Consider the following 72,089-nt stretch of genomic DNA (forward strand, 5'->3'; position numbering starts at 1 on the left):
CAGCTCGCTGCGCCCATTATTGCCCGACCTGCGTTCATTATGGAGAGGGGGCAATTCAGGCTTATCCTGCAGTTCACTATGGAGAAAGGGCCATAAAGGCTTCCATTCATCAGGCAAGAGAAAGTGGGGACTTGGAGAGTTGGCAGTTTCCAGTGACTATGATACCACCTCAGCAGGCTGGGGGGCATGCTCAGGCTCACTGGGAACCTTTTCCTTTTAAAATATTAAAAGATCTAAAACAAACAATAGGGCAGTATGGACCTAACTAACCTTATGTTCAGACTTTATTACAGGCTGTGGCTTATGACAAATGTCTGTGCCCCTATGATTGGGAGACATTAGCTCAGTCTACTTTATCCCCTTCTCAATTTTCACAATTTAAGGCTTGTTGGACAGATGAGGCCACTAATCAGGTGCATAGAAATGCTAGATCTCAGCCTCCTGTTAACATTACCTCTGATCAATTGCTTAGAATAGTACAAGCCTGGGGTACAATAGAACAACAGATAGTGATGAATGATGAAACCATTGCATAAATCAGATCAGTGTGTATGAGGGCCTGGGAGAAGATTCAGGATCCCGGTGTTACATATCCCTCCTTTAATTCAGTCAGACAAGGCCCTAAGGAATCTTATCTGGACTTCATTGCCCACATGCATGATGCAGCTCAAAAGGTTATCCTGGATGCACCCACCCAAGAGACAATTGTCCAACTATTGGCCTTTGAGAATGCTAATTCTGAGTGCCAGCCAGCCATTACACCTGTTAAAGGAAAAGCATCAAAAGACAAGGTATTAAGTGAATATATTAAAGCCTGTGATGGCATTGGAGGACATGTATACAAAACTAATCTCCTAGCCTAGGCAATGGCAGGTTTAAAAGTTTAGAAATAACACAAAAGTTCTCAGGGTCCTGTTAAAATTGTGGACAAATGGGACATACTAAAAAACAATGTAAGAAGGGTCAAAACAACAAAAACACATCATAACTTTTCCTCTGCCCAAAGAGCTGAATTGCAGGCAGTGATTACAGTATTAAAAGATTTTAATCAGCCAGTTAATATTCTTTCAGATTCAGCTTATGTTGTACAAGCTACTCAGCATATTGAAACTGCCTTCCTTAAATATATTATTGATGAACAGCTTTATCATTGTTCAACTCTTTACAAACAACTGTGCATACTCAGGATTTTCCTTTCTATTTAACTCATATCTGAGCACATACCAATCTTCCAGGATGCTTGACTGAGGCTAAATGAGCAAGCTGACTTGTTGCTTTCCCCCATACATACTGATACCTAAAGTTTCCACTCATTAACACACCTTAGCGCAGCAGGACTTAAAAACAAATATCAAATTATGTGAAAACAGGTCAAGGACATTGCACAACATTGTCCTCAGTGTCAGCTACGTCAGGTACTACAACTACCACATCAAGAAACTGGTGTAAACCCTTGAGGGTTGACACCTAACATGATCTGACAAATGGATATCACCCATGTTCCTGCATTTGGCAAACTTTCTATGTCCATGTGACCATAGATACATATTCTCATTTTATATGGGCTACTTGCCAAACCAGCGAGACTGCAGCACATATAAAAAGACACTTGCTTTCCTGTTTTGCTGTCGTAGAAATTCCACAAATATTAAAAACAAACAATGGACCAGGCTACTGTAGTAAATCTTTCCAAACATTTTTAAAACAAAAGAGCATTGAACACAGTACAGGTATCCCCTATAATTCTCAAGGGCAAGCGATTGCTCAGCAAACCAATCAAACTTAAAAATGCAATTACATAAACAGAAAATAGAGGGAGATGAGGAATATTCCACCCCTCATATGCAATTACAATTGGCTCTTGTTACCTTAAATTTTTTGAATATCTCTTGGAATCAGGTTACTACAGCAACTGAACAACATTTAACAGGACAGAAGGTAAATGTTCATGAGGCAAAACCTGTGTGGTGGAAGGACTTTAAAACAAAGACCTAGGAAAAAGGGAGAGTTATAATTTGGGGAAGAGGGTTTGCTTTTATTTCCCCAAGAGAAAAACAGCTTCCAGTTTAGGTACCTACAAGACATCTTAAACTTTACCATGAGCAAAATTCCAATGAAGAGAAAAGGATTTTGGAACCAAGATCTCTACCTCCAAGCACACCTGATGGCTTGAATGAACATTTCAGCTAGCCAGATGAAGACCAACAAGGAGGGAGGTTCCAAGATGGCTGAATAGGAAGAGCTCTAGTCTGCAGCTCCCAGTGTGAGCATCGCAGAAGACGGTGATTTCTGCATTTCCAACTGAGGTACCGGGTTCATCTCACTGGGACTTGTCAGACAGGGTGTGCAGCTCATGGAGCAGGACAGGGCATTGCCTCACCCAGAAAGTGCAAGGGGTCTGGGAATTCCCTTTCCTAGAAAAGAGAAGCTGTGACAGACTGTACCTGGAAAATCGGGATGCTCCCACCCTAATACTGTGCTTTTCCAATGGCCTTAGCAAATGCACACCAGGATATTATATCCCGCGCCTGGCTCAGAGGGTCCCACGCCCACGGAGCCTTGCTCACTGCTAGCACAGCAGTCTGAGATTGAATTGCAAGGTGGCAGAGGCTGGGGGAGGGGCATCCACCATTGCTGAGGCTTGAGTAGGTAAACAAAGCGGCCGGCAACCTCGAACCTTGAGTGGAGCCCACCACAGCTCAAGGAAGACTGCCTGCCTCTGTAGACTCCACCTCTGGGGGCAGGGTATAGCTGAATAAAAGGCAGCAGAAACTTCTGCAGACTTAAACGTCCCTGTCTGACAGCTTTGAAGAGAATACTGGTTCTCCCAACATGGAGTTTAAGATCTGAGAATGGACAGACTGCATCCTCAAGTGGGTCCCTGACCCCTGAGTAGCCTAACTGGGAGACACCTCCCAGTAGGGGCCAACTGACACTTCATACAGCCTGGTGCCCCTCTGAGACGAAGCTTCCAAAGGAATAATCAGGCAGCAACATCTGCCATTCTATAATATTTGCTGTTCTGCAGCCTCTGCTGGTGATACCCAGACAAACAGGGTCTGGAGTGGACCTCTAGCAAACTCCAACAGACCTGCAGGTGAGGGTCCTGACTGTTAGAAGGAAAACTAGCAAACAGAAAGGACATCCACACCAAAACCCCATCTGTACATCACCATCATCAAAGACAAAATGTAGATAAGACCACAAAGATGGGGAGAAACCAGAGCAGAAAAGCTGAAAATTCTAAAAATCAGAGCTCCTCTTCTCCTCCAAAGGAACACAGCTCCTTGCCAGCAATGGAACAAAGCTGGACAGAGAATAACTTTGACAAGTTGAGAGAAGAAGGCTTCAGATGATCAGCAATAACAAACTTCTCTGAGCTAAAGGAGGATGTTTGAACTCATTGCAAAGAAGCTAAAAACCTTGAAAAAAGATTAGATGAATGGCTAACTAGAATAAACAGTCTGGAGAAGTCCTTAAATGACCTGATGGAGCTGAAAACCATGGCACGAGAACTATGTGATGCATGCACAAGCTTCAGTAGCCAATTTGATCAAGTGGAAGAAAGGGTATAAGTGATTGAAGATCAAATGAATGAAATGAAGTGAGAAGAGAAGTTTAGAGAAAAAAAAGAATAAAAAGAAATGAACAAAGCCTCCAAGAAATATGGGACTATGTGAAAAGATGAAATCTACGTCTGTTTGGTGTACCTGAAAGTGACGGGGAGAATAGAACCAAGTTGGAAAACACTCCTTAGCATATTATGCAGGAGAACTTCCCCAACCTAGCAAGGCAGGCCAACATTCAAATTCAGGAAATACAGAGAACATCACTAAGACACTCCTCAAGAAAAGCAACTCCAAGACACATAATTGTCAGATTCACCAAAGTTGAAATGAAGGGAAAAATGTTAAGGGCAGCCAGAGAGAAAGGTCGGGTTACCCACAAACGGGAGCCCATCAGACTAACAGCGGATATCTCGGCAGAAACACTACAAGCCAGAAGAGAGTGGTGGCCAATATTCAACGTCCTTAAAGAAAAGAATTTTCAACCCAGAATTTCGTGTCCAGCCAAACTAAGCTTCATAAGTGAATGAGAAATAAAATCTTTTACAGACAAACAAATGCTGACTTTGTCACCACCAGGCCTGCTTTACAAGAGCTCCTGAAGGAAGCAATAAACATGGAAAGGAACAACCAGTACCAGTCACTGCAAAAACATGCCAGATTGTAAATACCACCAATGCTAGGAAGAAACTGCATCAACTAAGAAGTAAAATAACCAGCTAACATCATAATGACAGGATCAAATTCACACATAACAATGTTAACCTTAAATGTAAATGGGCTAAATGCTCCAATTAAAAGACACATACTGGCAAATTGGATAAAGAGTCAAGACCCATCAGTGTGCTGTATTCAGGAGACCCATCTCATGTGCAGAGACACACATAGGCTCAAAATAAAGGGATGGAGCAAGATATGCCAAGCAAATGGAAAGCAAAAAAAGCAGGGATTGCAATTCTAGTCTCTGATAAAACAGACTTTAAACCAACAAAGATCAAAAGAGACAAAGAAGGCCATTACATAATGGTAAAGGGATCAATTCAACAAGAAGAGTTAACCATCCTAAACATATATGCACCCAATACAGGAGCACCCAGATTCATAAAGCAAGTCCTTAGAGACCTACAAAGAGACTTAGACAATAATAATGGGAGAATTTAACACCCCAGTATCAACATTAGACAGATCAATGAGACAGAAAGTTAACAAGGATATCCAGGAATTGAACTCTGCTCTGTACCAAGTGGACCTAATAGCCATCTACAGAACTCTCCACCACAAATCAACAGAATATACATTCTTCACAGCACCACATCACACTTATTCCAAAACTGACCACATAGTTGGAAGTAAAGCACTCTGCAGCAAATCCAAAAGAACAGAAATTATAACAAACTGTCTCTCAGACCTCAGTGCAATCAAACCAGAACTCAGGATTAAGAAACTCACTCAAAACCGCTCAACTACATGGAAACTGAACAACCTGCTCCTGAATGACTACTGGGTACATAAAGAAATGAAGGCAGAAATAAAGATGTTCTTTGAAACCAATGAGAAAAAAGACACAACATACCAGAATCTCTGGGACACATTTAAAGCAGTGTGTAGAAGGAAATTTATAGCACTAAATGCCCATAAGAGAAAGCAGGAAAGTTCTAAAATTGACATCCTAACATCACAATTAAAAGAACTAGAGAAGCAAGAGCAAACACATTGAAAAACTAGCAGAAGGCAAGAAATAACTAAGATTAGAGCAGACCTGAAGGAGATAGAGACACAAAAAAACCCTTCAAAAAATCAATGAATCCAGGAGCTGTTTTTTTTAAAAGATCAACAAAACTGATAGACCACTAGCAGTACTAATAAAGAAGAAAAGAGAGAAGAATCAGATAGACGCAATAAAAAAATGGTAAAGGGGATATCACCACCGATCCCACAGAAATACAAACTACCATCAGAGAATACTATAAACACCTCTATGCAAATAAACTAGAAAATCTAGAAGAAATGGATAAATTCCTGGACACATACACCCCCCAGGACTAAACCAGGAGGAAGTTGAATCCCTGAATAGACCAATAACAGGTTCTGAAATTGAAGCAATAATTAACAGCCTACCAACCAAAAAAACTCCAGGACCAGACGGATTCACAGCCGAATTCTACCAGAGGTACAAAGAGGAGCTGGTACCATTCCTTCTGAAACTATTCCAATCAATAGAAAAAAAGGGAATCCTCCCTCATTCATTTTATGAGGCCAACATCATCCTGATACCAAAGCCTGGCAGAGACATTTTAGACCAATATCCCTGATGAACATCGATGCAAAAATCCTCAATAAAATATTGGCAAACCAAATCCAGCAGCACATCAAAAAGCTTATCTACCATGATCGAGTTGGCTTCATCCCTGGGATGCAAGGCTGGTTCAACATATGCAAATCAATAAATGTAATCCAGCATATAAACAGAATCAAAGGCAAAAACCACATGATTATCTCAATAGATGCAGAAAAGACCTTCAACAAAATTCAGCAGCCCTTCATGCTAAAAACTGTCAATAAACTAGGTATTGGTGGAACGTATCTCAAAATAATGAGAGCTATTTATGACAAACCCACACCCAATAGCATACTGAATGGGAAAAAACTGGAAGCATTCCCTTTGAAAACTGGCACAAGACAGGGATGCCCTCTCTCACCACTCCTATTCAACACAGTGTTGGAAGTTCTGGCCAGGGCAATCAGGCAAGAGAAAGAAATAAAGCATATTAAATTAGGAAAAGAGGAAGTCAAATTGTTCTAGTTTGCAGATGACATGATTGTATATTTAGAAAACCCCATCGTCTCAGCCCAAAATCTCCTTAAGCTGATAAGCAACTTCAGCAAAGTCTCAGGATACAAAATCAATGCATGAAAATCACAAGCATTCCTATACACCAATAACAGACAAACACAGAGCCAAATCATGAGTGAACTCCCAATCACAATTACTACAAAGAGAATAAAATACCTAGGAATCCAACTTACAAGAGATGTGAAGGACCTCTTCAAGGAGAACTACAAACCACTGCTCAACAAAATAAAAGAGGACACAAACAAATGGAAGAACATTCCCTGCTCAAGGATAGGAAGAATCGATATTGTGAAAATGACCATACTGCCCAAGGTAATTTATAGATTCAATGCCATCCCCATCAAACTACTAATGACTTTCTTCACAGAATTGGAAAAAACTACTTTAAAATTCATATGGAACCAAAAAAGAGCCCGCATTGTCAAGACAATCCTAAGCAAAAAGAACAAAGCTGGAAGCATCACGCTACCTGACTCCAAACTACACTACAAGTCTACAGTAATCAAAACAGCATGGTACTGGTACCAAAACAGAGATATAGACCAATGGAACCGAATAGAGCCCTTGGAAATAATACCACACATCTACAACCATCTGCTCTTTGACAAACCTGATAAAAACAAGAAATGGGGAAAGGATTCCTTATGTAATAAATGGTGCTGGGAAAACTGGCTAGCCATATGTAGAAAGCTGAAACTGGATCCCTTCCTTACACCTTATACAAAAATTAATTCAAGACAGATTAAAGATTTAAATGTTAGACCTAAAGCCATGAAAACCCTAGAAGAAAACCTAGGCAATACCATTTAGGCCATAGGCATGGGCAAGGACTTCATGACTAACACACCAAAAGCAATGGCAACAAAAGCCAAAATTGACAAATAGGATCTAATTAAACTAAAGAGCTTTTGCACAGCAAAAGAAACTACCATCAGAATAAACAGGCAATCTACAGAATGGGAGAAAATTTTTACAATCTACCCATCTGTCAAAGGGCTAATATTCAGAATCTACAAAGAACTTAAACAAATTTACAAGAAAAAATGAAACAACCCCATCAAAAAGTGGACAAAGGATATGAACAGACACTTCTCAAAAGAAGACATTTATGCAGCCAACACATGAAAAAATTCTCAACATCACTGGCCATCAGAGAAATGCAAATCAAAACCACAATGAGATACCATCTCCCACCAGTTAGAATGGTGATCATTAAAAAGTCAGGAAACAACAGGTGCTGCACAGGATGTGGAGAAATAGGAAAGGTTTTACACTGTTGGTGGGACTGTAAACTAGTTCAACCACTGTGGAAGACAGTGTGGTGATTCCTCAAGGATCTAGAACTAGAAATACCATTTGACCCAGCCATCCCATTACTGGGCATATAGCCAAAGGATTATAAATCATGCTGCTATAAAGACACATGCACACGTATGCTTATAGAGGCACAATAAACAAAGACTTGGCAAAGACTTGGAACCAACCCAATTGTCCATCAGTGACAGATTGGATTAAGAAAATGTGGCACATATACACCATGGAATACTACACAGCCATATAAAGGATGAGTTCATGTCCTTTATAGGGACATGGATTAAGTTAGAAACCATCATTCTGAGCAAACTACCACAAGGACAGAACCAACACTGCATGTTCTCACTCATAGGTGGGAATTGAACAATGAGAACACTTGGACACAGGGTAGGGAAAATCACACACCAGGGCCTGTCATGGGGTTGGGGGAGTGGGGAGGGATAGCATTAGGAGATATACCTAATGTAAATGATGAGTTAATGGGTGCAGCACACCAACATGGCACACATATACATATGTAACAAACCTGCACGTTGTGCACATGTACCCTAGAACTTAAAGTATAATAATAATTTATTTTAAAAAAGACCAACAAAACCCATCAAGCAAGCCCACCGATTTGAGGATAGATCAAGAGGCTGACCCAGCTTGCAGAAAAAAACCTAAAGGCACAAAAAAACCACTAACCTCAAGTAACCTGATAGTGGTTATAACTGTGGTAATTACTATGGCAATAAGTCTCCCTGTGGGTACAGCAGACCAAAATTATACCTATTAGGCATATGTCCCATTTCCACCTTTAATTAGGCCTGTCACATAGTTGGAACCCCCAGTTAAGGTTTATGTTAATGATAGTGTTTGGATGCCTCAGTCTACAGATACTCGTGGGCCCTGTCACCCAGACAAGGAAGGAATGTTAATAAATGTGTCCACAGGTTATCACTTCCCCTCTCTTTGCATAGGGACGGCTATCGGTTGCTTAAAAGGCTACCGACAACATTGGCTAGTTAAAATTCCAGGTCATAATCAAAGATCAGTATCCTATCATTTATTTTGTGGATGGAGCCTGGATCATTCACAAAGTTTGGTTCAATTAAAACAGTTCAAGCCCAGAAAAGAGAGGTGTCAACAACCACAACAATGGTCAAAGAATTTAGAAATATTGATTTGGAAAAATTGCATCTCTGATCATGCTGTGGTACTACAAAATAATTCCTATGGAATCGTCATTGATGGGTCCCCTAAGGGGACCCTTTGCAGCTAATTGTACCAATCAGAATAATAGATCCAAGACAGGACTAAAACAGAAACTATACTGTCAAAAAGATGACACTATTTACACTAAAAAACGTGCCCCGTTTCCCATAATTTGGACTGATTTTGGTATGGCTGGCCCACATCCGAAAATGATTAATGCAATAATAGACCCTGAACATCCCAAATTACGGACGTTAATGATGGCCCAATCTCATATTCAGGTTTAGGAAGAAAACTATTATCTCAAAAAAAGTGAGAGACTTCAATTTGTGTACCAGTTTTCTTCCAACCAAACGGTGCCCATTCAAAGTTGTGTCAAGCCTCCTTTTATGTTGATGGTTGGAAGTACTGATATTCGACCTAATTCTCAAACTATTACTTGTCAAAACTGTCACCTTTTCACCTGTATTGATTCCATGTTTGGTGTAAAAACATCTGTGTTGCTAGAGAAGGAGTTTGGATACTGGTTTCCCTCAATAGACTTTAAGAAGCCTCTCCTTCCATTGATATCATCACAGAAATGTTAAAAGGATGTTTACCAGAACAAAAAAATTTATTTTTACCCTTACAGCAGTCATTGTAGGCCTTATTGCAGTCACAGTTACTGCTGCAGCTGCTAGAATTGCTTTACACTCCTCTGTTCAAACTGCAAAATATGTAAATAATTGACAAAAGAATTCCTCAAAATTGTAGAATTCTCAGACCCGGATAGACCAACAATTGGCAGATCAAACAAATGTTCTTAGACTGTTATTTAGATAAGAGATCGTATAATGAGCTTAGAGCATCGTTTGCAAATGCAATGTAATTGGAATACTTCTGATTTCTGCATAACTCCCCATTTGTATAATGCTACTAAACATCATTAGAAAAAAAGTTAGACATCATCTGGAAGGAAAGAATAAAAATTTAACATTAAATATAGCCAAATTTAAGGAACAGGTTTTTAAAGCATCTCAGGCTCATTTAACTCTCCTGCCTAGGACTAGCACTGTCACTGGAGCTGCTGATGGACTTTCAAAGGTAAATCCTCTTAAATGAATTAAGATCATTGGAGGATCAACTATTGCAAATTGTGCTTTAATGTGTATCTGTTTACACTGTTTGCTTTTAGTCTACAGATGTGAAAGACGCCTCTGAAAAAAAAAAAAAAAAAGACACCACGAACAAGCCATAATAGCAATGGCAGATTTAAAAAAAGAAAAAAGGGGGGTATGTTGGGAAAAGGGCTTCTGGGGTACCTGTATAAACTGGCCATAAAAATATAGGACAATAAGTTGTGGAAAGCCACGAGAGGCCTCTGAGGAGGAAAGCCTCCTAACTGCCGTCATGTTCCCATGCTCAGAGCAAGACCCACTCTCTTATTTGTAAACACTGTGTTCAAGGAGAAAGACACTCCTTTGAAGCACTGGAAAGCGGAGAGACACGCAGGCTCCTAGTTAAGCCCACTCCCACTAGCTACTCTCCGATAAGTTAAAGATATACTGTTTGAGCATAAAGGAGATTCATTTAAACTGCTATTGCTATAAATTACGCCTACGACGCACTGCCATCCTTTCACTGTTCCACCCTGAACATCTGCTTCTTAGATCTAAGTGATTGTACTCAATAAATAGTGTGCAGACTAGAGCTCTGAGCCTTTTGCAGCCTCCATTTTGTAACTGGCCCCCTGGCTCCCACCTTTATGAACTCTTAACCTGTCTTTTCTCATTTCTTTTTGCCACTGGACTTCAGGTACCCTACAGGTGGTGTTGAGGCTGGTCCCCAACACACAATCATGGTGGAAGGTGAAGGGGAAGCAGTCATGTCTTACCTGGCTGGAGCAGGAGGAATAGAGGGAGGGGGAAGATGCTACACACTTTTAAACAACCAGATCTCATGAGAACTCTGTGAGGAAAACAGCACTAGGGGAATGGTACTAAACCATTAGAAACCGACCCCATGATCCAATCACCTCCCATCAGGCCCCACCTCCAGCACTGGGGATTACATTTCAATGTGATATTTGGGTAGGGACACAGATAAAACCATATTAATGATATTCATGGTGATGGCGATGGTGATGATGATGGTAATATTGATGGTGATGATGGTGATGGTGACGATGATGGTAATATTGATGATGATGATGATACTGATAGTGATTATGATGATGATGATGATGATGATGACGGTGACTTCTAAGCTAAAAGGGACAAGTTTATATCAAGAAAAAAAAAGATATCACTGAGACGCTGGGCCCTGTTCCCTCCACTCACCTCTACCCTAACAACCCTCCATCATGAAAGTTAAAATCTGTCAAGTAGGGACAGTAATCCCATCAAAGTGCTTGGAGCCCTGGCCGGGTCACATGCTATACCCCAGTAGGAGTAAGTGCCTTGAGCTCCTGGGACAGCATCTGCTTCCTCCATGGCTGGGGAAAGGAGAAAAGGAGGGACCCAATATTTATGGCTCCTGGGCAAGGCCTCCTGCAAAGGCTTTACATATTCCATTTCATTTCCTTTTCTTCTGGTCTACAACCTTGAGAGGACAGTCTATTTTATGGAAGATGAAGCTGGGCTCAGAGAAGTGATGGGACTGGCCAAGATCACATAGCCCCTAAGTGCAGGGGTCATCACTCGAGCCCTGGTCTTGCTGATGCTTTCTACCACATTGTGCCAATGGGTGAAGACCATAAAATCAATTACCTTTCCCCAAATGTCTGAACTGCCCTCCAAGTCCAAGTCCTACCAACACTCCAGCTTCAAACCTCAACTGAGAGCACCTTCACCTGGAAGCCTGCCTGGCTTTTTCTGCTTGGCTCTGGCCCTATAGTCTTTACTTTTCTGCTACAGGTACAGACCTGCAGGGACTTGGAGGAGCCCTGTCCTAGCCAGGCCAGGATTCAAAATGGGTCACAAAAGGGATCGTCTCCGAAACCTGGCCCTTCCTGGGAAACACGCCTTATGCCACCACAGGAATGGCTGTGGGCCAAACCTCCCAGGGAATCGACGCTAATTTTCAGTTGTTTAGAAGGTAACTCCTCAGTGATTCACTGTTTGGGCTCTCGTAACCCAGGCCAGGAGAGCCAGGGGCTGCTAGGAGATCAAAAGGAAATGGTGAACAAAGGTCTCCCTTCTCAGGAGACCATGACTCACAGCTGCTAGGTGATCCTGGGCAGGTGGACTCACCTCTCTGACCCTCTCCCGCGAAGTCTTCTCTGAAGCAGGGCGAGAAGGACCCAGCATGAAAAGAGTCCCAGGAGGAGTTATTAGCAGGAAACGAGTGGGAGGGGCAGGAGACAAGGGTTTCCTGGGCTTTACTCTTATTGATTGATTGATTGATTGATTTTTCTGAGACTCAGTCTCACTCTATCGCCCAGGCTGGAGTGCAGTGGCGTGATCTCAGCTCACTGCAACCTCCTCCTCCCAGGTTCAAGCAATTCTCCTGCTTCAGCCTCCTAAGTAGCTGGGATTACAGGTGCCTGCCACCACACCTGGCTAATTTTTGTATTTTCAGTAGAGATGGGTTTTCACCATGTTAGCCAGGCTGGTCTTGAACTCCTGACCTCAAGTGGTCCACCTGCCCTGGCCTCCTAAAGTGCTGTGATAACAGGCGTGAACCACCGTGCCTGGCCAACAAAAGGTTTTTAACACAAGAGTATTAACACTCAGCCCTCCTCTCCTTACTCCAAGGTGAAACTTCCCCGGGCCTCTATCCTCCGGCTGGTTGGGGTCAGGGAATTTGTGTCGGGATTCCTTCCAGCCTGTAGGGTGAGACCCAGACTCACTGGGTTTAGTCTCCCCTCCTGGAAGGGAGGCTGTTACCAGGCCCTAGACCAGCTCCTGAAGCCAGGAGCCTGCTGGTTAGGCTCAGGGCTGCAGCACGCCGGTTGTCATGGGCCCTGGGCACATTGGCCTTTGTGGGCTCTTCCTCCATATAAAAAAAAAAAATTAAAATTAAATGTTATGACTGTGTTGGTTTGAAGACAAATATAATCCAGGTGTGACGATACTTGTTTTTCTCCTACTTTGATAAGAAATTAACACATTCTGTCGGGGCCACTAAAAGTAGCATGGGTGCTAGGCACCGCCTCCACTTCGTGCTGGATGAATTGGCCCAGGTGAAGCCCTTTGGGTTGCCTGGGTTTAAATTCTAGCTCATCACTTACACATGTGCCTCAGTTTCCTCCTCTGTAAGATGGGGCTGTGGTCCTGCTTGAAAGGGGCTCGGCACGGTGCCAGGTGCATAGCCAGTACTTGGTGAGGGCTGGCTGCCTGGTTGCGTGTGAGTTTTCCATCCTCCTGTGCGGGAGGCAAGAGGGACACCTTCTATCCCCATAATACAGGCAGGAAAACCGAGGTTCCAAGCAAGGGAAAGGATCTGCCCAAGGCCGCCTAGTATGCAGTGGAACCAAGACTCCCAGGCCCTGAACGGTGACGGAGGTGCACGGTCAGTGATCCCAGTCACAGACCAGAGCAGGAGGGTCGGGGAGGGGAAGCGCCAGGCCAGGCCGGGGGTCTCCTGCCTCCGGTTCTGCCTGGGTGGAAACTTGGAAACAGGACGGACTTGGCCCTGGGCACCTCCAGGCTGTGAGAACTGAAGTTTTTCAGTCTCTCTGAGTCTCGGTCAAATGGGGATGAGGAAAAGATACCAAGAATGACAAGCACCCGGCACAGCCCGCACCTTGCAGCTTGGTCAATGGATGATTTCTTGGAAAGGGTGGGCTACGGGAAGGGTATGAGTATAAAGAGCCATGAGATTGCCCGCCATACCCTACACTGCCTGGAAGCAGAGCCCACAGGCCCCAGCTGGCCCCTCCCCGGGGACTTGGCCAAAGTGTCAGACCTGGAAGAATCGTTGCATCACTGGGCACTCACGGGTTAATGACAGGGAGTGGACAGGACCTGGGTATTTAACTAATTAGGAGGCACCCTGAGATCAGAGGTGCCCCCGTTGCTTTCTTCTGCCTTTTGTGCTCCTTGTGCACCTCCCTTCCCCGCAACCTGGGATGAAACCTCCCCACGTGCTGGTGTTCCTTTGCCTCCTGGGTAAGTGATCTTTGTGAGCTTCAGCCTTCTTCTGCCCCATCTGGCAACCCCAAGCTCCCTAGATGCCCCTGAGCCTGGCCCTACCGAGGGCATGGTGGATGCCAAACACTGGAGGCTGCCCCCTTCCTGCCACCAGGGTGACCCTGAGGCCAGTTTTGCCTGAGCCAGCAGTGGCTGGAGCAGAGGGGAGGAGAATGCAGGCTGGGAGGGGTGAGGGACATGGGCCAGGGGCTGGAGCATCCTGGACAGCACACCCTGGGCTCCTTCTCCTACCCTAGCTTCCATGTTTGGCTCCAACCTGCCGAGGTGAGCAGGATTCAGCCCCATGGCTGAGTCAGGAGCACCGGGAGGAATTCAGGGAGGTCAGCTGAGGTGGTCAGGAGACAGGTCCTGTGCCATCTGATGAGACTTGGGGGGACAGAGTGTTCCTGGGTGAGATAAGGGCCGACACCTAGGACTGGTGGCTGGTGAGGAGCCCCTGGAAGGGGTGAACGAGTGATAGTGTTGTAGATAGAAGATAATAGTGGGAGGGGACATTGGAGGGGCCGACACACTGGAGGTGAAGACCAGGGGGATAAAGGTGCAAAGGATGTCACTGGCAATATTACTTATTACCATGCTTGTTGTTGAGAGTGGGTTGCTTTGGGGAGGTTTGAGCTTAACTAGACAACTGGAGAGATGCCTGTGATCAGATTTGAGGGGACATCGGGGAAGCTGGCTGCAGAGGGTGGGGCCCTCCCTCTCCCTCTCCACAGTGGCCCTGGTCACAGGGAACCTGGTCCAGTTCGGGGTGATGATCGAGAAGATGACAGGCAAGTCTGCCCTGCAGTACAACGACTATGGCTGTTACTGCGGCGTCGGCGGCTCCCACTGGCCGGTGGACAAGACTGACTGGTGAGGAGGCAGCCTGCCTGCAGGGGGACCTCCATGGGGATGGAAGAGCTGGGGGATCCTGGAGGATCCTGAGGCCCTGGGAGAAGGGGGGGGCGCCTGGAAAATTCAGGCTGATCTCTCCTCTGGGCCGCTTTGGGCTCTGGGCCCCCGAGCAGCCCCTAGTCCAACCCAGCCTGGCTCACAGGTCCCCCCAGGTCGACCATGACCTTTACAGGTGCTGCCACGCCCACGACTGCTGCTACGGACGTCTGGAGAAGCTGGGCTGTGAGCCCAAACTGGAAAAGTATCTTTTCTCTGTCAGCAAACATGGCATTTTCTGCGGTAGGTGGACAGCCCTGAAGTGACACAGACACCCTGTGGTGAGGTGGGTGGAGGCAGCTTAAGACAGGAAGCCCATCCTGATGGTGACCTTGGGCCTTATCAGAGCCAGACCATGGGCTGGAGGCATGGGGTTTCCCATCACCATGTAACAGTGGAGACCCAGATGTTCACCGGGCACCCAGGCTAGAGAAGCCCATACCCCATCAGTGCAGCCCTCAGCCCCAGGTATCTCCCAGCTCCAGCCTCTGGAAAGAGGAGCGGAGGGGGCTGAGCTGAGCCGAGCCAGGGCCCAGAGGAGCTGGACTCAGGCACCCTCCCAGGGCCTCAGCAGGAGCTAAAGGTGAAGTCCCTAAGACAGAACGAGCTGGGCTTTGGGGACAGCAGACGTGGTTTCCAAAGGCTGACTCCTCACTGGGACTGTCAGGCTGGACCCATTTGCTCAGCTTTGCCATGTCCAATGCCCACTTGGACCAATTAGCTTTCCTTTAGTCCCAGGCCCAGGCCCAGGCCCAGGCCCAGGCAAGCAGCCTAAACCAAGTGAGAGTGTGCACAGACCCCACACGGGAGAGCCAAGCTTTCTCCCTGCCACAAAGCCAGGAGCAGCCTGAAAGAAGGGCAGGGCCTGGTGGGCGGATGGTTCAGCGCGGAAGGATTCGGGAGGTCGTAGAAGACTCAGCTCAGGTCTCTAAATTCTGTCCTGGGGGCGGGACAGAGCTGGCTCCATTTCCTCTGCAGTCATCAACTCAGCAGGGCAATGTGCCAGGTACTGAGTCCCTGTCGCTGGGAGTCCATGAAAGGCAGGAGCAGCCACCTGCCAGGATCAGGGCTGGGAGGAGGAGTTAAAGGAGGAGGCAGGTAGGTGGAGACACAAGCTCTGTATTCTACTCAGGGCGTCACCTTCCACCTGCCTGTGACTTTGGACAAGTGATATAATCCCTGGAAAGCCTCTGTTTCCTAATCTATAAAACGGAGAGGCTTATAGCTACTTCCCCAGTTCAGTCCAGCTCCTGCAAAGAGCCCCCAAAAAGAGGCTGACCGGCTTGGTGTTAAGTCCCTTCCAACCCTGAGTATTGCTGACATAGCAGGCGTGGGCAGAGCCCTGACGGCAGAGGAAGGCTCACTTTCAAGGGGGGAAATGAGGCACCTGGTCTGAGCTGTGAGATACAGTCATGGGGCAAAAGGGAGCTGGAGCCACTGCAGACAGAGGTGACAGAGGCAGCTGCAGTGGAGAGAGGAGAAGCCTTCTGGGCCCCTACAGAGCTGATGCCAGCTGGCTCTTGGGAGGGCAGGTCAGGGTAGAAGTCTGACTCCCAGGCTGGGCATGGGCAGAAAACTGGGCTCTATCCACTCTGATGAGGACAGGCAGAGGGCCCTAAGCAGACCCCAGCTTTGGTCCCGGTGGCTTCCAGCCTGGGCCCACGCCACTCTGGGGCACACAGAGCCATCAGAGTGAGTTGCTGTCATTTTCGTAGCTGTCCTCTCTGCTTGATGGCCACAATCCGCCATCAGCAATGCATCACACAGGGGTGCAGGGGTTGCCTAGAAATCCCCCTGGCTGGAGGCAGTGAGAGCGAGCCAAGTGGTGTCTCTAAAGCAGGAGAGAGCTAAGGGCAGTCAGCGTGGGCTTGAGAGCAGGGAGGGACAGCGAGGGCAAGCTTCCAGCTTCCCTGGTGTCCCGAGCCACAGTGCACCCCGCCCTTGTCTCTTGTCTCACCCATCCCTGAAACAACGCGAGAGCTTGGGCTTCCATCAGAATGGAGTTGGTCCAGGGCAAGAACGTGGACCCAGGAGCAGCCAAGAGCTGTCTCACACATATCCTGAGCTTCTGTGGTCCCTGACTCACTGTGTCCCATCCAGCCGGCAGGACCACCTGCCAGCGGCTGACCTGCGAGTGTGACAAGAGGGCCGCCCTCTGCTTTCGTCGCAACCTGGGCACCTACAACCGCAAATATGCCCATTACCCCAACAAGCTGTGTACCGGACCCACCCCGCCCTGCTGAGGCTGTGCTCGGCCTCCTCCCTGTCCCTCGAGGTCCTGCCTGGGGCTGCTGTAGTCCCAGTCCTGGGGAACATTGGCACTAAAGGCCCTCCCTCTGGAAAATTCCTTTCCTGCAAACCCATTCCTGCTTGAGAGCTCAGAGATGTGTCCTGGACCATCACTAGCCTCCCAGGCTACCCCTTCTCTGTAGAAAGAACCCTGCCCCAGGAGCCGTGGATCCTTCAGCACCCGGAAGACTGTCACCAACTTCTGGGATCTCAGCTCCCTCTTCTGAATAAGTGAATAATGTTTTCCCATAATTCTAATATTCTCTGAGTCTCAAATTCTATCAGTCATTCTAGGGTTTAACTCACTAAAGTTTCATTCATTCATTATTTTTCTGATCACCTACCTTGTGCTGACAACGTGCTAAGCATTGGAACAATTTGGGAACAAGTCTGACATGGGTGGCCCTGCCGGCAATTCCAGCATTAAATTCTTTTAATTTTCCATGACAGTAAGTTTCTGTGACTCTTTTTTGTTTTTGAGACGGAGTTCGCTCTGTCACCCAGACTGGAGTGCAGTGGCACAATCTCAGCTCATTGCAAGCTCCGCCTCCCAGGTTCACACTGTTCTCCTGCCTCAGCCTCCCGAGTAGCTGGGACTACAGGTGCCCACCACCATGCCCGGCTAACTTTTGTGTTTTTAGTAGAGATGGGGTTTCACCGTGTTAGCCAGGATGGTCTCAATCTCCTAACCTCATGATCCGCCTGCCTCGGCCTCCCAAAGTGCTGGGATTACAGGCATGAGCCACTGTGCCCCGCCCTATGACTCTTTTTCTAACATTCTACAATCTTATCCAAAATAATGCAATCTCTGGAAGGCATATTTCTGGCCATATGGCTTAATGTGAAAAGCATGAAAAATACCAACCTAAAAATATTGTCCCCACTGTGTCATCAGGCCTCAAGTCCCCCCCCACTGGCAAAGATGGGTTAAGAGTGAGAAGCAGCTCTAGATGGTCTTATCCACACCTCTTCTTTGATAGCCCCCTGGGGGCCAGAGAGGGGATGTTCTACCCGAGGGGGTGTCCCCACTCCCTGGCCCTTCATTTCTTCATGAAGTTGTCATCAGCCACCCATGCTCTGGTATGGCCATGTTAACCAGGCCTGCTGGTTGTCATCTTGGAAATACCAGAGTGCTCAGGGCAGTTCAGCTGTGAGGACACAGGAAGAGGAGGAGGAAAGGGTTCAGCATCGATGGCCGACTCCAAGCTCCCAATTCTGAAGCCATGAAGAATGTAATGCACTCAAGGATTCCCACCAGGAGGAATGCAGCCTATTCTGGAAGCAATCTATTTCAGCAGATGTTACTTCTAAAGATAGAATTATCTATTATATGCTGATGAAATCTTACAGGACCAGGAATTCACCTGCTCAATGACAGAGCACCTGCCAATGCATTTCACAGGGCAAAGCTCACAGTGGACACTCAACAAATGTCCATTCCCTTCACCCTTCCCAGGGCCTGTGCACAGCATTCAAGACCTTGAGGGCAGGGAAGAGAGCAAAGAAAATCAAAGGGATGGCCTGTCACAGTGGCTCACGCCTGTAATCCCAGCACTTTGGGAGGCCAAGGTGGGCGGATCACCTGAGGTCGGGAGTTCGAGACCAGCCTGACCAACATGGAGAAACCCAGTCTTTACTAAAAATACAAAATTAGCCGGGCATGGTGGCATACGCCTGTAATCCCACCTACTCAGGAGGCTGAGGCAGGATAATCGTTGAACCTGGGAGGCGGAGGTTGCAGTGAGCCAAGATCGTGCCATTGCACTCCAGCCTGGGCAACAAGAGTGAAACTCCGTCTCAAAAAAAAAAGAAAGAAAAAAAATCAAAGGGATGTATCGCTGTGACCTTTAAAAGGTGAACAAGCTCTGTGCTAGCAATAGGAAGGAGAAGAAAGAGAAGACAGGCTTGTGTACTTTGCTGTTGTAACTGACTCAAATCCTCGCCAAGTATCACCAAAAGACCTCGTCTTATAGCAAAAACGGCCAATGTGGGGGAAGAGTGCAAACCTCGTTTGTAGGAAAAGTGGTTCTGGGGCGCCCTCTGGTGTCCATTTCATTCAGGCCACTAGGGAGAAACCCGCGCCTGGCTTAAACCTCCATTTCTCTTCTTCAGGTGGGCAAAGTGTGCTTCTGAGCTAGTGAAATCGGTCCCCTCGCATTTTCATAAATAAATATACTGAGAAAATGCCAAAGAAGGCCATACAACCATCTGAGGATGACGGCCACTGCAGAAACGGGAAACACAGGGAGGAGCTCATACGGGCAGATTAGAGAGGTGACACCCTGGGCATGATGGATTTAAGGCACCAATGGGACACCTACCTGATGATCTTACAGTTGTATGACTGTCCGACGAAACAAACATTGAAACTTAGGAGCAAGACTCCAGCACAGCCTGCTGTGACCCCTGCCCCCACCCACTCAAACCAGGCTGTGAGTCTTTTGGCCACAGACCAGCCTTTACCCTTTGCTTTCCCAGGGCTCAATAGATGTTTGATGATGGCATCAAGGGGCCTGCCTAAATCCTGTTTGCCTATGTGTGCGTATCTAGAGAACAATCACTTGATCCCCAGCAGCAGACTTGCAAAAGGGACTGAAAAAAGGAAAGAACCCTGAACTCGAACTCAGAGGTTCCAGGTAGAGCGCTTTGTTCTCTGCCACTTAGCAGCAGTGGCTCTGCTTAGACCTTTGCTACTCAGCATGGTCCATGGGCAGTGGCAGCTGCAAAAGCAGCAGGGATCCTGTTCAAAATGCAAAATCTTGAACCTGACCCCACACCTGCTGAAATCAGAATCTGTAAGTTAACAAGCCCCCCCTGATGATTCGTGTGCACATTAAAATCTAAGTGCCGACAAATGGTCACAGCCTCAGTCTCTGCATTTGTCAAATGGAAGTATGACATTTCCCCAGCAGGTTGGTTGTGGCAAAGTTTGAGTTAGCATGCATGAAAATGCACAAATAATGGCTAGCACTGAAAAATCACTCGTGTTCTATGAATGAATGAATGGATAGTCCTAACAATAGCTAACATTTGCTGAGCACTTGGCATTTGCCAGGCACTATTGTAAGTGCTTTATGTGTGCTAATTCATTGGATGAGTAAACTAGGCAACGGGACTGTCAAAGCTGGGGAGGGGACATTCTCACCTAAATGTTTCGTCGTTTGCCTCTCCAATTTTGATGACAGGATTTGGATTTGTTTTGCTTTTATTCCTATTTAGCACCTAACAAAAGCTATGCATGAAGTGCAAAGGTAAATACCTTGCTCAATAAGTGGCCAGAAATCACAGTCGAATTCCCAAGTTCAATGAAGAGTCTGATGAGGATTTCATGGACATGCGTCTGCTTCACTGGGGTTCTTTGCAATGTCACCACCAGAGAACTGAATACTAAAGTTAATTCTTTCCTTCAATAAGTTTTGTACAAATTGTGCTTCTGGTCTTTTGCTGGATGCTGGAGATAGAACGAATCAGAGTCAACCAGCAGACAGAAAACAGCAACTATTCTACACTAGCAAGTAATGTGACACCCCTAAGAAGAAAGTATCAGGATTAATGGTTCTTAAACCCTCCATCCTTTATCACGTCTCCATCCTGTCCACCGATGCCAGCTGCATTTTCCCTGAGCCTGATTTTCATCATGTCTCTCCTCTGCTCCTGATCCATCAGTGGTTCCCCATTGTCCACCAGCCCCTGGTATTCAAGGCTTGGTATCATCTGCTTTTCCAGCCTCTTATGCAGCCCTATCTATTTACTAAGCTCCTCTGCTGTCCTGCCTTCATACCCTTGTGCACTAGCTTCTCTCAACCTAAAAGCCTCCCTTGCTCACAGGCTCATCACCATGCTAAAATCCATGGGCTTACAGTGAATCCCAAATGTCACCTTTTCCTTTATTTTTAGAGACAGGGTCTCACTCTTGCCCGGGTTGGATTGCAGTGGCACGATCATAGTTCACTGCAGCCTTAACCTCCTGGGCTCAAGCAAGCCTCCCACCTTAGCCTCCCACGTAGCTGGGACAACAGGTGTGTGCCATCAATTCTGGCCAACTTATTTTTGGTAGAGACTGGGTCTCACTATGCTGCCCAGGCTGGTCTCAAACTCCTGGCCTCAAGAGATCCTCCTGCCTCAGCCTGCAAACTGTTGGGATTACAACTATAAGCCACCCTGCCCAGTCCCAAATGTCACCTTCTCCATGATGCAGTTTCAATTGGAGCAGATTTCACCCTCCTTGAACTGCCAAGCTGTGTTTACACCTTTCCTAGAACTGCTTACCCCGTTATTTGGGTCCTTGCATGGTGGCGGCAGACTGTTCTGGGTTCAAATCCTGTCTCTGCTACTAAGCTGTAATCTTGGGCCCATTATTCCTGAATAGAACCATCAGCCTCACAGGGTGGTTTTCAAGTTCAAATGAGACGATGTATCCAGAGTACCCGGGGCACGCCAGCTGCTCCACCTATGCTTGGCCACCTTCTGTATTTTTGCTCTCCAATTGCAATGTCACACAGTAGATGCCAAACAGGTACCTGTTTGATTGAATTCTACGCTAATGTCCCCCAGAGGCAGAGGTAGATGGTGCAGCATTTTTCCAGGCAGGAGCTACCTGTAACATTCCCAGGTCAGAATGCACACGCAGGCCGGCTCCAGACACTAAAAAGCAGTCAGGCAGATCTTTGTTGTTCTGGGGTTTTGACACAGGGTCTCACCCTGTCACCCAGGCTGGAGTGTGGTGGTGTGATACAGCTCACTGCAGCTTGAGACTCCTGAGCTCAAGTGATCCTCCTGCCTCAGCCTCCTGAGTAGGTGGGACTACAGAAAGGCACCCAGCACCAGACCCCAGTAATTTTGTGTGTGCATGCATAGAGATAGGATCTTGCTAGGTTGACCAGGCTGGTCTTGAACTCGTGGGTGTGAGCAAGCCTCCTGCCCCAGCCTCCCAAAGTGCAGGGATTACAGACGTGAGCCACCGCACCCAGGCCTGATCTTGAGAATCCATTCAGCAAGCACAGCATTACTCTTCCAGTAGTGAAAGGCACATGAGATGAGAGGTGTTTGAAGAAGTTCCCAGTCTTTCTCCAGACTAATTGTGCATCCATAATAAGCTCTGTCCCAAACACCAGAGCATCCCACTCCTAGGTTTCGCTTGCACTGGCCATTCAGTCCAAAATGCCTTCGCTCCCATTTCTGCGTCCTGTCTCCCCTTTCGTGCCTCGTCCAAATACCACTTCCTCCACCAAGCCTTCCCGAATTCTTTGAACTCACAGCCCTCTCGTCAGTACCTCCTTTACCGCATATGCTCTCTCCCGGGTCAGTGACATGTCCACTTCCACTCCTGGACTGGAGGCTTTTTGAAGGCAGGATCCATGACTGTTTCAACGCCCAGAAGTAAGGGCCCATACAGAGTAGGGGTTCACTTGATGTCAGATGGATTCTTGGATGCTTGGATGAATAAATTGAATAGAAACAATCCTTGGGATACCCAAGTCCTTCTACCATAGGGCGGTTCGGACAAGTTTCTCCAAGAAGGTAGGAAATGTTTCCTTCTGCCAAGCCAGAATCTGTGAAGTGACAGGACTGGCCTCAAGCCTTTGCAACCAAGTTCTAAATCTCTGCGTCTAAATGGTCTGAGTGCCCATTCCGTCAGCAAAAACCATTCTGTCCAGCCAAAACCGTATTGGAGCAGGGCTTTTTATGAACTGTATCTCAAGACACACACTCTGTTTCTGTGCATTGGAGGAAGGGAAAGGCCAGAAGCCTGGGGTGGTGTCTGGCTGATGCAACTCTGAACACCCAGGTTTTCAGCCAGGCTTTCTCCAAGGTGACCATGAGCAGTTACAAAGAAGGGACAAAAGTATAGCCACTTGTCCCTACCTGGCTCAAGAACACTTCTCTGTCCTTAAAGACTCATCCTATCTCCCACACAGGATCTTACAGGTCACCTGGTCCAACGCTGCCCAAACAGGAAGCCCCTCTAATCCCTAGAAGCGGCCACCTGGCCCCAGCCGAATCCCTGGCATGGGATTAAGGAGGCCATGGAAGTTTTTCAGTGTGCGGGCAGCACCTAGATTGGGACATCACTTTGGACCATAGCAGGTTTTCTGGAAGAATCTCACATTAACGGGGTCTGGAATCTGGGCCTAATGGGCTCAGGAACCAGTGTTTGTCTATCCAGAGATGATGGGTCTCTCAGTTGTGGAGTGAAGAAGAACCACACAGGGAAGATCGCTTGAGAGACTGTAGGAGAATCTGCTTGCAGGAGCTGGAATATTCTTAACTTTCGTCCAGGAAACCATCCAGTCCTTTTTGATATCAAGGCATCAGGGAGCCAATTCAGAAGGCTGCTTGTTGAATACAAAATGAAGAACAGGAGAATGGGAGTCTCAAAGTCAAAACCATGATACGGTGAGGTCTTTAGAGCCAGTCCTTGACTGGCCAGAGCGCTTGTGTGGATGGGGCCCCTGCTGGACACACTGAAGGGCTCCCCTCGCTCTGGTTTCCTGTGGACCCTTCTAGGTGAGTCGTGCCCCAGACGGTGCTGTCTGTGCCTCGGCAGGGAGCCTCCTCCTGGAATGGGGTCAAACCATACTGAGAGCTCTAGAGGAGCCCAAAGTGGCCGCTGACAGACAACTGCTACACATTTAAACAGTGTCAAACTATCAAGAGGTGCTCTCAGATATCAGGCAGAAATCTTAAGTGTGTAGTCCTTAAGAATGGCCCTGCCATTGTGTGTGGTGGCTGCACTCAGCTACACTAAAGCAAAAATCAGCTGTACTAAGCTTAGTCAGATCCCAAAGGACTACACACCTAGAACACTCAATCCAGCACATGCACACACGCAAACCTTCCACACAACGTCTCTAAAAAGGACATTTCCCAGCACACTCAGTCTCCCTGCCCACTCAAACGGTGGTCAGATACTGATAAAAACAACTTACAACTTTGTTTTTAAACTAGAATTTATTGGTATACAAAACTCCATTTCATAGATAAAGTGGCACATCTTTGCAGCTTCTATTGCACCAAGTATTGAAGATTAAAAACACACAAAAAAGAAACATTTGGTTTTGAAAACACTGCAAATAGCCAAGTACAGTACTTTGGTAAATAAAAATAAAATGGTTCAGATGAACACAATCCGTGGAAAGAAACGATCTGGGGGAAGGAACTATGGACATCAGACAATGGTCACAATTCTCACCATCGAGCTCCATAGATAAGGCAAGACTTGCTAAGTCTATGGATCACGACCCCATGGAGGTCTTAAGTTTCTCCAGACTGAAGCTAGAACAAGTATAGTGCAATTAGAAAAAGAGAAGGCCCCTTCTCCACGGACACATCCACCCCTCTGTAAAGGGGACTGACGCACGCCAACACTTGTGCATGGGAAAGGGGAGCCCCTAGGTGTGACGTCTGACTCCTGGCCCTTTTCTTCTTTCCTCTGAGCTTAGTGCTGGTGCAGACTTTGCAGAGTCACTGGGGAGGTCAAGGGCGCTTCCTACTATGAAAAATGAACCGTTAAGAGTGGGAAAACATGGGGAGCCTCTCACCAGTACTGCTCGAGGGAACTGCCAGGGATCAAACCGCAAGCTGAGGTCTGTGGCTGAGCTCACATGATTGTCACGGACGGCTGGCAGCCTGCTGCAGGCTGACACACCAAGGATGAAAGCCAGGCTACAGAGGGTCTGTCCAGCAATCACCGCCGGCCACAAGGACTGGCAGTGAGCAGCAGCAGCTCTGGATCATGGCTATGCCCTGCTTAGAATAAATTCCCTATGCAAAAGTTCATAGTTTTACACAAATAGACTCTTTACACCGGTACCAGCCCCTTCTCAAGTAATTCTGCAAGGATGCTAAACATTTTCTTGGAACCACAAAACAGTCCTAACGAGGACAGTAAAGAGAGGGACGCTACAAAGCAGCTGCTTCAAAGACATAGATCAGAGTCTGAGGTTTTAAAGGAATTTCACCTCGGGACGGAAGATGGCCAGGCCAACCACAGGGCACAGCTCTTTCCAGAGGCCCCCATCAGTGGAGAACGGTAAGCTCTGCATCCTCCATACACTTGGTGACTGGTGTTCCGTGTTCTCTCCACATTCCAAAAATGACTGTCCCCTTACTAATATGCGATGGCAGACGTCATAATTTATGCCATCTAGATCTTCAATGATGCCATTTAAAAAAAATACAATTTACTGGCCGGGCAGGGTTGCTCACGCCTGTAATCCCAGCACTTTGGGAGGCTGAGGTGGGCAGATCACGAGGTCAGGAGTTCGAGACCAGCCTGGCTAACATGGTGAAACCCCATCTCTACTAAAAATATAAAAATTAGCCAAGCATGGTGGCACGCACCTGTAATCCCAGCTACTCAGGAGGGTGAGGCAGGAGAATTGCTTGAACCCAGGAGGTGGAGGTTGCGGTGAGCCGAGATTGCACCACCACACTCCAGTTTGGGCAACAAAGCAAGATTCTGTCTCAAAAAAAAAAAAAAAAAAAAAAAAACCACACAATTTACTTTAGAGCCAGGAAAACACACCTTATAAAAAAAGTGCCATTATTACATCACCTCAGAACAACTGTCAAAGGCCCCAGAGTTTTAGCAACACTTGTTCTGAAAGCTGTGATGAATGACGCTGTGAATAACGAGAATGGCAAAACAGAAAAACTGCATCAGAGTCTGAGTCTAAAGATTTCACATGGCTAGACAGAGCCTTGAGGTCAGAAAGTGAAGAGCTACGCATCTACCCAAAACGGGAGCTGGACAGGGCCACTGACATGTCACACTAAAATCAGGAAGCTCCGTTCTCTTCCCCTGGCAAAGATCCTTTTGGTCAGGGTAATTTTTAGTCACCTCTGACTAGGAATCCAAGTTTCCTTCAACTGACTGAATATTTCACAGAGGTAAACTGATAGCATTTTATGCTGACCCAGTAAAACCCAGGCAGAGTCTACAGAGTTTCTCAGAGTTAGAGAAATTGCACATTGACTACAGGGACTCACTACGAGTACAGCTCAGCGCCGAAGTCCATCTGATGCTACCTGTGTAATATGTGAGCAACTCTCTCCCTGACGGAAGGTGGCCCTCCTCCCACCCCAACCCCACCCCTACCCCTGAAAATCACATCGTTTCACACTGAAGAAGCTCCCTGGGGCAAGCAGGGCAGGCATAATAAATTAGCCATGGAAAGGCTCCCTCCCAGTCAGCTCCAGCTGCTCCACAAGGGAGACCCCACTTCCCAAGCCCTCAGAATCAAACTGGCATTGGAAGTGTTTTCAGAGCTTAATAAAGAAACTACAGACAACATCGACTAACATTTAAAATTCTTTCTGCCACAATTTCTCAAGCATACTTTGCTCCTGAAAGTGTATGTTCATTATTATTGAAAAACTAAATATACATATACATTCTAACTTTCTAATATCTCCTAGTGGCAACTATATTATCTAGAAGTTATGGTTCTATGTTGCTTTAATACATCTACCTCTCTAGTTCAAAGCTGTTGCCACTAAAATTGTATTTATTTTGACCTCTAAAAAAAATCTTTTTAAAATCCATAAAACCTTTATATACAGTTTTAAAAGCAGTAAGCAGCTATGTACCACTGCTCCATCCCCTTTCTCCTGACCAAACTACAAGCTACCAAGACAATCTCATGTAACATAAATCTCTACAAGATACAACACAGAGGTTAAGACACATTCAGTTCCTAACAAAGAGTTCACAGAGTACCTGTACTAGAGTAATAGCTGCTGACAACAGTCATCCCAGGACTAAACATACTGGGCCTCCACTCAGGCTGCCAGTGAAGTAATTTCCCAGTGCCCACTGAGGCCACTAAGCATATCGATTCCAACTACCTTATGTACCCAGTGAGACTGAGGCAGTGAAGTCTACATTGAGACCATTAGCTAGAAGGTATCACTGAAGTTGGATGCATGTACCCCAGACCAACTGTAACTGAAAAGCTGTGAAACAGTAATAAAAGAAAATTACTAAAGCCATTTGATTAGTTTTTTAAACCGCCATTATTATACTCCAAAAATGCTGAAGCCTATTATCACAATTAGGTAATTTATAAATAAATGTTACCAATATTCTTTAATAACTTTTTAGCAGCTTCTAAAACTTCTAAAACCCAAAAGGGCCCAAGGCCACCTTCATTAACCATGTAAATAAAGCAATTCTACTACTTCTGACAATGAGTCTCTCTTAAGCTGACTGCTAATCTGAATTTCTGGCATACAATCTTGTCTTTCTGAGAGGATCTGGCCTCTGAGTTCAAGCAGTACAAAACAGACAGGAAAGCGTCTTCTTCAGAAACACTCAGCCAGTCAGGAATCTGCCCAGTGTTGAAAACTAAGACAACCATAGATCCTAATGCACTCTCGATCCCACTCCAGTAGAGTAAGGCAACAGAGATCTTTCATTCGTTTGGAATGAGTACAGCAACACAGCCTCAAGCTCAGGGCTCTGCGATGTGCACAGAAAAAATGCTGTGCACTTTTTTTAAACTGCTAAATTTTACAATGTACTGTACCCAAGAAGAATCCAAATCACAATGTCCTAGGAGCAATTCCAAGAAACTACTGATGCTCCAACTACAAAAAGCCACCAAAGTCAAAAACAAAATCAAAAGATAGCAGTGAAACTAAAGAAAGCAAATGGCCTGCTGATAAAGACAATCTGACGACTCCAGGAACTACCAAACTTTTTAGTAATCACTTTGCCTCCGAATTTTTCTAATTGTGAAATGTGAGGGGTGGGGAAGATAACTAATAATTTAACTTTCAACTCAGCATCAATTATTTGCCCAAGTATTAGGTCCCAAAAGACAAAGATTATCCACGATGGGCCACCTCGGATGTTACGGTTCTTAAGTGCACATCCACCAACTCAGTTTTAGGAATGACATCTCTCCATTGCTCAAGTCTGTCTATTTCAGAACTGAAGAGTCATTAGAAGGCCTTAACCAAAGTATATTCTCTTCCCTGCTGGTCCAACCTAAGTCAACCAACTCTGCTGGTCCAACAACTCCCAGCAGATGCTAGAGTTTTCCCAACTTCGAAATGCCAAACAGGGCTTAAATAAACGAATACATGTGGCATTTTATAAGATTTAATTTCCACAATACTAAGTTTAGCGACCTATAAGGTCAAGTTATCATGTATCTCTCTGAAGGCATCTAAGTCTAGAACAGAAGGGAAGAAAATTGTCATTTAAAATGTGAACATGAAAAACCTTATTCTTCCAGCCTTCTTCTATAAAAACATAATTATTTAGACTCCTCTCAGGCAAAACCCCAGGAGTTCTTCTCCTGTTACAACTACAGACCCTGCTCTACATACTATCAGAATTCCAGAACTGTATCACAAGTAGTAATATGCCATCTCCCCACTGTCAGGAAACAAATACCAAAAACCCAACACCACTGTCAACTTCCCAACAAGGTCCAGGCCTAATTAACAGTCAGCTGCATTTATCATATGGCTTGAGTGCAAATGAACTAACAGCACCTACATCCCATCTGAAATAACATCAGAATCAGGAAGGAGAGAAATGCGGTTAATTTCCATCCTGATTGCAGGCCACAACCCTTATGTAACTTTGGGAAAACAATTCCTGAATTATTTTCTGAGTAACTTGGATTAGAAGAAAGTAAATCAAAGCATATTCCTGAGTTGAAGATCATTTATAAGCTACCCTATATGTTAGTATCTGTTTGAAAATGAAAGAGAAACTAAGGAAACTTATCATTCTCAATTTCTAACAATTATTCTAAACTACTCATGAACAATTACAGCAAAACTCACCCCAAATGTTAAGGAAAGATCCTAGGGTCACTGAAGTCTGATTTTCGGGCAAATAAAGCCACCACTTAAAAGGTTTTTTCTGACCTATCTGCCCCTAAAACTCAGTATTTTAATTTTGTATTACAGAATATGAATGGCCTCACTGCATTTTCATAAAACAAAACATATCACTAATAAAACTTTGAACAAAAAAAGAGGCAGCTCGAAGGACACTAACTCAGTGTGTGAGCTCATGTGTGGGCTTTGTTGGTTGTGTTTCATTTCATAAAAGGACGGCCTCACTGGAAAGTCTTGCACACAGCAATCCTTTTCCAGCCGCTTCTTACAACTCCCAAGAGGCCAGAGAGTCAGATGTTCAGAGCAGCAAAGGTCTTCACCAAGGTGACCTGTGTGTTCGCCTCCGCTTCACTTCTGTTGTTGTCCCTGTGGCTACCTCTGCTCTCCAAGGCTTTGTGGCGGTGCCTCTCCTCCTGCCGCTTCTTCTTCTCCAGCCATTGCTGTTCTCGCCTCTGTTTGTTTGTGACCTGAGAGAGAAGGCCACGGTGGTGAGTAGACAGTATGGGGGCTCAAGCTGCCACCTGCTAGAAGGGAGATGGTGGCAAAGGGCACAGATTGCTTTTCAGCAGCAACAGGGAAAAAACAATCTAAGACGCCAAAGATGATTTACTGTCCACTGCTGCTCAAATTTATATTTAAATTCGTATTTCCTTGCTGAACTAGCAAACAAAATCAATTCCATTCTTCCCTTAAAGAAACCAGCCCTCATCCAGCAAGAGGTAACACACACACGTGTCAGAGGACACTTTTCCCCACATAATTTAATGCCCCAGGTAATTCTGACAAAAATCCTCATCTTATTGCATCTTTGCCTCTGCTGTGGCTTTGTACACTGTGGCATTTTGAGCTCAGAACTTCTTGGTGAAAATCTTTAAAATGATTCCAAATTCAGTAAAATGGAAGATGTCACATACTACCTGTGGGAGTGAAGGGCAGGGAGGGAGATGTACCTTTCTGGAAAGCACTTGACAATTTACCAAAAGCCTTTAAAAGATTCATGTATCCATGACCTTTAACCTGTTCATTCCTCTTCTAGGATTTTATCCAATATAATTATGCAAAAACCCAAAGATTTATACACAAAGGTGTTCACTGTAGATCATGGCATTTATAAAAAACATGGATAAACATGGGAAGAGCCCACACGTACAGTAATGTTAGCTGGGAAAACGAGGCTTTTCATTTGTACACTGAGGACAATTTCAGAGTATATTTCCTCCCAATTGTCACTGCATACACCAAACAGGGTAAGTGAGGTCATTCTACTTCTTGATGTATCTTTATGCATTCCCCAGATTTTCCACACTACTCTTATAAATCAGAAGGAAAATACAAATAAAATTATCTCAAGCTCCCACCACTGCCACAGAATTACACCTGCCCACCACCTGCCCTTTCAACCCCATCTTACCTACCTTTGCGAGCTGGTTTTTATTTGCTTTGTTTTCTTCACTAGGGCTGGCCCGTGGCTTATTGTTTTCGGTCCTGCCTTCATTTAAGCCCTGATTTCCAAAGATTCTGGCACCACTGCCACCCTCCTCCCATAAAGGGCCACACTGCTTCAGCACTCGACCAGTGGGCTCAAGATTCTCTTCTGCATCTTCCAAAGAAAGATATTTCATTAAAACTGAGAACCTGAGTTACACAGGGTGATTACTGTATTAATGATTCCAAAATTACCTGGGTCCTTACTTCCCTACAAGGGGAAGTTAGTTTCCTTGAGACAAATTCTAATGTCAAGACAGTGGGAAACACAGGAAGAAAAAGTTGGTAAAAGTGGGAAGATAAATTTTAAAATAACATATTGACCAGCCTTTTGATCAGCTTCCCACCAGCAGGGTGCTTTTTAGATAAATTATGTTTTAACATGAATTTTTATGGGAAAGTCTTACATTTGCACCCAAAACCGAGAAAAGAAACAGGCGCTAAAGCTGTGCTGTCCAATGTATTAGCCACTAGCTATATGCGGCCATTTACATTTAAATTAAAATTAAACATTTAAAGTGTAGCTCCCCAGTCTCACTGCACAAGTGGCAGGTACACACTATACTGAACAGCACAGATCACTGGAGGGTGCTGTTTAAAGTCTCAAAGACCAAGTTACTTACAGATTTCTAAAAGTGCAGCCAATACATAGTGGATAATAAAATACCTCATCACATGGAGAACTATGATGCCAGAAACAGTATCTGACATGTAACATCTGGCAATCAGTATTTATTGATATCATTTTAAATAAATGACTTGAGAAGTTAATAAGATGTTACATCTCTTTTCTTTTCTTTTTTTTTTTTTGAGACAGAGTCTCGCTCTGTTGCCCAGGCTGGAGTGCAGTGGTGCGACCTCAGCTCACTGCAACCGCCACCTCCCAGGTTCAAGCGATTCTCCTGCCTCAGTCTCCTGAGTAGCTGGGATTACAGGCACCCACCACCACACCCAGCTAATTTTTGTATTTTCAGTAGAGATGGGGTTTCACCATGTTCGTCAGGCTGGTCTCGAACTCCTGACCTCATGATCTGCCCGCCTCGCCCTCCCAAAGTGCTGGGATTACAGGTGTGAGCCACCACACCTGGCCTTTACATCTCTTTTCTTTCCTCTGAGTCACAAAATTAAACTCGGTTCATGTTTAAAAAAAAAAAAAATCAAAATTATCACAAGTTAATAGAAATCTAAATTTCCACCAGGAAAATAATTCTGGTTATCATTTTGGTCTTCTAAGAGCATCTTATTTCTAAACAGAGTAATTCTTCCCTGATGCGTCCCCCAGCACCCTGTACTCCCACCCCATTATGTACTATCACACCAGTTTACCTGTCTCCACCATCCACCCTCCACATCTAAACTACACTCCCCCTGAAGCAGGGCCAGGACCTAGTAAAAACTGTCTGCATACAGAACGTGCTCAATAAACAACTCCTAAATCAATGACAGAACAGTTACCACCTGTGACTTGGTTAAAAATAAATATTTGGAAAATTACCAACACAACCATTTTGAAGGCCTATAAATATTACTCATGGACTTACTATTTCTCTTCCCTTGGTTCATCTGAAGCATGGCAATTATTGCAGATTCAATATTATAATTTTCAGCTTCCAGGTTCTGGACTATTAAATTAAAATCCTATCCAAGAAACAAACAAAAAAATCCCTTCAAAACTCTGGGTATATTTTTCTGCCTAGCTCTACTTCAATAATCATAAACATAAAGATGTAATAGTGAGAATTAAGACAAGGTTTCAGGACCTTTTCCATTTAGAAAATGTCAATTTTCAATAAGGTTGGTCCCTTGAAATAACCATCTAATGTACATTTATAAATGAACTCCCTCTATAAAACTGCATTTGTACTACTGTAAACACTAGTCAGGAAAAATTAAATCCACATACTTCCTGAGAATTTTCAGCAGTACTGGATGAAGTCTAGCAAACAACAGGGAAATGAATAAATAGCTCTCATTAAGCCACATACGCTAATCGAACTATAAATCTCATGGGCCTATTTTGCCCCACAAGGTGCTGATATGCTGGAGAGGTGCTACGAACTAAGACGCAAGCTAGGCACAGCAACACGTAAGCTAGGCACAGCAACGCTTGCTTCTAAATCATTCGTGCATGACAGAAATACTAACTGAACATCCAGTTGCATTACAAACTTTCTGGACAGCATCCTCTACTTCGTCTCTCAGGTCGTCTTCAGAGTCCATTCCCTTTGTCTTGATCTTTTCTCTTTTATTTGATTCATCTTGATGAAGCATCTGAAACTAAAGGAAACAAATAATAATCAGGGAACTATGTTGAGAATCAAACTATGTTCAGAATCTTCAACACAAGACACTCTAATCTCGAAAAGCACCCAGGGAAACTTGTCAATCCAAATGCTAAAGCCACAAAGAACAGTTCACTTGGGATCCATGAGACCTTTACAACCTGGGCCTTAAATCAGAAAAGCTAAAATCATCCCTCTGTAGATGCTCAACCACGTTCTTCTGCTTCCCATTAATGCAGGGAGATAGGTAAATGGGCAAAGACAGCTCTATTTTTTCAATGTAAAAGTATAGTGGACTCCAGCAATGTGCAGTATATTCCTCAGAATGTTAATACAAAGCATTCTATTGTAAAATTAAACCGTAAGAATTTGACAAAGAGTTACAGGAGTCTTTGACCCAGTAGTTTCAGTTTTGAAATTTAGCCAAAGGAAATAATATCAACTAGAGAAAAGATTTATGGGCCTGGTGCAGTGGCTCACACCTGTAATCCCAGCACTTTGGGAGGCTGATGGGGGTGGGTCACTTCACCTCAGGAGTTCAAAACCAGCCTGGGCAACAAAGTGACATCCCGTCTCTACAAAAAAACACAAAGAATTATTTGGGCATGGTGGCATGCACCTGTAGTCCCAGCTACTCAGGAGGCTGAGGTGGGAGGATGGCTTGAGCCCAGCAGGTGGAGGCTGCAGTGAGCCAAGATCACGCCACTGCATTCCAGCCTGGGCAACAGAGCTAGAACTTGTCTCAAAAAAGAAAAGAAAAGAAAAGATTTAGGTAAAAGGGCTAACAGTGTTACTTATACTAGTGAATAACAAAACCACTGAAAGGCTTTATAGTATGGGTATGGTTAAATAACCACTGTAAATCCAAAGAATGACGTCTTCATTCCCACTAAAGGAAGAAACACAATCATCACTCCCACCATTATTACTTAACAATATGTTGGAGGTAACAGCCAAAGACATTAGCTAAAATAAATTATAAGTATAAAATTAAGAAGAAAAAAGTAATCTGTCCTTGTAGATGATATCATTCTGTAACTGAAACAAGAGAATCAACAAAAAAAACTACTGCAAACCAAAAAAATTACAGCAAATCATATACTTGATAAGACTCTAGCATCTAGCATATATTAAAAACTCTTACAACTCAAAACCAAAAAGGCAGAATCAATTAAAAAATAGGCAAAAGACTTGAATAGACATTTCTCCAAAGATATACAGATGGCTGAAAAGCACATGAGAAGATGTTCAATGTCATCAGCTATTAAGAAAATGCAATTCAAAACTGTAAGATACTGGCCAGGCGCGGTGGCTCATGCCTGTAATCCCAGCACTTTGGGAGGCCCAGGTGGGCAGATCACGAGGTAAGGAGATCGAGACCATCCTGGCTAACACGATGAAATCCCGGCTAACACGACAAAATCCCGTCTCCACTAAAAATACAAAAAATTAGCTGGGCGTGGTAGCGGGTGCCTGTAGTACCAGCTACCCGGGAGGCGGAGGCAGGAGAATGGCGTAAACCCAGGAGGCAAAGCTTGCAGTGAGCCGAGCTCACGCCACTGCACTCCAGCCTGGGTGACAGAGCAAGACTCCGTATCAAAAAACAAAAACTTTAAGATACTAAGTAGGATGACCATTTAAGAAAAAACTACAAATGTTAGGATGAAGAGAAAACAAAGCCTGGCAAGAAAAACAGTGCAGCTGCTGTGGAAAACAGTTTGGCAGTTCCTCAAAAAGTTAAATTTAGGTTTACCATATGACCCAGCAATTCCACTCCAAGGTATATACAAAAAGACTGAAAATAGGTATTTGTAAAAATACTGTACACAAATACTCACACCAGCACTATTCTTAATAGCCAAAAGGTGGGAACAACCTAAATGCTCATTAACAGATGAATAGATGCACAAAAAATCATCTCTCCATATAATGGAATATTATTCAGCCATAAAAAAGAATGAAGTACTGATACATGCTACACCATGAATGACTCTCAAAAACATTATACTGAGGAAAGAAGCCACAAAGAAAAAGTCACATATAATTCCATTTACATCAAATGTCCAGAATAGGCAAATTCACAGAGAAGAAAGGCAAACTGGTGATTGCTAGGGGACAGGCGGAATTGGGAGTCACTGCTTAATGGGCATGAGGTTTTCTTTTTGGGGTGATGAAAATATTTGGGGACTAGACCGAGGACGTGGTTGTACAACAAACACTGGGGATGTACTGAGTACCCCTGGACTGTGTATTTTTAAATGATTAATTTTATGTTATGGGAATTTTGTCTTAATTTTTAAAAAGAGAGGGGTTCTGTGGGATACCTAAGTAGGCAATTAACATTTTGTTAATTAACAACTCTCATAGACAAATGATAACCCACTAGAAAATATAAAAGATCTCTTTACAATACACAAAAAGCACAAAACACCTCCTTAGAATAAACTCAACAAAAAATGGGCAAGATCTATATGAAGAAAATGTTCCGAAGGATCATTTAAAAAGTCAATTAAATAATAAAAAACTCAACATCAGAAAGATGTCAGCTTTTCCTTAAATTACTCTATTAACTTAATGAGATTCCAATTTTAAAAAACTCAATAGGGACGGGCATAGTGGCTCACACCTGTAACCCCAGCACTTTGGGAGACCAAGGTGAGCAGATGACTTGAGGTCAGGAGTTCAAGACCAGCCTGGCCAACATGGTGAAACCCTATCTTTACTAAAAATACGAAAATTAGCCGAGGGTGGTGGCGAGCTACCAGCTACTCCGGAGGCTGAGGCAGGAGAATTGCTTGAAACCGGGAGGCGGAGGTTGCAGTGAGGTGAGATTGCACCACTGCACTCCAGCCTGGGCAACAGAGCGAGACTGTCTCAAAAACAAAAACAAAAACAAAAAAAACTCAATAGCATTTCTTTTGAACTAGACACATTGATTCTAACATTTATTATTTATTTATTTGTTTGTTTGCTTATTTTTGAGACGGAGTCTCACTCTGTCACCTAGGCTGGAGTGCAGTGGTGCCAACTCTGCTCACTGCAAGCTCCGCCTCCCGGGTTCACACCATTCTCCTGCCTCAGCCTCCCAAGTAGCTGGGACTACGGGCGCCCGCCACCTCGCCCGGCTAATTTTTTGTATAAAGTAGAGACAGGGTTTCACCATGTTAGCCAGGATGGTCTTGATCTCCTGATCTCGTGATCTGCCCACCTCGGCCTCCTAAAGTGCTGGGATTACAGGCATGAACCACCACGCCTGGCCTCATTTTGTTTTTTTTAAAAAAGGCAAGAATATATAAAGAAACGCTAAAAAAGAAAATTAATTATGAGTGAAAAATTCTACCAGATTTTAAAATATACCAACTAAAACCATGAGGCATCAACATGTGAACAGGGAGATCAGTGGACCAGAACCAAATGTCTAGGAATAGACCCAAATACATATGGGAATTGAGTATATGGAAAGACAGTGGCATTTTAAAAAGATGTAAAATTAATCAATGGTTTGGGTACAACTAGGTAATCACAAGGGAAATATAAAATTGGATCCATAGCCTCACACCCTTATATGAATATAAATTCCAAAAGAAGCCAAGATTTAATTTTTTTTTTAAGTCAGACTATAAGCTGGGTGCAGTGGCTCACACCGGCAATCTCAACACTTTGGGTGGCCGAGGCAGGAGGGTTGCTTGAGTCCAGGAGTTAGAGACCAGCCTGGGCAATAAAGTGAGACCCTGTCTCTACAAAAAATAAAAAATTAGCCAGGCATAGTGGTGCACAGCTGTGGCCCCAGCTACTCAGGAGGATCGCTTGAGCCTGGGAGGTTGAGGGTGCAGTGAAACATGCTCATGGCACTGCACTCCAGCCTCGGCAACAGAGTGAGACCCGGTCTCAAAAAATAAATAAATAAATAAAGTGAAACTATGAAAGTACTAGAATAAACTATGGGAGCATTATTTTTAACCTCAGAGTGGGAAAGACTTTCCTAGTTATGACCCAAAATCCAAAGGGCATATAATAAAATCATTAACAAATTTAACCATGAAAATAGCTAAAATTCTTTCACAGCAAAGACCACAGGAGAAAGAAAAAGACAAATGACAGAGTGCAAAAACCTATTTGCAACTCATATCACAGACAGAAGCTAATTTCCTTAATACATAAAAAGCTCCCCAAAATCATTAAGACAACATAATAGGGAAAAAATGGGGAAAGAAAATGAACACCATTTACAAAAAAGAAAACAGAAATGTCTTAAACACAGGAAAAGATGCATATATAAGAGAAATGCAAATTAAAACTAGGTTAAGTAAACAATTTTTCCCTTAACAATGAAAAGGATTTAAAAATTTGTTAACACTATGTTGACAAAGTGCACCGTGCAGGAAAAGAGCCACATATGGCAGGTGAGAGCTTAAACTGGTGAAATCTTGTTAGAAAGTAATTTGACAATACCAATCAACATCCTCTGATGTGGCAAGGACCTTCTAGGAATGTGTCCCACAGATACATGTGTGAAATGAGGTACATAAAAGGTACTGCACACTGCTTGTAATAGCAAAGGATTAGACGCCACCTAAAAGCCCGTCGGTAAGTGAGTGGTCAAAAATATAATGCATCTATAGAACAGGACACTACGCAGCCTTTAAAAAGGATACAGGAAGTTCCTTATGTACTACAATGAATTAAATCTCAAGACACATTAAATTTAAAAAAGCACAGTGCAGGATGTATGTGTGGGATGTGTAGGATGCTACAACTAGTGGTGGGGAGAGTGTAGTGTAAAAATGGCAAAAGTGGAATATGTGCACATACACATATATTTGCTTGATATGTAAACCATAGGAGATTTTATGATATACTAATACCACTGACTGCATCCAGGGAGAACAATGTGGCTGAAGTACAAGGGTAGGAGAGTGACTTTCACTATATATCCCATTATATATTTTGAATTCTAATCCATGGACAAATATGACCTATTCAAGAATTAAAATTGCCAGGCACCATGGCTCACACCTGTAATCCCAACACATTGGAAGGCCAAGGTACAAGGATCACGTGAGCCCAGGAGTTGGAGGGCAACCTGGGCAACATAGTGAAACTTCATCTCTACAAAAAATTAAAAAATTAACGAAGCATGGTGGTGCACACCTGTAGTCCTAGCTACTCAGGAGGCTGAGGTGGGAGGATCGCTGGAGTCCAGGTGGACAAGGCTGCTGCTGTGAGCTGTGATGGTGCCACTGCACTTCAGCCTGGGCAACAGGCTGAAGTGCATTATCTCAAAAAATAAATAAAACTGTTTGAAAAAAATGGTTTTGGATCATGTGTAAAAACAGGAGAAAAGGTTTCTGCAATAATGTTAATTTTTAAAAACAGGAAACAAAGCTATATAAATACAATGTCAACCATGTTTTAAAGCATTAAATGACTGAAAATAAATCTACCAAAACAGTAACAAAATGTACATTCAAGTAGCTGAGTTGACTTTATGTGTTTTTTATTTTCTTCTTTACCTTTACTATAGTTTTCAGATTTCAGATAAGAAGCATAGATTAGGTCGGGCACGGTGGCTTACCCCTGTAATCCCAGCGGTTTGGGAGGCCAAGGTGGGCAGATCACCTGAGGTCAGGAGTTTGAGACCAGCCTGACCAACATGGAGAAACCTCGTCTCTACTAAATATACAAAATTAGCCAGGTGTGGTGGCGCATGCCTATAATCCCAGCTACTCGGGAGGCTGAGGCAGGAGAATCACTTGAACCAGGGAGGTAGAGGTTGTGGTGAGCCAAGATCGCACCACTGCACTTCAGCCTGGGTAACAAGAGTGAAACTCCGTCTCCAAAAAAAAAATGTAGATTAATTTTAAAACATAAAAATAATTTTAAAATTCCATGCATCTTATACACACACAATCATAACTATCAACTATCAGAAAAAGCAAAATAATAAGCAATTTTATCTATCACTCTCACCTAAACTAAGAAATAAAAAATATTTTTAAAATCAGGCCCACAGATTCTTAACACCAACTTTCCACAAAAACATCACGGGGTTTTCAGCGCCAGATATCCAGCTCTTGACCCATTTCCTGCAGGGCTGAGAAAACGAGAGAAAACTGAGGCCTCACTCACATCAGTCTGGAGATGTGCAGGTGCCTCCGAGTTGTCATTGATCCTCCGAACACTGTCGTAGTGCTCTCCATACCGATATGCGATGTGTAACTCCCTTACGCTGCTTTTATCTGTACCTCGAATCTGTAGACAAAAGAAGGGGCCATGCTAGTGAGGATCTGAACACTGTCAACTTCTGGAGAGAAACGCCCACCTGGACTGCTGAGGAAGCCCAGTCAGCAGGTCTATGCAGACACTAATTGGGAACATGCCTGAGATATGTCACAAGCAATTTCCAAACTACCTCCTTCCTACGTGTGTATGCTTCTATATGCTTATTTAATATGTAACTCTATGGAAATAAATCCATGTAAGAAATTCAAAAACGAGGGACAGACTTGCAATGAAGTTAAATAAGCTTAAGCTTCAGAGGCTTTATTACCTCTTAGCCCCTCTAATGCACAAGCCCCTTCCAAGGGGAAAGCCCAGGGGCAGATCCAGATTTGTTGAGCCTGAAGCCCTGTTTGAAGACTCTCTTTGAGAAAAAAAAAAAAAAAAAATGCAAAATTATAAATATAAAATTGGTAGAACCTCTCCCAAGACCTAGAAAGGGAGTCCTAGAAATGAGTGGCCTGACACTTCATTAGCTTCAAGGTAAATCCACCCCTTTCATTAAAACGAAAATAGCATTTTCTGTTAACCACCTAAGTGAGAAACATTATCAACAAACCCAAACCTCCCACCTACATCAACTTCAAAACACAATTACATGAAGTAGCATGGCCTGCGCTGCTCAACCCTGGAGGCGCCACCACAATATATTCTATGTGAACTAACCCCCTGACGCACAGCACAAGAATGGGGCTCCCTAGAGTCGTGCAGAACAGAAGCCCTAAGGTCTGGGCATACCCCAAATAAAACTCGCCACCTCCACAGAAACTCTCATTCTGACTTTGTCCCTTAGAAAGCTCAGTAACGGTTCCTTTGTTTAAACTTCAAAACATCAGCACATTCTTTTTACTGAAAATCACAGGTAGTAAAATACTACCCTTAATTTAAACAGTATCCATGGTCTGAAAACAAAGCAAAAACCATGGAACAAACAGAAACCACACAAGTCTAGATGTCAGTACTGTGGAAGGTTTTTCCAGGAGAACACGTAGATCTCAAATGCAGAGAGTCTGGTTTAGACACACACAAAATAGACAGCACCATTTGTCTCCCAGGAAGAGCAATGTGAAAGGAAACAGTTTATTAGAATCTTTGAATGACATAATCCCTAAAGCACTTACATACTTAATAATGATAATATATATACATTAATAGAATAGATGAATAGAAAACATAACTGGAAGAATATTCACCAAATTGTTAACTGTGACTTTCATGGGCAGATTACAGAGGACTTTCACATTCTATGTTACATACATCTAGACTGTTCACAGGAACACATATTCCAATTATAACCAGAAAAAAAATGCAGGTTTCAATAACTCCATGGTATGAGTGTAAGCCTACTCTTTATTAATGTAAGAGCTCATAACCATGACAGTAGCAACCAATGCAGTTTCAGTTCTTAAATTTTGTAAGATGCTTCACTGGGGTAGGAAGACATAGGGGGAGCCAATGGAAATATTAGTAACTTTATTTCAAAAAGATGTACTTTCAATGTTCAGGAATTTATGAAACAGAACACTACAGAACTATATTTGAAAAAAATTTTACCTATGCAGAATTGTCTTCCACAACTACCTAGGTAACTAAGAAACTTCGGGGAAAAAAGTCATCAATGGAGGAAAAGCCAAGCTGATTACTGAGTTGGTACTGAGTACTCCCCCTCAAGGTGAGGGTCATTTTGCTGGGTATTCAAATGGTTTTGATAACTTCTGCGAAACAGTGTAAGTTTAATGACAAAAAATAGAACAAAGGAGTAACCAGTATTCTTGCTCAAACATCACCCTTAGAAAAGAGAGCCCCATGGAAAATATGATAGCTCTATCTGGTATCCTGATGTCAGGACATCCGCAACACTGCCCCAAAGAACATAAGCAGATACTGTTTCACTCCTGCTCATTCTATCCCCATAAGGTAAAATTTCTCACCTTCCCTGGAGTATCTTATTTTGTTGTAGCATAATTTTGTTAAAAGGACACTGTGCCAGGGACAAAAGGCTGCATTCTTTAATATGACATTCTGGAAAAGCAAAACTATAAGGACAAATCAGAGAATGGGCTACAAGAGGCTGGGTATTGGGGGAGGGGGCCAGTGACTACAAAGTACAAAGAGCGTGGAAATAGTTCTATGTGTTTGTCAAAACACATAGAACTGAACAATTGGAAGAGGATGAAGTTTGCTACATGTAAATTATATCCCTATAAACCTATTTTTAATCAGCAAAGACTGACGGAGCAATTCACAAAGGAATATATGCAGGTGTCATATGAAAAAAAGGGCACTGTTACCTTTATGCTAATAACACAGAAGTGTCCATATGTATGTGGATATGGATACGTGTGTGTGTGTTTTAAAAGTGTGTAAAAACATTGTGGTATGTTCCTTTCCAGTTACGTATCAATGTTTTTATAGCTAAGTGTGTGTGAATGACAGGAATACTCACTAAAACATTAAAAGCAATCTCTCTCTGGGGTGATTCAATAAAATTTTAAATGCAATTTTTAATAAAATTTTTTCCCTTTATGAGCTTTTTCAATTTTCTAACTTTTCTACAAGTACTGTATTTTAACTTTTTAATTAGTAAAAGTGAGAAATCGGGGAGTGGTGGAGCAGGGCAGGGTGAGTGGGGAATTAACAGAAACCACATGCTCAGTCTTTAGGAGCTGAGGTACAAAGCAATAAGCAGAACTGACTTTAGGGAGTGGTAGCCTGTGTTTCCACACTAGGTTCTCTGTCCCCAACCTGCCCAACTAGCTGACTATTGAATATGTATAGCATTTTAAAAGATTTCTAAATTATACTCTGGACTCCATTTGTACATAGCACAGGGATTACTTCTGAGCCACCACAAGAATATTGTCTTTGGTTAGGCTCACAGTCCAGTTACTCTGCATAATTCCATGTTCACAGGTCAAGCCCCATCATCTTCAGATATTCCCAAAACTGATTTATAAATAAGAGCTTAAGATAAATGTTTAAACAGGTGACCTACCTGCCACAAAGGGGCATTAAGTTGATGAATCACTACATTCAACTGATGATTTCTTGCAAAGGCTACAATTGCATCATTGCCAGCAAAAGTACCAGGCTTTGCCAAACTGGCCACTGCATGGAAATAGGAAAGAAAAACGATGTCTTTATAGTGGAAAAATCCAAATGCAAACATGCTTTGGTATTTACTGAGTTCCAAATAATGAGAAACAAGGATATAGATCTGGAAAAGTCCATTAACTTTGTCAGAATCTAGGAATTCAGCTGGTTGAACAATACAAAGACTGCTACTGAGAAGAACACTAATCATTCATAAAGTAAAGATCCATTTATTTCTTCCTTCAATAAATGTTTACTGATTACTTCCAATATGCTAACTCAATAAAAGGCACTGGGAACATAACAATCAACACAGTAATCTTAGCAGCTTGCATTACTGAATGGTTATTATGTGTCAAGCCTGGTCTAATCACGTCTCATAGACAAGTACTATTATACACACCATTTTATACATGAGGAAACTCAGATGCAGAATAGCTGAAAACTGTGCCAAGGTCAAAGAGCTGGTACACAGTGGAGCTGAGGTTTCACCTAGGCAGCCCAATGCCAACGTCCTGGCTCTCAGCCGCTCCATCAATTTGCCCTCGCGGAGTTCACAACCAGTGAGGGGCAAACAAGATAGGCACTAATGATGCACAAGTGCTTTGGGAAGGGCATGTATAGTAAGAATTTGACCTTGCCCAAAGAGAGGTCTGGCCTTTATGCTGGGCTCCTGGGAGGTCACTTCTAAACCTTTGGAATTCCCAAAGGTGATGAGAGTATCTGTTATTCATGATGGGCCCCTCCACCACATCCGGCATCAGACCTTTGTGGTGGTGATAGGGTGAGAGGGGAGACTGAGTTCAACCACTTAGACAATAAATCAATAAGCAAAAACCTCTGAACACCAAAGTTGGGGTAAGCTTCCCCAGGTGACAATATTCTGTGTGTACTGTCACACACAGACGCCATGAGAATATGCCCTGAGGACAACAGAAGCTTCGTGTCTGGAACCTTTCCAGACTGCCCTATGCATACCTTCCTGTGGTTAGTATATTGATCTGTATCCTTTCCCTGTAACAAACCGTAACTGTTAGCATGATAGCTTTCAGTGAGTTCTGTGAGTCCTACTACCATATTATGAAATCTAAGGGAGGTTCTGGGAGACCCCAACTTGTAGATGGTACCAAAAGTTGAGGCAAGTCATGCAAGGACTGTGCTCTCAGATGAACATAAGCCAACGTGGAATTGAGGAGGGGGAGGTAAGGTGTATCAGAGGAGCTTCTCAACTGAGACAACTAAGCTAATACCCAAAGCACAAGGAGGAGTTAAGACAGACAGGAGAAATGGATAGAGGAGAGACAGATCTGAGAGAGAGAAAACTCTAGTATGGCAGGAACTGAGAATGCTGAGATGGAGAAGTGGAGGAAGTGAGAAAACGCTGGGGGGAATGGCAAGAGATGAGGACAGAGAAATAAGGAAATCCCAGATCATGAAGAACTAAAAAGTCTGGGCTCTATCCTGAGGTCAATAGGGGAGTCACCAACAGGTTTTAGACAGAGGAAAAACACATTTAGATCTCACTCTGGCTGTTAAGTAGAAAACAGAGTGCGGCAATCAAGAGACAATGATACCAAACAGTATTCAGGAAATCTAAGCAAATGGCCACAGAGGTCTGATTTTATGGGGTAATAGCAGTGAAAGAAAAACTACTGAAGTAGAGTGATAAGATGTAATGAAGGGGTATGAGGAGGGAGGAAGATAAACATTAAGAATACTCAGGCTCTGATCTGGATATCTGTACAGCTGGGGGAAACATGTTGCTGATTCTCTGAAGCCACAGTCTAAAAGAAAAGAATAATCCTAAAGATACAGCCAGATGCAAGGGTGACCAGGTCCTCAATAGTCTAGTGAACCATTCATTTATTCACTCAACAAATACTTTATGAATGCCTACCAGATGCCGGCAACTGCCACACCGCAAAACAAAGACACACAGTCCCTGCTCGAGAATCTCCCAGTACAACAAGGTAGGCACACTGACATTAAAAACAGGTAACGATGACTCAAGACTGATCAATGTAATAAGCCAAGCCTTCAACTGACACACAACGACAATGTGCAGACTTCCACGTTTCTTCTCATTTGTGCTCTGGCCGTCAAAGTGACGTCTTACTTCTGTGATGCTCAAATTCTTAAGCGGCTCCAAGCAACAGGTATGCATAGTGACATTTCAAGAAAACACCTTTCCACTGTTCATCTACAGTGACGATCACATTGGCAACTGAAGATCTGAGTTCCCTATCTTGTAACACTCCCAAATCCACCATGTGATCTTCACTGACAGTGTTCAAAGTGGAGTTTCACATCACAAACTAAAAACTCATTTTATCCAAAATGATGTTTTCACTGGATTAATGATACAATTCATTTCGTACAGCACTAAACCACAAAATTTGTCCCATATACATACATTTAATTTGTAAACTGCTGACTATCCAGTAAACTATGTCTGTCTGATAGCCAAAAAGTAATTCCAGGAAGAGAGACCATCTGAACTCAGTGATTGGTACAAACCACCCACTGGAAGTTTGGTTGCTCCATGTCTGGTGCCTACTGAGTAAGTTCTTTCCTAGTGAGGAATGGGAAAGGTTTTGGGATCACTGATAGCTTTCCTCCCAAATGTTCCCCTCCTGCTGCCCTCTCTCTTGCTAACAGTACAGTCATCTACCCACTCCCTAAGCAGAAACTTCAGAATCACTCGTCTTCTCCCTCTATCCTCCTGGGAGGTCACTTCTAAACCTCTGGAATTCCCAAAGGTGATGACAATGTGTCCTGTCAATTACACTGCCAAAGTGTAGCTTGGTTTGGGCCTTACTCATTATCCTCAGTAGCTGCCGTGATGGAGACCTCCTCTACTCTCATCTGGCCAGTGTGGAGACCTAACTAGTTTCCCTGCTCAGTCTCCCTCCCCATCCATTCTCGGCATGGCCTCCAGAGTTAGCTCGCTAAAACAATGGATCAATCCCCTTTCCTGATAACAGAAAGAAAAGACTATAAGCCCTGCATTTGTAAAACATATCAGCAGAGAGCACAGTAGATTCTTAGTAAATATTTGTTGAAATTAAAGTTTACAAGTTCATATGCATTTTCTCTAAGATCTATGCCTATTAAATAGGAACCAACTAAAATCACTAACTGATTTGCCTCAAAGAAAACATATTGTGTTTGGGGTTTTGGTGAGAAATTAACATGATTTTATTGGTTTTTCTAATTTTAAAAGTAATACATGATCATCTAAAAGTTAAAAAAAGTCTAGAGAAGACAATTTAAAATACCATAGTCCCACGATCCCCAGATGGCTAATGCTTACTAAGGGCTTATTTTAATTTTGTTATCTAATTTAATCTTCACCAAAAACCCTATGAGATAGATGCTATTATTATCTCCCTTCTATAGAAGTTTAAAGAGAATGAGTAATTTCTGAAAAATAAGTGAAGCTAACAATTAACAAACAAACAGTATCTTTCCAGACTTTTCCTACTGTGTCTGTATACCTTTTAAAAATAGGATCAATCTATACAAGCTATGTCATAGCCTACTTTTCCCACCCCACTGAGGAAGAAGTCATGAATCACCTTTCAGGTCAATTATCATCATCATGTTTATTAAGGGCATATACAGCTAAACCTACTGATCTCCAACTACCTAGCATGCCGCCGACAACCAAGTAGGCAAACAATTATTTGTTGAATAAATGAAGGTTGTGATTTATATGACCAAACCCTTGGCTGGGAGGGTGGAGGATGCCAGTGGACTTAATTACCCAATGCATTACTCCTGAAGGACCCAATGTCCAACAGTGAACCTACCGTGCTTCTCAAAAGGAATGTCATCTTCTACAAAGGGTTCAAAATCTTCCCGCTGCTTTATCATGTAGTCCACTGTCTCCTGTCTGTGCTTGAGATGATTTCGTGAGTGTCCCTCCAATTGATCACCAAGAGCTCTGAACAAGCAATTGCTGTCAAAACAACAACATGAGTCAAGACCTTTCAAAAATGAACTTAGTTCATCTAAAACAATGACGCTTCATGCCAGATCATCCATGGAAATATTTTGGGCACAAAGAAGTGAAGACTCAACTCTAACAGTCCAGGATTCTTCCAAGACCACGGGGGACAGCACCAGGGCATATTCAACCACATTACCTTATTGAGAGGCAGCAAACAAGGATTCTATTCCCCATGTACCAGCTAGCTGACTCAGGAGAGCCATTAAACTTCCCTGGGCCTCAGCTGCTTCAACAAGTGGAGCCGGTGATACACTAACCACCCGACTACAAGGTCCAGACCTTACAGGTCATTCCATGCCTAAAGGCAATGATCTGCAGATCCTCTTCTAAAATGATGTCTTATCTACAGCCTCTTTTCTAAAACAAGTTCCACTACAGCTGCCCAGCTAAGTAATCATTCATTTAACAAACAGCAAAAATAGCAACTTGTGAAGCTTCTGATACTAACAACCGAACAATACTCTGTTTTGAGTCCTAAGAACACAGTGGAGAAAGTCATGAGAAGGAAAGCACTTGGACAACAAACAGTTGTACTATGGAAAGACACTTCCTCCTCGCCTCCTCACTGATCACCCAGGGAGCAACAATGCCATTGTTATTCCTGCCAAATGAAAACTTTAAACACCATATTTTGTTTCTCTTAAAATTAAAATACTGGTAATAAACTGAAAGAGTTATCTTTACTTTCAAACCCCTCAAAGGCTTCTAAATTCCAAATTATCACAAACACAGAGGCTTAGATACACAGAGACTCAAACAAGACAAACACAATCTGGTATCCTTAAAACTACGGAAATAAACAATTCTGAAGCCAAACAGTTGCCCAGTTTTACACCCAACTGTTTACTCTTCCAAATGAAAAACTATGACACTGTAATTCCAAAATATAAACTCATCACTTTCAGAAAGATTTCATGTCTAAATGTGTAGGAAAAAAGGGCTTTTTTTTTCAACTCAGAAGAGTGAATTTTCAACAGAAAGCTATAGAAAGGCTGGAATCTCTTCTAATGTATAAGAATATATACTTTTTTTTTTTTTTTTTTTTTTTTTTTTTTGCAGCGGAAGGGAGAATTAAGACAGATTCTATAAGTTAAAAATCAAGAAGCTTTCCAACAATCTAAGACGAGATTCCAGAAGGAATGGAATATAGAGTTCTATAGGCTAGACTGAGGTGTCTTGCTAAAATCTGACAATGATAGTCTTTTTTTAACCACAGGGAAAAGTAAGCTAATCAATAAAATAATTTAAATGTCAAGCTTTTCTCTCAAATTTTTCTTAATCAGCATCTGCCACCACTAGTCTATTCTCGAATTTAGCTTAAGAGATGTGATTTATCATAAATTTATGTAGTTATTTTACATTTAATGTACCAAAATTCATGGTATTCTACAGTTGTATGTATGGTAAGAACTTTTAATAACATAAGCAAATGTCCTCCAAAAAAGTAGGTGTAAAACTGTATATGCCACGAGCTCAACCATACTCATCTGTATGCTATATACATATACAGACAGAAACACACACAAACATATGCCAAGAAAACACACAGAAACAATCACTTAAATAGTTTTTACAGTGTGCCAGGGACTGTTCTAAACACAATGTATGTATTAAACATGTTTAGTCTTCACAACTCTGAGAAAGGTCCTATTACCATTCCTCACGGGAAACCTGCCCAAGGTCACAAAACTAGTAAGTGGTAGGCCCAGGATCCAAGTCCAAATAACGTGGCTCTCACTTGAATGTCAACACCAAAATAATACCCATAGTTACCCCTAGGTAGTAGAACTAAAAGTAATATTTAAGAGTAACTGTTACATTTTTTAATATGCTTTTCTATACTTACCAAACTTTCTTTGAGCTCACCAAAAACAAGTCAAAACAGACAAATCACTTCCTCTTCTGACAAGATTACAAGGTAATGAACAAACACTCCAGTGACCTGGGTTTCCCTAGGGGAGCCCAACAAGAGCTCTCAAGAAACTCATGAGAACAAAGCACCGCTGCCCAAAGGGCCTCTATGAGATCTGGGCCACTTTCTGAGTTCACAATCTCACCATTACCTACAGCAGGGCTTCTCAATCTCCACACTATTGACATTCCAGGATCATTTTTTTGTTGTGGGAGGCTTCCTGGGCACTGCAGGAAGTTTAGGAGACTACTTGGCCGCTGCCATTACCTGCCAGTAGCACATCACTACCTCCCTCCCCATCAGCTGTGACAACCAAAAATGTCTCTAGACATTATCAAATGTCCCTGGAGGGCAAAACCACTCCTGCTTGAGAACCACTGTGTTACAGGGATATAAGGCAGGTCTTGCATTTGAGTTCACAAAAACAACTAATTACATAAAGAGCATGCAAATGTTTTGAGTGCGCAATAATTTAGTATTAGACGATATTGCAACACACGCACCAAAAAACCTAATGTGTTCTCTAGGCTGCAGTTGTAATAGTAAATGTGTGGGAAAAGGAGGTTTTATTACTTGAGTTCAGACCACAGTTAGGGTCCTGGGTACCATTCTAGCTACTGTATTTTGAGAGAGATGTGTTCAGATAAGATGATGTGGCTTTAAATACAATATGAAGAACTACTAGTGATGTTTGGCCTAAAGAAGGCTCAGGGGGACATGATCAATACCTCCAACTGTCATGTGAAATTAAAATTATACCTGTATAATAAAACTAAAACCTGGAAGCCACAGAGACATAGATTTTGGCAAATAAAAGGTAATTTCACCTTAGCTCTATAGAGGTAGACTATATAGACTCAGGATTTTGCCAATTTCTATAACCAGCAATACCCAGCAATTGTCTAGATGTGTGTTGTTTTAATAGTGGTTGCTGTGGCCGGGGCGGTGGCTCAAGCCTGTAATCCCAGCACTTTGGGAGGCCGAGACGGGCGGATCACGAGGTCAGGAGATCGAGACCATCCTGGCTAACATTGTGAAACCCCATCTCTACTAAAAAATAAATACAAAAAACTAGCCAGGCAAGGTGGCGGGCGCCTGTAGTCCCAGCTACTCGGGAGGCTGAGGCAGGAGAATGGCGTAAACCCGGGAGGCGGAGCTTGCAGTGAGCTGAGATCCGGCCACTGCACTCCAGCCTGGGCGACAGAGCAAGACTCCGTCTCAAAAAAAAAAAAAAAAAAAATAGTGGTTGCTAACCGCATGTGACTACTGAGCACCTGCCGTATACTGAGCACCTGCCATGGCTAATCCGCAGTGAGGTGTGCTATCTGTGTAAAATACTAGATTCTGAAGAGGTCATATAAGAAAATATGAGAGATCATCGGCTGGGCACAGTGGCTTACGCCTGTAATCCCAGCACTTTGGGAGGCCAAGACGGGCAGATCACCTGAGGTCAGGAGTTTGAAACCAGCCTGACTAACATGGAAAAATCCATCTCTACTAAAAATACAAAATTAGCTGGGTGTGGTGGCACATGCCTGTAATCCCAGCTACTCGGGAGGCTGACGCAGCTTGAACCTGGGAGGCAGAGGTTGCGGTGAGCCGAGATCATGCATTCCAGCCTGGGCAACAAGAGTGAACTCTGTCTCCAAAAAAAAAGAAAATATGAGAGATCATTAATAATTTTTTATGGAATTGTATGTCAAAATAGTAATATTTTACATACAATAGCTTAAATAAAATATACTAAAATAAAAAATAAAATTCACCTGATTGTTTTTAATGTGGTTACTAGAAAAATTTTAATATCACATAGGTGGTTCACATTCTATTTCCACTAGACAGCACTGATCTAGCTCACTGATTCTCAAAGTGTGTTCCCTGACTAGGAGCATCAGCATCCCCAGGGCACTGGTTAGAAATGAAAATTCTGGGGCCCACCCAGGCCCACTCAATCAGGCATTCTGGGGTTGGAGCCCAGCAATGTAGCCCTTCCAGGTGTTTTCACTAGCACTCCAGGTGGTTACGTTGCATGCTGAAGTTTGAGAAACACTAGTCAAGAATCTAGACTCTAAATCAGTCACTCTCAATTATGGATGCATATAAGACTCATCTGTAAAATTCTTTAAAAAAAAAAACATCAAGGCCAGGCGCGGTGGCTCAAGCCTGTAATCCCAGCACTTTGGGAGGCCGAGACGGGCGGATCACGAGGTCAGGAGATCGAGACCATCCTGGCTAACACGGTGAAACCCCGTCTCTACTAAAAATACAAAAAACTAGCCGGGCGAGGTGGCGGGCGCCTGTAGTCCCAGCTACTCCGGAGGCTGAGGCAGGAGAATGGCGTAAATCCGGGAGGCGGAGCTTGCAGTGAGCTGAGATCTGGCCACTGCACTCCAGCTCGGGCGACAGAGTAAGACTCCGTCTCAAAAAAAAAAAAAAAAAAAAAAACATCAATAACCAGACCCCACTCTAAGATTCTGATGTAGTTGATCTAGGGGAGAGCCCAGGCCCTGAACTGTTTCAAAAGTTCCTCCCCAGATATTCTAGCATGGCACCCAATTGAAAACCACTGAGTGAGGCACAAAAGATGGCACTGCCGTTTAGGTGACACAGGCACTAACTAGATGACATGATGTGTGAATGCCCTTCTACTACTATGATCCTACAATATTAAAAACAAAACTAAAATTAAAAAATAAAACTACTTGTTAGTAACAGAGATAAATAGCTAAAAGTAGTGATTCTTCAGTGTTTCCGTTTTAGAACACTGCTAATGAGTAACATAACTCAGAACTACATTTAGTAAGACACAACTAGATGTAGTTCAGAGGGATGTTAATACTGTACGGCCTAATAAACAGAGTTATACATTCTTTTCACACTACAGCCAATCATGTTTTTAAGGACAACATCAAGGTTAAATTGCTTCTTTCTTGCTTTGAAAAATGAATCCAATTTATGTGGGTCGACCTTCCAGACAACACACCAACTATGAAGCTGGTCCAGGAAGCATTACAAAACCCTCTAAGTAGCTCCCTGATTAATCTATGCTAAGCTGACTCAACCCATGTGAAGGCTATATTACAGGATATTGGCTAATTCATCCCTAAATCCCCTTGGGTTCCAGAATGCTACAGGTACCATATTGCCAACAATGAACATGCCCACAGATACTCTATCAGGCTACTCCAGATTGTAATCACATCTGAATGAAAAGAGGGAATGCTAGAGATGTCAACTATTTTTTAATAGTCTTTAACTTCATTGTATTTCACCCTGAGTCCTTAATAAATATTAATAAAACAATCTGTTGGCTGGGTGCGGTGGCTCACGCCTGTAATCCCAGCACTTTGGGAGGCCAAGGCGGGTGGATCATGAGGTCAGGAGTTCAAGACCAGCCTGGCCAACACGGTGAAACCCCATCTCTACTAAAAATACAAACAAATTAGCCAGGTGTGGTGGAGGGTGCCTGTAATCCCAGCTACTCAGGAGGCCCAGGCAGGAGAATTACTTGAACCCAGGAGGTGGAGACTGCAATGAGCCGAGATCGTGCCACTACACTCCAGCCTGGGTGACAGAGCAAGACTCTGTCTGAGGGCAGGGAGAAGAATCTGTTGACACCTGCCAGCCCATCAGGTACACAGGAAACACCATCCTCTGCAGTGATAAAGTCTGTCATCACAACATTTGAAAGGACTATGATACTGATGAGGGCTGAACCACAGTCCAGCTAATGGAACTCATGTGAAGAACTTGTGAACAGAAGGTGGTTAGCTCCATGAAGCCCACACGAGGAAATATGATCATTTTATCTAACACTGTCCGAAGAACAGGGACCTTGGAAGAGAGACATGAGCACTCCAGTCCAGCTGGTCTCTGGAGCCGAGCTTCATTGCCTGTTACTTCTACCCTTGTGCCCTACACTACTGTCGCCCTGAACAACCTGTAGATCTCCCAAAAACATCGCATCCTTGTGCCTCTGTATACACTCCTCCTCAGATGGGAATGTTCTCTTGGTGTACTCCTATTGGTCCTTCATGACCCAGAGGATGACACCCTCTGAGAGGCAGCTAGCAGTGAATTCAATGAGTATTTACCGAATGAATGAGAAGGCCTTCCTGGCCAATTCAGAGTAGTAGCCTTTTCCTTCTCAATAGTTATAATCAGTCATTATAATGACTGATTATCAATCATTATAATCAGTCACTGTTAATAATACTATATCAAACTATATTTTAATTATTTGTATCATCTGTTCTCAAAGTGTGGCCCAAGGGACAGGAGATGTGGGAAGGTCTCTGATATGCTTTCAGAGTATCCATGAGTTCAAAACTAAGATGTAATGTACCTTTTTCATTCTCATTCTCTCGCAAGTGCACGGTGGAGTTTTCCAGAGGCTACCTGATGCATGAAGTTATCACTCTGATAGCTAATGGAATGTGTGTGTATTCTTGTGTTTTAAAACTTTTACTTTCTAATATAGTAAATACTCATATCTATAACCCATATAAAGAAGCTATTTGGGTTTCTCAGTAATTTTTAAGAATGCCAAGAGATCTTAACACCAAAAAAGCTGAGACCCACTGTTACATGTTTCTGCCTTAGGCCATAAAGTCTTTAACTATCTTAGTCATCAACATATTCCCAGCACCTTACTTAAGGCGTGCTGAATTAACTTGAGAAGTATGCTGTGTGTGTATGGGGGTGTGGGCAGAGAGAGAAGTAATACCCCCAAAGTTTCCCATAACCTTATGAAAGCCCGCTCAAGAGTTTACAACTCCTTGTGCTGATTCCTCCTCCTAAGTAACGTTCTATTGAGTACTTCAGTTTCCCGAGCACCCTGACATTGAGAATATCATATCCAGTACAGCAGACACAAACAATTCAATCATTTGCAAGGAAAAGCCCCCAGGTTCCACAGCAATTCCACTGTATTCAAATGGCATGTTTGCTTCTATAACAGTGTCTTGTGCTTATGCTTAGGCTAGCTGGTCTCCCTCTATTATTTTTATATTTCATTCAGCAAAAATGTACTGACTGCCTTCCATGTACCAAGCACTATGCCAGATGACAGTAAATAAATGTAATCAAGTTCCAACTGCATCTTAAGCAAAAACAGCAACGCAGCAAAGTGTGGTGAACTCTTTTTGCCTGAAGCAATGAGCATATATAGGAACGGTGGGAAAGGGAAATAGGACCAGTTCGGTCTTAATCAATAAGCTGCAATGTAATGTGAAATCTTTTAAAACACCTTCTTCTGCAGTTAATATCTAAAGCAATTCCTGGCTGGGGGTGGTAGCGCATGCCTGTAATCTCTGCACTTTGGGAGGCCGAGGCAGGAGGATCGCTTGAAGCCAGGAGTTCAAGACCAGCCTGGGCAACATAGCAAAATCCCCGTCTCTACAAATTAACAATAATAATGAACTAAGGCAATTCCGTATGGTCTTTAATTTCATTTTGGTCTTCCCTCTGCAGGACCTGAGCACTCAAATACTGGGAGGAAAAAAACAAAAGCCAGGCTGTTATTAACACTCTCTCTTCCAAAGTGACAGGGCTGACAACCAGATCTCCTTTTACCTGCCCCTGCAATCGGGATCCTAACTGTTCTCCCCTCTTCCTGACCCTTTTCCTTCTTCCATCCATGTTCCTGGCGCATATCCTCTTTCTTGAAGCTAATTTTCTTCCTCTCTCCCCACTCTCCCTCCGCATTCCCTAAAGAAAGCTGGATCTGGATTCAGTCTAAGTCCCAAGAAGGCTTGGGTAAGCACCTTTGCGTACAGAGAAACTGAGGCCCATGGAAGCAGGAATTAAAGAAGCTGACTTCAGCTCAGTAAACAACAGGCGACCTAATTTCACAAATGTAAATGAGGGCATCACCCAATCACCAAGGACTCCAAGGAGGCAAAGCGTTCTACCAAGCGGGGCTTACTCAAACTCCTTCGATTGGTCTTATCGTCATGATGACTGTTTTTCCAATACCTGGCTCCATCTCATTCCTTCAGAACTCAGCTTAAATGTCACCTTTCAGAGAGCCCTTCCTGGCCACAATCCAGTGACTCTGCTCCCATATACGGTCTCAGGACCCACTTTCTATTTCGCTCGCGGCGTCTGCCATGATTAGGACCCTCTGGGATCCCCGCGAGCGTCTCGGAGCGAGGGGCTTGTCCGCCTCGCTCGCAGCTGGACACCCTGCACTCGGAGCGTGGCTGGCTCGCGGGAGGCGCCCGGGCCGCCCGAATGAATGGATGGACGCGAGCGGGTGACAGTCGCCAGGCCGAGCCCGGCGCGTCCCCCGGCGCCGCCTCCCTCGCTCCCGGCCCGCCTCACCCGTCCCCCGGCACCTCCCGCAGCTTCAGCCCCAGGGCCTGCAGCTGGTTGGCGAAGCTGACGAACTCCTCCTCGCAGCCGCCGCCGCCGGACTCCGGCCGGTTCCGCCGCTCCTTGGCCAGGGCCCGGCGAGCTGCCCGCTCGTCCCGCTTGCGCTCGGCCTCGGCTTTCCGGCTGCCGCTGCCCGGCCGGCTCTTCGCCGCCTGCTTTCGGGACATGGCCTTAGTCTGCAGTCCCCAGCCGCAGGAGGGAAAGCCACAGGACCCCCCAGCGGCCGCCTCAAGCGTCGGGAAAGCAAAACAGCGCGGGCAACGGAGCCCGGCGACGACGACCCATCAACCGCGCCTGCGCCGGCGCCCGGCACCCGGGTCACATGATGGAATCCCCGCCTCCTTCGCGGGGCTCGGCGAGCAGACGCCATAGAGAGCTAGAGGGGCACCCATCTTGGTTTGTTCTATTCCGCCCTCTAGCGGTGGATGGTACTCAATGTGAGTGGCAGGAGCGACCCGAGAGGGACCGGAGACAACAAAGCTGAAACCAGTCAAGGAAAGAAATTAAAGATGATAGAAGAGTGGAACACAGAGGAGCGGCAAAAGTTAGGACCGGAGATGAATAAAAACGATTTAAACTCTTGTTGCGAGCCTACTACAGTTGGTTTCACACGGCTCATTCTTGTTTAATTATCCCCAAGTTACAGGAAACTGAATCTGAGTGGTTAAATAATTTCAAGAAGATCACACAGCTAAGAGGCAGAGCTTCGCCCTGGCTCCAAAGCCCGCACACTTGTTTGTTTAATCCTGCTCTTCATCTCTCCGCCTTCCTTCGTAGCTCAACGGAGAGGTCGCCCTTCTGTCCAAGACCACTGGAAATCCTAACTCCATCCAAGAGTGACCCACCTAGGTTAGCCTGGACTAGAGGTTTTCTTGGGATGCAGGACTTTAGGTTTTAAAGCTGAGACAGGCCAAGCCGGGCGCGGTGGCTCACGCCTGTAATCCCAGCACTTTGGGAGGCCGAGACGGGCAGATCACGAAGTAAGGAGATGGAGACCATCCTGGCTAACACAGTGAAACCCTGTCTCTACTTTATACAAAAAAATTAGCCGGGCGTGGTGGCGGGCGCCTGTAGTCCCAGCTACTCAGGAGGCTGAGTCAGGAGAATGGCGTGAACCCTGGAGGCGGCGCTTGCAGTGAGCCGAGATCGAGCCACCGCACTCCAGCCTGGGCGACAGAGCAAGACTCCATCTCAAAAAAAAAAAAAAAAAAAAAAAAAAAAACCGAGGCCAGGCGCGGTGGCTCATGCCTGGAATCCCAACACTTTGGGAGGCCGAGGCCAGGGGATTGCCTGAGGTCAGGAGTTCGAGACCATCTTGGCCAGCTGGCCAAGATGGTGAAACCCCATCTATATTGCATGATGCTGAGGTTTGTGGTACAAATAAATCTGTCACCCTGGTAGTGAGCAAAGTACACAATAGATAGTTTTTTAACCCTTTCCCGCAACCGCCTCCCAACTCTTGCATTCCCCAGAGTCTGTTGTTCCCATCTTTGTGTCCATGTGTATCCAATGTTTAGCTCCCACTTATAAGAACATGCAGTATTTGGTTTTCTGTTTCTGCATTAGTTCACTTAGCATAATGGGCTTCCAGCTGTATCCATGTTGCTGCAAAGGACAGGATTTTGTTCTTTTTTATGGCTGCATAGTGTTCCATGGTGTATATATACCACATTTTCTTTTTTTTGAGACGGAGTCTTGCTCTGTCTCCCAGGCTGGAGTGCAGTAGCACGATCTCGGCTCACTGCAAGTTCCGCCTCCCGGTTTCACGCCTTTCTCCTGCCTCAGCCTCCCGAGTATCCACTGTTGATGGGTACCTAGGTTGATTCCATGTCTTTGCTATTGTAAATAGTGCTACAGTGAACATAAGGGTGCATCTGCCTTTTTGATAGAACAATATATATTCCTTTGGGTATACACCCAGTAATGAGATTGCTGGGTCGAGTGGTAGTTCAACTTTTAGTTCCTTGAGAAATCTTCAAACTGCTCTCCACAGTGGCTGAACTAATTTACATTCCCACCAACAGTGTAAAAATGTTCCCCTTTTTCCCACAGCCTCAGCAACATCTGCTATTTTTTCTTTTTAACAAAAGCCATTCTAACTGGCATGAGATGGTATTTCATTGTGATTTTGATTTGCATTTTTCTGATGACAATAAGAATGGAAAAGAGAGTTGTAAAGGTTAAATAAAAACGTAAAGCCCCAGGCATGAAGTAAGTACGTATTTAATGAAGTTGTTTGAATCATTTCTCTGGCAATGTCATGAACTCAGGGGCAAAGACTTCTAAACTTTAGAAACCAAGGAAGAAAGGTTTATTACCACCAAACGTGGAAATACAGACTGCTAACATATTGATAGAAAAGCGAACACTTGCCCTTCTTGTAAAAATCTTTTCGGCTGGGCGTGGTGGCTCACGCTTGTAATCCCAACGCTTTGGGAGGCAGAGGTGGGTGGATCACCTGAGGTGAGGAGTTCGAGACCAGCCTGTAATCCCAGCTACTGGGGAGGCTGAGGCAGGAGAATCGCTTGAACCCGGGAGGCGGAGGTTGCAGTGAGCCAAGATTGTACCATTGCACTCCAGTCTGGGCAACAAGATGAAACTCCATCTCAAAAAAAAAAAAAAAAAAAAACATTTCTTGCATAAGGAAGAAGGCCGAAGTGGGGCTATTGCTTGAGCCTAGGAGTTCCAAATCTGCCTGGGCAACAAAGTGAGATTCCCCATCTCTACCAAAAAAAAAATTTAATTAGCTGGACATGGTGATCCATGCCTGTAGTCCCAGCTACTCGGGAGGCTGAAACTGGGGGATCACTTGAGCCTGGGAGTTTGAGGCTGCGGTGAGGTGTGAGTGTGCCACTGCACTCCAGCCTAGGTGACAGAGCAAGACCCTGTCTCAATAATAATAATAATAATAATCAAACCTTATTGGATGAAAGTATAAATTAGCAAAAAATGTGACTAACAGAATTTTAGTGAAGAAATGCACAAACAAACAAACAAAAACAAAGTTACCAGATACAGTCCAAATTGCCCTCCAAAGTGGTTACATAAATTTACCTCCCAACTGCAGTGCGCGAGAGAATGAGAATGAGAACTCTCGCGCACTGCTGTTGGGAGGTAAATGTATCTAACCACTTTGGAGGGCAATTTGGACTGTATCTGGTAACTTTGTTTTTGTTTGTTTGTTTGTTTAGTTTTGTTTTTTTGAGATGGAGTCTTGTTCTGTTGCCCAGGCTGGAGTACAGTGGCATGATCTTGGCTTACTGCAACCTCTGCCTTCTGGGTTGAAGAGATTCTCCTCCTTCAGCCTCCAGAGCAGCTGGGAATACAGGCACATCCCACCATGCCCAGTTAATTGTTTTTCTTTTTTTTAGTAGAGGCAAGTTTTCACCATGTTGGCCAGTCTGGTCTCGAACTCCTGATCTCAAGTGATCCGCCTGCCTCAGCCACTCACAGCGCTGGGATTACAGGCGTGAGCCACTGTGCCTGGCCTGTATCTGGTAACATTTTAAATGTCTCGTGTCTACATCTCATGATCTGTCCTCAAAATAGAAATATTACATCTCCTCCTAAGCTCCTCGTGTCTATCTGTGTCCTAAATTTTCCTGGTGCAAGACGATGAACCCCAGGGTATATACCCCAGACAATGTAGCTCCTTCAAAAGTATACTCTGAGACACAAATAGTCCTAAAGCAAATTACATGCACGTGCACTAGAAGGTATGTCCAAGTGTTGTCAGTTGGCCGGTTCAGGTTCTTGACTTCGCCATGTAAAAGAATTTGAGAGTGAGTCCAAAGTACTCCAAAGAGTAGGCAAAGAAGTTTATTGCAAAGCAAAAGTGATACAGGAGTTAAGAAGAAATCACCTAGGCAGATAGTAAGAGCATGGGAGTCCTCGGTAAGGCTTTTCTTTTTAATGAAAAGCAGCCCCAAATCATTTTCTAACAAAGAGTAGCCTGTAAAGTGGAGCTGCAGATGTAGACAAACAAGCTGGGAGCTTGCACGGGTAAATGCCACAGGGAACTAGGGACTAGACATGTTCAAGATGGCGGCTTCATCACCTCTTCTCTGCCAGCCACGTGTACAGTAAGGAGCAGAAAAGATAGCCCACCAAGGATAATTTATTTGCACAATAAGATTAGGGTGGAGCAACTAGCCTTCCCTGCTATGTAAATGTCACACCTGATTGAACCAATCTGTGAGCCCTATGTAAATCAGACACCGCCTCCTCAAGCTGGACTGTAAAAGGCAGTGCATCACTACCAGCCAGTCTTTTCCACTCAGAGACCCCTCTCTCTCCGGAGAGAGCTGTTTCTTTCTCTTTCTCTTCTCTTCTGCCCATTAAACCTCAGCTCCTAAACTCCTCGGGTGTGTCTGTGACCTAAATTTTCCTGGTGCGAGACAACGAACCCCAGGGTATGTACCCCAGACAGTGTAACTGCTTCAAAAGTGCACTCTGAGAGGCAGAGCAGGCTGCTAAAAGAGAGAGGCAGCCCCTAGTACCTTAAGGAGAATTGCCTTTATGGGAGCTGTACATGCATATTCATAAAATACTGCTGAGGTCAAACATGCAAAGATAGGCCTGCAGTCGGCACATGCACTCAGCATCTACATGCTCTAACATGCATCACAGGTATCATTAGCATATAAAACTACCTAGGGGTGTGTTTTTTACTTTTTTTTTTTTTTTTTTTTTTTTGAGACAGTCTTGCTCTGTCTCCCAGGTTGGTGTGCAATGGCGCCATCAGGGCCCACTGCAACCTCCACCTCCCAGGCTCAAGTCATCTTCCTGCTTCAGCCTTCCTAGTAGCTGGGACTACAGGGGTGAGCCACTACGCCCCGCTAATTTTCTGTTTAATTTTTATGGAGACGGGGTCTTACTATGTTGCTCAGGCTTCTCCAGCCTCAGCTTCCCAATGTCCTCAGATAGGCGTGAGGCACTGCGCCTGGCCTTTTTTTAACCATTAAAATGAGGAAAAGGTCACTACAAGCTAAACCTTGAGCCTAGCTGCACATGCGGGACCCGGGAGAAGTCCCTAGCTCCCTCGGGGCAGGCATTTGTAGCTAATAGCTTCTTGTGCTTTTGAAGCTGATTGGCTGGAGACTGGAGAAGCTACAAGAAGAATTAGGGCTTTTTGTTCACTTTTCCGGGCTGTCTGGGACAGACAGCAGGAATTTGTAATCATCTGGTCGGCTGGTATCCTGTAACCCTTACAGAAGGGCTAGGCGTTGGCCCAAGAGGGTGCAAAGGATGCAGAAGGAGCCCGCGGAGCGTCACACAAGAGGACGAGTCAACAAAAGGATGTTTAAGGCATGATGGTGTGTAAAAACAAATAACTAGAAACAACCTAAATATCCATCAATAGGAAAATGGCCTCTTAAATTATGGAACAGCTATTTATTACATGCAATGCAGCAGTTTAAAAGAATGAGGTGGTGGATAGATGACGGGTTGTTAGGTGCAGCAAACCACCATGGCACATGTATACCTAGGCAACAAACCTGCACGTTCTGCACATGTATCCCAGAACTTAAAGTAAAATAAAAAATTAAAAAATAAAAACAAAACAAGAATGAGGTGGTGGAGAAATGATGTCGGTCTAGATGAACTCACATGGTTAACTCTCCTAGGCATGTGGTCAAATGAAAAGCATGGGACCGAATGATCCATTCAGTGCAGCCTTTGTGTAAAACTCAACAACATAAAACACAACAGAAGAATTACATGTTTTCTGCAAGTATATGTGTATACTTTTTTTTTTTTTTCTTTTTTAGTGACAGGCTGTCACTCTGTTACCCAGGCTGGAGTGCAGTGGGGCAACTATGGCTCACTACAGCCTCCAATACCTCGACTCAAGCAATCTTCTTGCCTCTCTCCGCATACTCAGAAACGTAGAAGATGTCTGGAAAGATACATAGCAAATGGATCAGAGTAAGAAGATAGGAAAGAGTGAAACCTACCTTATCCTTATTTCATATCTATTTTTAAATGAGGGTATTGTGTGCATCATTACAATCAATAAAATTATTATTATTATTATTATTTGAGACGGAGTTTTGCTCTTGTTGCCCAGGTTGGCGTGCAATGGTGCGATCTCAGCTCACTGCAACCTCTGCCTCCCGGGTGCAAGCGATTCTCCTGCCTCAGCCCCACTAGTAGCTGGGATTACAGGCGCCCGCCATGGCGCCCAGCTAGTTTTCTTAGTATTTTTAGTAGAGACAGGGTTTCACCATGTTGGCCAGGCTGGTCTTGAGCTCCTGACCTCAGGTGGTCTGCCCACCTTGGTCTCCCAACGTGCTGGGATTACAGGCGTGAACCACCGCACCCTGCAAAATTAATAAAATTATTACTTTTTCTTTTTTTTTTTTTTTTCTTTTTTTGAGACGAGGTCTCACTATGTTGCCCAGGCTGATCTCAAACTCCTGGACTCAAGCAATCCTCCCACCTCAGCCTCTCAAAGTGCTAGGATTATAGGCATCAGCCACCACAACTGGCTAATTAAATTATTTTTCTAGACTAACAAAATCCATTCTTTCCCTCACATTGAAGCCCTATAGAGTTATCTCGGGATCTACTTTATTAGCTAAAAGGAATTTGCAGTAAGCATGTAGCTTTCCCTTAGAAACAGGCATTTCTGAAGTCTTAGAGTTCTTAGCATTTGCTCTTGCCCTTCTCAACATATCACTTTCTGATCAATCTTGATTTTAATGCTAATTTGCTCTTCTTCTGAGGACAAAGTTCTCTAAGCAAAATTAAATATCAAATCAGCCATGTTCAAACTGTCACAGTTTAAGAATTACTAGAATTTGGTGATTTTTTTTTGTTTTTATGCTTGTTTTTTCAGATGGAGTCTCACTCTGTTGCCCCAGCTGGAGTGCAGTGACATGATCGTGGCTCATCACAACCTCTGCCTCCCAGTTCAAGCGATTCTCCTGCCTCAGCTTCCCAAGTAGCTGGGATTACAGGCGTGTGCCACCACGCCCGGCTGATTTTTGTGTTTGTAGTAGAGACAGGGTTTCACCATGTTGACCAGGTTGGTCTTGAACTCCTGACCTCAAGTGATCTGCCCACCTCAGCCTCCCATTACAGGCATGAACCCCAGTGCCCAGCCAGGATTACTAGAATTTGAATTCATAATATTTCACTCTATTTGATGGGCACAGGGGACACATGTAGACATCAAATAATCAGGACAAAAAGCATCCCCTCAGCTCGCAACCCAAACCCACTCCATAAGTGGACTTAACACAGTTGGGGGTGCTCAGTACAAGTGGTTAGCTGGCAGAACCTGTGAGAAGGATGAATTCAGGTGGGCAGTCTCTGGTACCAATGCCAGGTCTTTATTTTATTTATTATTATTATTATTATTACTATTATTATTATTATTGAGACACAGTCTCGCTCTGTCTGTCACCCAGGCTGGAGTGCAGTGGCACGATCTCGGCTCACTGCAACCTCTGCTTCAGGGGTTCAAGCGATTCTCCTGCCTCAGCCTCCTGAGTAGCTCAGACTACAGGCGCATGCTACCACGCCCAGCTAATTTTTTGTATTTTTAGTAGAGTTGGGGTTTCATCGTGTTAGCCAGGATGGTCTCGATCTCCTGACCCCGTGATCTGCCCACCTCAGCCTCCCAAAGTGCTGGGATTACAGGTGTGAGCCACCGCACCCGGCCTTATTTGATTTTATTTTAGAGATAGGATTTTGTTCTGTTGCCCAGACTGGAGTGCAGTGGTGTGATTACGGCTCACTGCAGCCTCCACCTCCTGGGCTCAAGCAATACTCCCACCTCAGCTTCCTGAGAGGCTGGGATTACAGGGGCACATCACCACACCTGACTGATTTTTTTATTTTTTCATTTTTTGTAGAGATGGAGTCTCACTGTATTGCCTAGGCTAATCTCAAACTCCTGGCCTCAAGTGATCCTCCCACTTTGACCTCCAAAAGTACTGGGATTACAGGCATGAGCCACTGTGCCCCCAGCCAAGGCCAGGTCTTTCATTTCCTCATTTGTTCCTAATGTTGTGAAAATGCAACATCGTTTGATTACTATATTAGTCCATTCTCACACTGTTATAAAGAACTGCCCAAGACTGGGTAATTTATAAAGAAAAGAGGTTTAATTGACTCACAGTTCTGCATGACTGAGGAGGTCTCAGGAAACTTACAATCATGGCAGAAGGGAAAGAGGCACGTCTTACATGACGGTAGGCGAGAGACAGCAAGTGTGCAAAGGAGGAACTATCAGACCCTTATAAAACCATTGGATCTTGTGAGAACTCACTCACTATCATGAAAACAGCATGGGAGACACAGCCCCCATGATCCAATCACCTCCCACCAGGTCCCTCTCTCGACAGGTGGGGATTATGGAGATTATAATTCAAAATGATATTTGGGTGGGGTCGCAGAGCCTAGCCATATCAATTACCTTCCATGACAGTATCCTAGTAGGGCACAGGGAAGAATGTTACTCAACAAGACTCTTTTTCCCTCTTTCAGTCACCCTGTGTTTCTGCTTCTGCTTAGATGGTGGTGGTGGTGACGGTGGTGGCGATGATGGTGGTGGTGGTGATGGTGGTGGTGGTGATAGTGATAGTGATGTCGAGGGCATGTGTGTGTTTGCATATACACACGCGTGCGTGGAATTCTCTGACTCCTTTCTCTCTCTTTCTTTCCTTTTTTTTTTTTTTTTTTTTTTTTTTTTGAGATGGTGTCTTGCTCTGTCGCCCACTCTAGAGTGCAGTGGCACAATCTCGACTCACCACAACCTTCACCTCCTGGGCTCAAGCGATTCTTCTGCCTCAGCCTCCCAAGTAGCCAGGACTACAGGCACGTGCTGACACGCCTGGCTAATTTGTATGTATTTTTAGTAGAGACAGAATTTCACCATGTTGGCCAGCCTGGTCTTGAATTCCCGACCTCAGGTGATCTGCTTGCCTTGACCTCCCAAAGTACTGGGATTACAGACATGAACCACTGTGCCCAGCCTCCCCTGTCTCTTTCTGCTTGCAGTTCCTGTTCTTGATGGCCCTTGGTCATCCTCCGTGTGCCTCTGCCTGTCCCACTTTCCCCCTCCAACTTCGTGCTCTTCCTCTGCATTTCCAGTGCTCCTTTTATCTCACCCACTTAGCATAGGGTGGACCAAAATAAAAAATAAAACAACCAGTTTTGGAATGGTCAGACAGAATTGAGTCCATTTCCCACTTCTTACAAGCTGTGTGGTCAGCATTGTTTTCCATAATCTTTCTGAGCTCTAGTTTCTTCGTGTGGAAAAATGAGAGCAGTTGGGGCTTCTTCTCTCGGTTGTTTTGCGGTATTGATATCACAACTCCAGCAAAGTCCTTGGCACCATAAGTGTTAGTTTCCCACCTCCTCTTTCCCTTAATTTCTGGGCTTTTTTTTTTTTTTCCTTCCTCACCACTGCCCATTCTCTCTACTTTCTCCTAAATGTCTTTAAGACCAAACTATATTACATATACTAAATTATTCATATGTGTAAAATGAAGGGTTTAATATCCTTCATCATTCCTTTTCCTAGCCACTACAAATTGCTAGAAACCTGGCCAGGTGCTGTGGCTCACACCTGTATTCCCAGCACTTTGGGAGGCTGAAGCAGGTGGATCACGAGGTCAGGAGTTCAATACAAGCCTGGCCAGGATGGTGGAACCCTCTCAGTACTAAAATACAAAAATTAGCTGGGCATAGTGGCGGGCACCTGTGATCTCAGATACTTGGGAGGCTGAGGCAGAGAGTTGCTTGAACCCGGGAGGCAGAGGTTGCAGTGAGCCGAGATCACACCACTGCACTCCAGCATGGGCGACAGAGCAAGACTCTGTCAAGAAAGAAAGAAAGAAAGAAAGAGAGAGAGAGAGAGAGAAAGAAAGAAAGAAAGAAAGAAAGAAAGAAAGAAAGAAAGAAAGAAAGAAAGAAAGAAAGAAAGAAAGAGAGAGAGAGGGAGGGAGGGAGGGAGAACATTCTGCATTTCTCTCAAGGACAATAAAACATCAGCTATTGTTTTTATGTGACCCTCACTTGATCCATTTCATCAGTGGCCCTTAATGGGGAAAATACGGTCATGGGGTGGCAGTGGAGGACTTCTTCCTCATGCTCATTCAGTGAACTTGCTGGACCTCGAGCTGCAGGATTTATCTTTTACAGCTCCATAGCAATGTCTTTGTTTGGTGTCTGTGCCAGAGATCCTAATGGCATTTGCAGTCACCGTCATCCTGTATAAACTCATGACTTACAACTGCATCATCGGCACCTGTGCCAGGACCCCACCCTGGGGCACAAAGGAACTAACTAGGGAGGTGACGGGAAGTGGAAGCCTGTTCCACAGGCCACATGAGGGGGTAGAAGAAAGACTTATTTTGTGATGTGGAGATGACCCGCCCTCAACTCGACTTTCCCCCACGTCTAAGGGAATACACTTGGCATAAAGCAGAAAAGGCTTATAGAACAGAAAAGCACATTGGAAATGATCCTTTTCCAACTCTGCTGTTTTATAGATGGAGAGATTGAGGCCCCAAGAAGGTAAAGTGAATCTGTTGGTCACATCAGCTAGTTACTAGCAGAGCAGGAACCGGAACACAGCCCTCTCTCCTCTCATCATCCCAAACTGCTGGGCATGAAGTCCCATCCGCAAGGTGGGCCCAACAACTCTCTCGCTTTTCTCCCAATATACATGGATATTTTTCTGATATGAAACATACATGTCGGCCGGGAGCGGTGGCTCATGCCTATAATCCCAGCACTTTGGGAGGCTGAGGTAGGTGGATTGACTGAGGTCAGGAGTTCAAGACCAGCCTGGGCAACACGGTGAAACCCCGTCTCTACTAAAATTACAAAAATTAGCCAGGCGTTGTGGCGCACACCTGTAGTCCCAGCTACTCGGGAGGCTGAAGCACGAGAATTGCTTAAACCTGGGAGGCGGAGGTTGCAGTGAGTTGAGATCGAGCCATTGACTTTTGACCTCTAGCGCGGGCATCAGAGTAAGACTCTATCTCAAAAAAAAAAAAAAAAAAAAAAGACATGTTCATGATAGAAATCATGACATAGAAGTCATTAAAAATTTAAAAGAAAACAAAATCACCCATACTTGCACTCTCAGAAAAAATGATTGTTGCCATTGTGATTAGGTTGAACCGTATGAAATTGCTGGTATTTGACCATTTTCAACCTACAAAAATTACAATTTCATATGGTTTAACCTAATATTTCCTCCCACCTTTTCTCCACGACAAACATAAAACTATTTTAAAATATAAAACAAGGATGAGACGACATGTATATATTTGTGTGTAATTCTTTAGAGCCTACCTTTTTTTTTTTTTCTGAGTTGGAGTCTTGCTCTGTCACCCAGGCTGCAGTGGCATGATCTCTGCTCACTACAACCTCTGCCTCCTGAGTTCAAGTGATTCTCCTGCCTCAGCCTCCCGAGTAGCTGGGATTACAGGTGCCTGCCACCCTGCCCGGCTAATTTTTTGTATTTTTAGTAGAGACGGGGTTTCACTATGTTGGCCAGGCTGGTCCTGAACTCCTGACCTCATGACCCACCCACCTCGACCTCCCAAAGTGCTGGGATTACAGGTGTTAGCGTGCCTGGCCTAGAGCCTACCTTTTAAATTGAAATATTAGTAATTACAAATATATGAAGAGGATAATGCCACGTCCACTCACATGTCTCCCACTCTTCCCCCGAGAAATCAGGTGTCACATATACAATTGAAGCCCGCTATCCACAACTCTCCAACAGGAGTTCCTTCCTATCACCTTGAGGTAACCGCTGTCATCACTCTGGTATTTATCACACATTGGTTTGTATCACTAAATCATATGCAGTATTGTTTAGCATTTTTAACTTTATGTAAATGAGACCAAGGGAGATGTGTCTTCCATGACTTTTATTGTTTATAAAGGATTATATGTGTGTGTGTGTGTGTGTGTGTGTGTGTGTGTGTGTATATATATATATATATTTTTTTTTTTTTTTTTTTTGATACAGAGTCTTACTCTGCTGCCCAGGCTAGAGTACAGTGGTATGATCTCAGCTCACTACAACGTCTGCCTGCCAGGTTCAAGTGATTCTCCTGCCTCAGCCTCCCAAGTAGCTGGGATTACAGGCGCATGCCACCACGCCCTGCTAATTTTTGTATTTTTAGTGGAGACAGTGTTTCTCCATGTTAGCCAGGCTGGTCTCGAACTCCTAACCTCAGGTGACCCACCCACCTCGGCCTCCCAAAGTGCTGGGATTACAGGCCTGAACCACTGTACCCAGCCAAATTGTATATTTATGAAACTTATCCATGTTGATGATACATGTAGCTTTTGTTCACTCACTTTCAATTTTTTGCTATTAAATATTCAAATTTACTATCTGCCTGCCTCCACTAGACAGGTATCTTCCGCGATGGAGCCTCTGTCTTAGTTATCTACGGCACCCAAGAGGCCCCAGAAATGGTCGTTGAGTGGAATGGACAGATGCAGGAAGTGAAAAGCTGAAAATCACTGTGCCAGATAAGCCCAGACTCATCTGTTGGGCACTCAAGGCAGACAGCACTGATAAGAAGGCCCTTGTATCTGGGAGAGGCAGACGTCAAAGCTGAACATTTCTTTATGATGCCTCTGTCAAGTGACAGATTTAGAGTTCTAAGGCATCCGATCCAGAACTGGAGGGGAGGACGGCAGCATCAGGAAAAGCTTCCAGACAGCCCAGAGCTCATTCCTGAAGGATGCGTCGGTCCCTCTCTTCATGGCAACCAGAACCAGAAGCCCAAATTTATTTTTTATTTTTTTTAGAGAGACAAGGTCTCATTCTGCTACCCAGGCTGGAGTTCCGTGGCATGATCATGGCTCACTATAACCTTGAATTCCTGGGCTCAAGCAATCCTCCCACTTCAACCCCCCAAGTAGCTGGGACTACAGGCATACACCATCATGCCTGGCTAATTAAAAAAATTTTTTGTACATATAGGGTCTCCCTGTGTTGCCCAGGTTGGTCTCAAATACCTGGCCTCAAGCCACCCTCCCACCTCAGCCTCCCAAAGCACTGGGATTACTGGTGTGAGTCATCGCCCACAGCCCACATTTTTAGATTAAGGGATTTGCTTATATGTCCTTAGGATTCTTTGGTTATATCCATAAAACCAAGTTTTTCAGAACATTAACATGTATGATTGGTAGAAAAATGGCATTGCTGGAGCCATAAAACACAGACAACGAAAAATAACAATTCCTTTGTCAAAATCTACTCACCTCTGATGAGTTCAAAGTTACAGGAATAGTAACAAGTCACAGTGGCAATGAGGCACACAGGCGAGAGTTTAGGGGCTCTGGAATCAGATGGAGCTGAATCAGAATCCTGGCTCATCCACTTCCTAAATGTGTGACCCTGGGCAAGTCATTCACTTCGTTCAGTTCCTATCTCTTCATCTGCAAAATAGAAATACAAATGTCTACCTTGCAAGTTGATGGATATAACCTGCCTGGCATATAGTGTATATCCTATAAATGGGAGGAAATCCTATCATCAGACTGGGTTGGGAGAGAACTGCCTTTGACTATGAAGGTGGACATGGTTGTTGAGAGAGTAAACTCCTCATAGCCATGAAAACCCTGCATCTCACTGTGACTGCTGATACAAGCCACTGGTCCTGTACAGTAGCTGGGAATCGTTCTCAGCCCTCCTCAAGAACACGCATGTCCTGTGAAGAAGATACATCTGGGCTGGACGCGGTGGCTCATGCCTGTAATCCCACCACTTTGGGAGGCCAAGGTGAGTGGATCACCTAAGGTGAGGAGTTCGAAACCAGCCTGGCCAACATGGCGAAACACCATGTCTATTAAAAATACAAAAATCAGCCAGGCATGGTGGCGGGTGCCTGAAATCCCAGCCACTCGGGAGGCTGAGGCAGGAGAATCACTTGAACCTGGGAGGCAGAGATTGCAGTGAACCAAGATTGGGCCACTGCACTCCAGCATGGGCGACAGAGCAAGAGTCCATCTCAAAAAAAAAAAGAAGACACATCTGCTGATAGCCCAAGAAGCTGCTTCCTTTGCCTTTGTGTGCATTTCTCTTCTTGGAGAAGATGAAAGGAATAAATGGGTATGTATTATATTGGTAAAGTCTAGGAGAACCCAGTCCTAGAGAGAGGATCTCTCAAATAAAGCAGAAGGTTTCCAAGCCCACTGAAAAGTTCGCAGAAATTTTCACATGCGAAAGCATAAACCTAAGCATCCTGAAAGGAGGGGAAATCTGGTGTTTCCACTACTACTACTTCCCAGGTGAATATTTCTATTGTTTTCCATTAGAAGAAAATATTGCCGTCAAAACGACCCCCTTGCGGTAGATCTATTCAAAGAAAAGAGCACTTAATTTTTGTATTTACAGCTAATCATAATATTACACTCAGCCTCTCCACCCACACACACTTTAAATTAACTTTTATTTCAATTTGCACAGCTAGAACTACTAGAGTTTCTCCATTTTGCTGGTGAAAAAAAATGCCATGATTTAAAAGGTGCACACCAGGCTGGGCATGATGGCTCACACCTGTAATCCCAGCACTTTGGGAAGCCAAAGTAGGTGTATCACTTGAGGCCAGGAGTTCAAGACCAGCCTGGCCAACATGGTGAAACCCCATCTCTACAAAAAATACAAAAATTACTTGGGGGTAGTTTGACATGCCTGTAATGCCAGCTACTTGGGCTGCTGAGGCACAAGAATCACTTGAACCTGGGAGGCAGAAGTTGCAGTGAGCCAAGATCATGGTATTACACTCCAGCCTGGGCAACAGAGCAAGACTCTGTCTCAAAAAAATTAAATTAAATTAAAGTTCCACGTCATTTGACTCAATACCTAGCCTCATAAATAATCATTCCAGCATGTGTTTTCATGGGAAAGATGATAAGCAACTTAAATGCCCACCCCAAAGGGGCTTTTTCAAATAAACAAGGATGCCTCCGTATCATAGAATAATCAGTAACCAACAAAAATAGTCTCATAGAGGATGACAGATCAAATGAAATGAAATGGTGTATACAATGTGTTATTGGGTGAAAACAGAAGTTTGCAAAGAGGTGAGGCTCCCATTTTTGGAAAAAGACGCACACATACATACATGCAGAGAGAGAGAGAGAGAATGAAAGAATAGGCATCAAATTAAGTTGATTACCTCTGGACTCTCAGAAATGGACATGATTTTTACTTTTTTGTGTGTGCATTTTTTGCATGTTTGTATTTTTCTAAATGTCACACATGGAAATTTTATTTTAAAGTTTTTCTTTTTCTTTTTTTTTTTTTTAACAAAAAACATCCCAAAGAAGATGTGAACAACGTTTGGAACACCTGGCTCTTTGCTCTAAGCCTGTTCTCTAAGCTTCCATCAACACCAGACCTCAACAATGCCAGGGCTGGAGTACCCTCTCATGGGAAAAGATCAACTATTTCATTCTCCAGCAGCCAAACCTAACTTTGATTCTGTCAGGTATGTCATTCGTGACATAATATAAGCATATTTATTGGTACAAGGAATTGGCATAGCTACCATACTCATTGGCTTGGCTTGTGCAAAAAGAAAACTGGAGAATGCAACTCAGATTTTTAAGGGACACATTGAGTACTGTTCCTTGGGGACACTCCACTCATGCTTACAGCTGTGACATTGGCATTGCTGTAGCATCAGGAATTTGAGATGGGCTGACCGTCACATGGGTGACTGAGTCATTTAATTATAGACTAACAAATGCTACCAGCACTTTGCTATGTAGCTAGAACCCGCCCTTGCTCCCCTCTGAGACAGAAATGACCAGCCTACTTTGTGCCATGGTGAATCTATTGCATATTCCTTAGATTCTTTGTAACACTCAGGAGTTTTGCAGTCATAAAATGGTAGCCAGGCTGGTCTTCTTCCCAACAACAGTAGTTTACAAAGGTAGTGAGAGCAATGCATTTGGGAACAGATCAAGTGAACATGTAAAAGTGTCCAAAGAAGTAATATGACACCCCTTTCCCCAACCCAAAAATACTCCCTGCAGCTCTAACATCACCACCTACAGGAAGTCTTTCAGGGTTTCCCAAGCTACGCTTAGACCAAGAACTATCATCTCTTTATCGCCAGATGAGGCCCTGACTTTTGAGTCTACAGATGAATGAATGAATGAATGAGTATGTGACTCCACAAGTACATGAGAGAATGAACGTGAGAATGAGTAAATGAATGTGTCTGCTTCAGCAGCACTTGGTAGATATATATGCTCATTTATCTCACAAAAATTCATCAAAGATTTACTCTATGCCAGATTCTGTGGTGGGCACTGGGATACTAACAAGATAGACAGGTCCCTGCTTTCAGGGAGTTTATATTATAGTTGGGGAGATAGTCAACACACAAAGAAACAAATGTGTATATGATTTCAGATGGTGATAGCGCTATGAAGAAAATACATGGGGTATATGAGACACAGCGTCAGGGGGTGCTGCATGACTAGAAGATAAGGGCAGCAGGGCAGGCTTCTTTTTGAAGGTGGAAGCTAAGCTCTGACTTAGAATGACTGTGTAAGCACTTCTTATGGGCATGTGTGACATTACCTTTTTCCTGTGGGGCTCTGGGGAGAATGACTACATCTTATTCATCATTGTGTGCTATCAGGTTACAGTAGCAAGCACATGGGATTTGCAACTAGACTACCTGAGTTCAAATTCTGCTTCTACCACTTACTAGCTATGGACCTTGGGTAAGTTACCTAAACATTGAAATCTCAGTTTCTCCACCCAAAAATGGGGGTAGGGAATAATGATGATTATGATGATGATAATGATAATACATTTCTAAAAGATATTGCTGTCTACCCAAAATGGATGCCTCCCCTTCCATAGTATGAAGTTGTTGCTTAAAAGCAGTTGTCCAAACCTGGGTTCCATTTTCCAGTCCCCTTGCACCCAGATGCAGCCATGGGACCAACTTCTGCCACCAGAATATGAACAGAAGTGATGTGTGTCATCATTCAGGCCTGGATCCCTGAGTCACCGTATGGAGAAAAACTATCCATTGACCAATAACTACTTCACTGGACAAAGTGAGAGAAAAATGAACTTCTATTGTGTTAAACCTCTGAAATTTTAGGATTTCTGAAACTTTAGCATCTAGTATAACACAAATTAATACAACCTTTAAGTGCTGTAAAAATCAAATGGGTGTGTCACACAATGCCTATACAAAATGGGCACCAGCAGTTGCTGGCCTAAAACAACGGAGGACAGGGCTTTGGGTTCTTTCAAATCAGCCTCCTGAGATTTTGACGATGTATCCCTTCTTGTTTCTAGAAGGGGATGGTTTTTACTGAACTGGATATTTATTTCTGGGAAGGTTACTGATTAACATCAGTAACATTAGGCCAGAATTACTAACAGTCCCTCTGGCTTTGTGGCCTTGCAGACTTTTGCATCATCCAAAAAAAATGTTTTAATTGACTGAGCATACAAGAGGTAATCCTGCTCAACAAAGTCATCGCTC

At 44.0% G+C, this 72,089-nt stretch overlaps 2 protein-coding genes across 4 annotated transcripts; one reads left to right on the forward strand and one right to left on the reverse strand.

The window, feature by feature from the left end:
• The first annotated feature begins 13,933 nt into the window (after positions 1–13,933).
• Positions 13,934–17,534, forward strand: PLA2G2E (phospholipase A2 group IIE). Its single transcript, XM_023219286.2, has 4 exons — positions 13,934–14,021; positions 14,777–14,915; positions 15,130–15,236; positions 17,094–17,534. Exons 1-4 carry the CDS (start codon positions 13,982–13,984, stop codon positions 17,234–17,236), a joined length of 429 nt encoding a protein of 142 aa, XP_023075054.1. The 5' UTR covers positions 13,934–13,981; the 3' UTR covers positions 17,237–17,534.
• A 6,680-nt stretch (positions 17,535–24,214) lies between these two features.
• Positions 24,215–54,868, reverse strand: OTUD3 (OTU deubiquitinase 3). 3 transcript variants are annotated; one of them, XM_023219782.1, is made up of 8 exons: positions 54,529–54,868; positions 46,093–46,241; positions 42,183–42,295; positions 39,038–39,160; positions 32,796–32,903; positions 32,168–32,264; positions 30,557–30,741; positions 24,215–29,608 (listed from the first exon to the last, which is right to left on the reverse strand). In XM_023219782.1, exons 1-8 carry the CDS (start codon positions 54,744–54,746, stop codon positions 29,432–29,434), a joined length of 1,170 nt encoding a protein of 389 aa, XP_023075550.1. In that variant the 5' UTR covers positions 54,747–54,868; the 3' UTR covers positions 24,215–29,431. The 3 variants fall into 3 exon arrangements, with proteins under 3 accessions (XP_023075550.1, XP_023075549.1, XP_023075551.1); XM_023219781.1 differs by having other exon boundaries at positions 32,772–32,903; XM_023219783.1 differs by having other exon boundaries at positions 30,553–30,741; positions 32,772–32,903.
• Positions 54,869–72,089: the final 17,221 nt, after the last annotated feature.

This window comes from Piliocolobus tephrosceles, chromosome 1 (assembly GCF_002776525.5).
Source record: "Piliocolobus tephrosceles isolate RC106 chromosome 1, ASM277652v3, whole genome shotgun sequence".
NCBI classification, from domain to species: domain Eukaryota; kingdom Metazoa; phylum Chordata; class Mammalia; order Primates; family Cercopithecidae; genus Piliocolobus; species Piliocolobus tephrosceles.

Coding starts and splice junctions, on each gene's coding strand:
- PLA2G2E (XM_023219286.2), top strand. CDS start 13,982: ATGAAACCTCCCCACGTGCTGGTGTTCCTTTGCCTCCTGG. Junction 14,916..15,129: donor CCGGTGGACAAGACTGACTG/GTGAGGAGGCAG, acceptor TGACCTTTACAG/GTGCTGCCACGCCCACGACT. Junction 15,237..17,093: donor CAAACATGGCATTTTCTGCG/GTAGGTGGACAG, acceptor TGTCCCATCCAG/CCGGCAGGACCACCTGCCAG.
- OTUD3 (XM_023219781.1), bottom strand. CDS start 54,746: ATGTCCCGAAAGCAGGCGGCGAAGAGCCGGCCGGGCAGCGGCAGCCGG. Junction 42,296..46,092: donor CATTCCTTTTGAGAAGCACG/GTAGGTTCACTG, acceptor ATTTCCATGCAG/TGGCCAGTTTGGCAAAGCCT. Junction 29,609..30,556: donor ATAAAAACCAGCTCGCAAAG/GTAGGTAAGATG, acceptor CTTCTCTCTCAG/GTCACAAACAAACAGAGGCG.